Source organism: Oncorhynchus kisutch, linkage group LG15 (assembly GCF_002021735.2).
Source record: "Oncorhynchus kisutch isolate 150728-3 linkage group LG15, Okis_V2, whole genome shotgun sequence".
Taxonomy (NCBI): Eukaryota; Metazoa; Chordata; class Actinopteri; order Salmoniformes; family Salmonidae; genus Oncorhynchus; species Oncorhynchus kisutch.
Window position 1 is genome coordinate 5,724,965 of NC_034188.2, and position 72,089 is coordinate 5,797,053.

Genomic DNA, 72,089 nt, shown 5'->3' on the forward strand with positions numbered 1-72,089 from the left:
GAGACTGCTGCTGAGACAGCTACCACAGAGACCACTGCTGAGACAGCTACCACAGAGACCGCTGCTGAGACAGCTACCATAGAGACCACTGCTGAGACCGCTACCACGTAGACCACTATGGAGACAGCTGCCACAGAGACCGCTGCTGAGACAGCTACTGCAGAGCCCGCTATGGAGACAGCTACCACAGAGACCACTGCTAAGACAGCTACCTCAGAGACCACTACTGAGACAGCTACCACAGAGACCGCGATGGAGACAGCTACCACAGAGACCGCGATGGAGACAGCTACCACAGAGACCACTGCTGAGACAGCTACTGCAGAGACCGCTATGGAGACAGCTACCACAGAGACCACTGCTGAGACAGCTACCACAGAGACCACTGCTGAGACAGCTACTACAGAGACCACTGCTGAGACCGCTACCACGTAGACCACTATGGAGACAGCTACCACAGAGACCGCTGCTGAGACAGCTACCACAGAGACCGCTATGGAGACAGCTACCACAGAGACCGCTATGGAGACAGCTACCACAGAGACCGCTATGGAGACAGCTACCACAGAGACCGCTATGGAGACAGCTACCACAGAGACCGCCATGGAGACAGCTACCACATAGACCACTGCTGAGACAGCTACCACAGATACCGATGCTGAGACAGCTACCACAGAGACCGCTATGGAGACAGCTACCACAGAGACCACTGCTGAGACAGCTACCACAGAGACCGCTGCTGAGACAGCTACCACAGAGACCGCTATGGAGACAGCTTGATAATATGTTACCTTTTATCCAATCCAAGCTAGCAACATCGCTGTGATGACAAAGTGTCTTTCTTGCTTTTTATTTTTTGGCTTGCTCCGTCATTCACTGAATTACTCAGCTGTATGTTTTGTCATTCATTAATATTAAAGATCTCTACACATGCAGAGAGCACAGAGACCAGAGAGACAATCACCGTTTCACACACACACACACACATGCGCGCGCGCACACACACAGTAAACTCTTCTTCCACATTAAGCATCTCCAATCCAGAATTAAATCTAGAATCGGCTTCCTATATCGCAACAAAGCATCCTTCACTCATGCTGCCAAACATACCCTCGTATAACTGACCATCCTACCGATCCTCGACTTCGGCGATGTCATCTATAATATAGCCTCCAATATTCTACTCAACAAATTGGATGCAGTCTATCACTGTGCCATCCGTTTTGTCACCAAAGCCCCATACAGGACACCCTGAAACACCAACATACCGGGCGGTGCGCTGGGACACCCTGAAACACCAGCATGCCGGGCGGTGTGCTGGGACACCCTGAAACACCAACATACCGGGCGGTGCGCTGGGACACCCTGAAACACCAGCATGCCGGGCGGTGTGCTGGGACACCCTGAAACACCAACATACCGGACGGTGCCCTGGCACACCCTGAAACACCACCATGCCGGGTGGGGCGCTGGAACACCCTGACACACAAATAATCAGCAGAGCTGAGTCTCAAATGGCACAGTACAACTGGGAGTAGGTCCCTATTGCCCCTGTTCAAAAGAAGTGCACTGTAAAGGGAATAAGTTGAATGAATCACACATTGATCTGAGGGGAGATAGATTGCCTGTCATTACTTACCACTCTGTTAAGATCAACAAAATTATCAAATCAAATAATATGTTATTTGTCACATGCTCAGAATACAACAGGTAGACCTTACCGTGAAATGCTTACTTGTAAAGCTGTTAACCATCCATGCCGAACGGTACACTGGGACAAGCCTTTAACCAACCATGCCGGGCGGTGCGCTCGGACAAACCCTTAACCAACCATACCGGGCGGTGCGCTCGGACAAGCCCTTAACCAACCATGCAGTTTTAAGAAAATAGAATGGTGTGCAGACCGGCCTTAATTTATGTTCAACGGGCTCTATTTACATTTCCATAAAATAATGTATGTAAAATGTGTCCTTGTGATGAAAATCTTGTTTCATTAATGTTTGTTCAAGATAAACATGATTTATTCCATCCATGTCTTGACTTTTTGTTTACAAAAATCACTTTTAAATTGTTCTTTTTTACGAATAGCGCTTTTATTGATCAATGTGATCTAGCAGAGGTAAATGGAAAATTATTAACCATGTGTGCTGACTAAATTGCTTGTAATTAATATAAGTCAATATCTAAGTATGAAGTAATTTTTCCGGCTGACCCTGTTTTCCCAGACAGATGCATGATAATGGTCCATTCCAAATACAAAACAAATTTCACACACAAATTGCTTAGTAAATGTAAAGACTAGATTAAATCAAGAATAGTATGATGGGTGACACTATTATTAAAATGAAGCACATTAATCCGCTTTACAATGGGTTTTGGGGAAGATAATAGTTTGGGGAAGATAATAGTTTGGGGAAGATAATAGTTTGGGGAAGATCATAGTTTGGGGAAGATAATAGTTTGGGGAAGATAATAGTTTGGGGAAGATAATAGTTTGGGGAAGATAATAGTTTGGGGAAGATAATAGTTTGGGGAAGATAATAGTTTGGGGAAGATAATAGTTTGGGGAAGATAATAGTTTGGGGAAGATAATAGTTTGGGGAAGATAATAGTTTGGGGAAGATAATAGTTTGGGGAAGATAATAGTTTGGGGAAGATCATAGTTTGGGGAAGATAATAGTTTGGGGAAGATAATAGTTTGGGGAAGATAATAGTTTGGGGAAGATAATAGTTTGGGGAAGATAATAGTTTGGGGAAGATCATAGTTTGGGGAAGATAATAGTTTGGGGAAGATAATAGTTTGGGGAAGATAATAGTTTGGGGAAGATCATAGTTTGGGGAAGATAATAGTTTGGGGAAGATAATAGTTTGGGGAAGATCATAGTTTGGGGAAGATAATAGTTTGGGGAAGATAATAGTTTGGGGAAGATCATAGTTTGGGGAAGATAATAGTTTGGGGAAGATAATAGTTTGGGGAAGATCATAGTTTGGGGAAGATAATAGTTTGGGGAAGATAATAGTTTGGGGAAGATAATAGTTTGGGGAAGATAATAGTTTGGGGAAGATAATAGTTTGGGGAAGATCATTTTCACCATAAAAATACACTTTTATAATATAAGCATTACTTGCATAATCACAGTTGTGGTCACAAGGTTTTTTCACGTTAATGCAACATTTCCCGATTAAATCCTACGACTGCGTCCACATTGCTATGCTTATAATGTGAAGAAATAGCCTAAAGGTTGATAAAAAATGTAAAGCTAAACATTAAACTAATCTGTTGCGTCAGCCTCATTGTATAGCAAAGTGTTCTTGATGCTAGTGATTGTACTAATTTGGGATCTACCGCATCCCACAACTGTCCCAGACTATGTTTGGAATATTTATTTATCGCACAGAATAGAATCTTGTTGGCTGTCGGAAAATAGATGTGGACAGTTCTTCCAATGTCTTCAATATGCACCTTGGGAATTGGAAAAGGACACACGTTGTTGCATCACGGATGTGTCCGTCTTCACTCTAGGCCCAGTGTTTGTAGAACAACTAAAGTCACATGAATAACTCTAAATGAAGCATCTATGAGCACCAGTTTCTTTGTTGACCGATCAACACAGAATATGCAACACTCCCTTAAATCCTTTGGATAAAATATCCTTTCTATTTTATTCAGCCTTGTTTAATTGTATTCTTCATACTATAAAATAATATAAAATAATTCCCACGACATTCTAAGCAAATCTTGTCTGCTAAATGAACTAGTGTAGCCCACAGCCATATGGCATAGCCAGATCAGGACCTAATATAAGGTTGGTGCTTCAGAACTCAGAGTATTCTGTTCTTCTGAAATTTACTACATTTTCTCCATGTGATGTTTCTTTAGAGCTTTCTTTCAAATAAATAATGTATTTATTGTGAAGGTGTCGGCTATATTACATGGAGGAATTATATTGATAAATTATTTATTTATTGTGAAGGTGTCGGCTATATCAAATTGATTTATTCGACTTTTGGAAGCCAGGAGATGCTAAATGTGCTTATGTTAATTAACGGATAATTAAAGTGAGATCAACAGTTATTTGCTTGACAATCATCTGCTGACAAAAATGTTTGACTGCCACAGCCCTACCATCTGTAGCGCCATACAGTAAGATGCCGAGCGGAGATGCGACCGGTCAGGATGCTCTCAATGGTGCAGCTGTAGAACGTTTTGATGATCTGGGGACCCCTGCCAAATCTTTTCCAGTCTCCTGAGGGGGAAAAGGCGTTGTGCCCTCTTCACAAATGTTTTAGAATGTTTGGACCATGATAGCTTGTTGGTGATGTGGACACCAAGGATCTTGAAACTCCCAACCTGCTCCACTACATCCCCATCCATGAGAATGGGGGCGAGTTCGGCTCCCTTTTTCCTGTAGTCCACAATCATCTCCTTTGTCTTGCTCATATTGCGGGAGAGGTTGTTGTCCTGGTACCACACTGCCAGGTCTCTGACCTCCTCCCTATAGGCTTGCTCATCTTTGTCGGTGATCATGCCTATAACGTTGTGGAGTGTGATTGAGATTGCGTCATCTGTGGATCTGTTGGGGCGATATGTGAATGGGAGTGGGTCTATGGTTTCCGGGGTTGATGGTGTTGATGATAGCCATGACCAGCCTTTCAAAGCACTTGAAAGGCTACAGGGCGGTAATCTTTTAGGCAGGTTACCTTCGCTTTCTTGGGCACAGCGACTATGGTGGTCTGCTTGAAACATGTAGGTATTACAGACTGAGACAGGCAGAGGTTTAAAATGTCAGTGAAGACACAGTTGGTAAGTGTAAGCTCTGAGTACAGGTCCTGGTAATCCGTCTGGCCCCGCGGCCTTGTGAATTTTGACCTTTTTAAAACGTCTTCAGGATTGGTGGGTCCCCTGCTGGACAGTTGAGCTAACGTAGGCTAATGTGATTAGCATGAGATTGTACGTAACTAGAACATTTCCCAGCATATAGACATATCTGATATTGGCAGAAAGCTTAAAATCTCATTTTGTATGTAAGCGTTTCACTGTGAGTCGACATCTGTTGTTTACAAAGCATGTGAACATGACACATTTTGGGGGGATTGATGCTTCATAGCTTTTTCAGATGACAGGTAGAACACAGAATACATGCAGTCTTTGGTATTGTCCATTGTCAAATAAAATAAACATTTAAAGAGAAAGGCAGAATAATAACATACATGAAAGGAAAGCGACAACAGACCCAGAGGTTTGTAGACTAAACTACAGCACCTGGAAAAAGCATTTCGCCACACTCGCATTAACATCTGCTAGCCATGTGTATGTGACCAATAACATTTGATTTGAAAAGCCTGGGTGCCTCCTAAATAGCACCCTTTTCCCTATATAGAGCACTACTTTTGATCAGAGCCCTACAGGCCAATTGGCCAACAGTAGTGTACTATTAAGGAATAGAGTGCAATTTAGGATGCATCCAGGCTTTTTCCAGGTGCTGTAGTCTACTGGAGCATCTGCATGGTAAAAGCCTGTTTTATATATCTGCCATAGAGCCAGACATTTAACATGCGTGTCTACTATCAGCCTGAATCTTTATTTTGCCGCAGTAATTTAGATCACACACTGAAATAAGGAGAGGGTTACTTTTACAGTAGGTCGCTGTGAGGATGTGATATAGTAGCGTTAATTATCCACTAGGTGGTAGCACAGTTATAGTAGATGGGATGAGGATGGGATGTAGTAGCGTTAATTCTCCACTAGGTGGCAGCACAGTTATAGTAGATGGGATGAGGATGGGATGTAGTAGCGATATTTCTCCACTAGGTGGTAGGACAGCTATAGTAGATGGGATGAGGAGCACACAGGGGGAGTTAGGAAGATAGTATGAAATACAAGACTATTACTGTTTTTATAAACATCATTGTTTTGAATAAATACAAACTTCAATATAAACTTCTCTGTCTATTTTATTATTTCATCTATGGACTATAAACGTTTTTGCATATCTATAAACCTCCTCATCCTGTGTTGTTGGTTTGACCTCTTGCTAGAGCCAAACACCACCAGGTGAGGTGAGGTCACATTGTGTGAGGAGAGCAGAAAGTGAACTGAAGAAAAAACAACGTAATCTGGCCAAAATAACCACATCTTGCATATCTATTCCAGCTGATTGATTTACCGGTGCCCTTTGATGTCTAACGTTAACCTAATGTAGAGACGACGTCAAGCAGACATGATGAGGAGAATAAAGTGTACTTCTACTAGCATATTGTTCTTCCCTTGTTAAGATTCACAATGCTCTTTCTGTGCCGTAATGTGTCAACTACAAGGTTAGAACAAGTTGAGCATTGAATTGCTACTGTGCTTTGTGATGCCATTTGTTCCAAAACGCTGCAGGCAGAGACGCGGGAGATTGAGACAAAGGGAATATCGACCGACACTCCCCTCCGTTCTATTGGCAAATGTCCAGTCACTGGAGAATAAGTTGGATGAGCTTCGTTTGAGAGTCTCCTATCAGAGGGCTGCTATATCATTGCAGTGGCTGGATAACTCTACCGGTCAAACGTTTTAGAACACCTACTCATTCAAATTCAATCAAATCAAATGTTATTTGTCACATGCGCAGAAAACAACAGGTTTGGACATTACAGTGAAATGCTTTACTTACGAGCCCCTAAATTACAATGCAGTTTAAAAAAAAATACGGACAAGAATAAGAAATAAAAGTAACAAGTAATTAAAGAGCAGCAGTAAAACAACAATATACAGGGGGGCACCGGTTAGTTAATGTGTTCATGTAGGTAGAGTTATTAAAGTGACTATAGAGAGAAGCAGCGGTGTAAAAGAGGGGGTGGCGATGCAAATAGTCTGGGTGGCCAATTCATTAGGTGTTCAGGAGTCTTATGGCTTGGGGGTAGAAGCTGTTTTAGAAGCCTCTTGGACCTAGACTTGGCGCTCCGGTACCGCTTGCCGTGCGGTAGCAGAGAAAACCGTCTATGACTAGAGTGGCTGGAGTCTTTGACCATTTTTAGGGCCTTCCTCTGACACCGCCTGGTATAGAGGGCCTGGATGGCAGGAAGCTTGGCTACACTGATGTACTACCCTCTGTAGTGCCTTGCGGTCGGAGGCCGAGCAGTTTCCATACCAGGCAGTGATGCAACCAACCAGGATGCTCTCGATGGTGCAGCTGTAGAACCTTTTGAGGATCTGAGGACCCATGCTAAATATTTTCAGTCTCCTGAGGGGGAATATGTTTTGTTGTGCCCTCTTCATGACTGTCTTGGTGTGCTTGGACTTTGTTTTTACTTTTTTCTACATTGTAGAATAATAGTGAAGACATCAAAACGATTAAATAACACGTATGGAATCATGTAGTAAACAAAGACATTTCAAACAAATCAAAACATATTTATATTTGAGATTCTTCAAACAGCCACCCTTTGCCTTGATGACAGCTTTGCACTCTCTTGGCATTCTCTCAGCCAGCTTCACCTGGAATAATTTTCCAACAGTCTTGAAGGAGTTCCCACATATGCTGAGCACTTGTTGGCTGCTTTTCCTTCACTCTGTGGTCCAACTCATCCAAAACCATCTCAATTTGGTTGAGGTCAAGGGATTGTGGAGGCCAAGTCATCTGATGCAGCACGCCATCACTCTCCTTTTTGGTAAATAGCCATTACACCGCCTGGAGGTGTGTTGGGTCATTGACCTGTTGCAGAACATGATAGTCCCAAACCAGATGGTGAATCGCTGCAGAATGCTGTGGTAGCCATGCTGGTTAAGTGTGCCTTGAATTCAAAATAAAACTCAGTGTCACCAGCAAAACTCCCCCCACACCATAACATCTCCACCTCCATGCTTCACAGTGGGAACCACACATCATCCGTTCACCCACACGGCATCTCAGAAAGACATGGCGGTTGGAACCAAAAATCTCAAATTTGGACTCCAGACCAAAGGGCAAATTTCCACTAGTCTAATATCCATTGCTTCTTCTTCTTATTGGTGTCCTTTAGTATTGGTTTCTTTGCAGCAATTCAACCATGGAGGCCTGATTCACACAGTCTCCTCTGAACAGTTGATGTTGAGATGTGGCTGTTACTTGAACTCTGTGAAGTATTTATTTGGACTGCAATTTATGATACTGGTAACTCTAATGACTTATCCTCTGCAGCAGAGGTACAGCTGAAGTCAGAAGTTTACATACACCTTAGCCACTGTTACGGATACAAGTATCCTGTGTGTGTTTCTTTTCTCTCCTTCTCCCCTCACAGGTGAAAATCATCACTACCCAATCAGTCACCAATCATCAATCAGAAGCCACACCTGCTCCTGTTTGCTACCCAATCACCGTTCTTTTCCCTTTGTTTAAAAACCCTGTCAGTTGTTTGCTGTGGAGCTCAATCTCTCTGTAAATGCCATGTCTGTAGGTCTCTGTTTCACTCTCTCTTTGTGTATTGACCTCTCTTTTGTTTGAGCACCTCCATAGCACTTTGTCATCACCTGTGAGTATTGTTTTTGGTTATGGTGTTTGTTTGTTTGCTGGTGGGAAAAGGGGAATCCAAGACAAGTCGCCCATAGGCATACACTACCCGTAGGTAAACTTTGTTAAATACACTAGTTAGAACTGGGTGGACCACCCACTGTATTTTTGGTTAGTTAGTTAGCTGTTGTTAAAGTAGGCTAGACTAACTTAGGGGTGTTTTTGAATACTTATTGTTTCTTTCCTTGGGTCCAGCTCAGCCCCTTTTCCTGCTCCCCCCATTACCGTGTGTTTATTAATAAACCCTGAGTTTGACGGTAGAGTTCAGTTGTCGTGGTTATTTTGTTCACATTTTTACTTTGTCACTATTATAAATTGCATGAGTGATGTTACGGGTCTCATTACCATCCCCCGAGACTGTTGGGCCAAAAGGGATTTGTAACAGCCACAACCATTTAAACTGAGTTTTTCACAATTCCTGACATTTCATACTTCTAAAAATTCCCTGTCTTAGGCCACTTTATTTTAAGAATGTGAAATGTCAGAATAATAGAGAATTATATATTTCAGCTATTATTTCATTCATCACATTCCCAGTGGGTCAGACGTTTACCTACACTCAATTAGTATTTAGTATTTGGTAGCATTGTCTTTAAAATGGTTTAACTTGGTCAAATGTTTTGGATAGACATAAACAATAAGTTGGATGAATTTTGGTCCATTCCTCCTGACAGAGCTGGTGTAACTGAGTCCGGTTTGTAGACCTCCTTGCTCAAACACTCTGTTTCAGTTCTGCCCACAAATGTTCTATAGGATTGAGGTCAGGGCTTTGTGATGGCCACTCCAATACCTTGACTTTGTCCTTAAGCCATTTTGCCACATCTTTGGAATAATGCTTGGGGTAATTGTCCATTTGGAAGACCCATTTGCGACCAAGCATTATCTTGACTGTTGTCTTGAGATGTTGCATCAATATATCCACATAATTTTCCTACCTAATGATGCCATCTATTTTGTGAAGTGCACCAGTCCCTCCTGCAGCAAAGCACCCCCACATCATGATGCTGCCACCCTCGTGCTTCACGTTTGGGGTGGTGGTCTTCAGCTTGCAAGCCTCCCATTTTCCAACAAACATAACAGTTCTATTTTTGTTTCATCAGACCAGAGGTCATGTCTCCAGAAAGTATGATCTTTGTCCCCATGTGCAGTTGCAAACCGTAGTCAGGCTTTTTTTATGGCAGTTTTGGAGCAGTGGCTTCTTCCTTGCCGAGTGGCCTTTCAGGTTATGTCGATATAGGACCTGTTTTACTGTAGATATAGATACTTTTGTACGTGCTTCCTCCAGCATCTTCACAAGGTCCTTTGCTGTTGTTCTGGGATTGATTTCCACTTTTCGCACCAAAGTACGTTCATCTCTAGGAGACAGAACGCATACCCTTCCTGAGCGGTATGACAGCTGTGTGGTCCCATGGTGTTTATACTTGCGTACTATTGTTTGTACAGATGAACGTGGTACCTTCAGGCGTTTGGAAATTGCTCTCAAGGATGAATCAGACTTGTAGAGGTCTACAATTTTCTTCTGAGGTCTTGGCTGATTTCTTTAGATTTTCCCATGATGTCAAGCAGAGGCACTAAGTTTGAAGGTAGACCTTGAAATACACCCACAGTTGACTGGTGGTCCCATCAAATTTATTTATGTAAGCCCTTCTTACATCAGCTTATATCTCAAAGTGCTGTACAGAAACCCAGCCTTAAAACCCCAAACGGCAAGCAATGCAGGTGTTGAAGCACGTTGGTTAGGAAAAACTCCAAAGAAAGGCCGAAATCTAGAGGAACCAGGCTATGAGGGGTGGCCAGTCCTCTCCTGGCTGTCCCGGTGGAGATTATAAACCTAGAGAGGAACCAGGCTATGAGGGGTGGCCAGTCCTCTCCTGGCTGTCCCGGTGGAGATTATAAACCTAGAGAGGAACCAGGCTATGAGGGGTGGCCAGTCCTCTTCTGGCTGTGCCGGTGGAGATTATAAACCTAGAGAGGAACCAGGCTATGAGGGGTGGCCAGTCCTCTCCTGGCTGTCCCGGTGGAGATTATAAACCTAGAGAGGAACCAGGCTATGAGGGGTGGCCAGTCCTCTTCTGGCTGTTCCGGGTAGAGAGGAACCAGGCTATGAGGGGTGGCCAGTCCTCTTCTGACTGTCCCGGTGGAGATTATAACAGAACATGGCCAAGATGTTCAAATGTTCATACATTTATTTTTTATATATTTTTTATTTCACCTTTATTTAACCAGGTAGGCTAGTTGAGAACACCTTTATTTAACCAGGTAGGCTAGTTGAGAACACCTTTATTTAACCAGGTAGGCTAGTTGAGAACACCTTTATTTAACCAGGTAGGCTAGTTGAGAACACCTTTATTTAACCAGGTAGGCTAGTTGAGAACACCTTTATTTAACCAGGTAGGCTAGTTGAGAACACCTTTATTTAACCAGGTAGGCTAGTTGAGAACACCTTTATTTAACCAGGTAGGCTAGTTGAGAACACCTTTATTTAACCAGGTAGGCTAGTTGAGAACACCTTTATTTAACCAGGTAGGCTAGTTGAGAACACCTTTATTTAACCAGGTAGGCTAGTTGAGAACACCTTTATTTAACCAGGTAGGCTAGTTGAGAACACCTTTATTTAACCAGGTAGGCTAGTTGAGAACACCTTTAATTAACCAGGTAGGCTAGTTGAGAACACCTTTATTTAACCAGGTAGGCTAGTTGAGAACACCTTTATTTAACCAGGTAGGCTAGTTGAGAACACCTTTATTTAACCAGGTAGGCTAGTTGAGAACACCTTTATTTAACCAGGTAGGCTAGTTGAGAACACCTTTATTTAACCAGGTAGGCTAGTTGAGAACACCTTTATTTAACCAGGTAGGCTAGTTGAGAACACCTTTATTTAACCAGGTAGGCTAGTTGAGAACACCTTTATTTAACCAGGTAGGCTAGTTGAGAACACCTTTATTTAACCAGGTAGGCTAGTTGAGAACACCTTTATTTAACCAGGTAGGCTAGTTGAGAACACCTTTATTTAACCAGGTAGGCTAGTTGAGAACACCTTTATTTAACCAGGTAGGCTAGTTGAGAACACCTTTATTTAACCAGGTAGGCTAGTTGAGAACACCTTTATTTAACCAGGTAGGCTAGTTGAGAACACCTTTATTTAACCAGGTAGGCTAGTTGAGAACACCTTTATTTAACCAGGTAGGCTAGTTGAGAACACCTTTATTTAACCAGGTAGGCTAGTTGAGAACACCTTTATTTAACCAGGTAGGCTAGTTGAGAACACCTTTATTTAACCAGGTAGGCTAGTTGAGAACACCTTTATTTAACCAGGTAGGCTAGTTGAGAACACCTTTATTTAACCAGGTAGGCTAGTTGAGAACACCTTTATTTAACCAGGTAGGCTAGTTGAGAACACCTTTATTTAACCAGGTAGGCTAGTTGAGAACACCTTTATTTAACCAGGTAGGCTAGTTGAGAACACCTTTATTTAACCAGGTAGGCTAGTTGAGAACACCTTTATTTAACCAGGTAGGCTAGTTGAGAACACCTTTATTTAACCAGGTAGGCTAGTTGAGAACACCTTTATTTAACCAGGTAGGCTAGTTGAGAACACCTTTATTTAACCAGGTACGCTAGTTGAGAACACCTTTATTTAACCAGGTAGGCTAGTTGAGAACACCTTTATTTAACCAGGTAGGCTAGTTGAGAACAAGTTCTCATTTGCAACTGCGACCTGGCCAAGATAAAGCATAGCAGTGTGAGCATACAACAAAGAGTTACACATGGAGTAAACAATTAACAAGTCAATAACACAGTAGAAACCAAAGGGGGAGTCTATATACAATGTGTGCAAAAGGCATGAGGAGGTAGGCAAATAATTACAATTTTGCAGATTAACACTGGAGTGATGAATGATCAGATGGTCATGTACAGGTAGAGATATTGGTGTGCAAAAGAGCAGAAAAGTAAATAAATAAAAACAGTATGGGGATGAGGTAGGTGAGAAAGGGTGGGCTATTTACCAATAGACTATGTACAGCTGCAGCGATCGGTTAGCCGCTCAGATAGCTGATGTTTGAAGTTGGTGAGGGAGATAAAAGTCTCCAACTTCAGCGATTTTTGCAATTCGTTCCAGTCACAGGCAGCAGAGTACTGGAACGAAAGGCGGCCAAATGAGGTGTTGGCTTTAGGGATGATCAGTGAGATGCACCTGCTGGAGCGCGTGCTACGGATGGGTGTTGCCATCGTGACCAGTGAGCTGAGATAAGGCGGAGCTTTACCTAGCATGGACTTGTAGATGACCTGGAGCCAGTGGGTCTGGTGACGAATATGTAGCGAGGGCCAGCCGACTAGAGCATACAAGTCGCAGTGGTGGGTGGTATAAGGTGCTTTAGTGACGAAACGGATGGCACTGTGATAGACTGCATCCAGTTTGCTGAGTAGAGTGTTGGAAGCCATTTTGTAGATGACATCGCCGAAGTCGAGGATCGGTAGGATAGTCAGTTTTACTAGGGTAAGCTTGGTGGCGTGAGTGAAGGAGGCTTTGTTGCGGAATAGAAAGCCGACTCTTGATTTGATTTTCGATTGGAGATGTTTGATATGAGTCTGGAAGGAGAGTTTGCAGTCTAGCCAGACACCTAGGTACTTATAGACGTCCACATATTCTAGGTCGGAACCATCCAGGGTGGTGATGCTAGTCGGGCATGCGGGTGCAGGCAGCGACCGGTTGAAAAGCATGCATTTGGTTTTACTAGCGTTTAAGAGCAGTTGGAGGCCACGGAAGGAGTGTTGTATGGCATTGAAGCTTGTTTGGAGGTTAGATAGCACAGTGTCCAAAGACGGGCCGAAGGTATATAGAATGGTGTCGTCTGCGTAGAGGTGGATCAGGGAATCGCCCGCAGCAAGAGCAACATCATTGATATACACAGAGAAAAGAGTCGGCCCGAGAATTGAACCCTGTGGCACCCCCATAGAGACTGCCAGAGGACCAGACAGCATGCCCTCCGATTTGACACACTGAACTCTGTCTGCAAAGTAATTGGTGAACCAGGCAAGGCAGTCATCTGAAAAACCGAGGCTCCTGAGTCTGCCGATAAGAATATGGTGATTGACAGAGTCGAAAGCCTTGGCAAGGTCGATTAAGACGGCTGCACAGTACTGTCTTTTATCGATGGCGGTTATGATATCGTTGAGTACCTTGAGTGTGGCTGAGGTGCACCCATGACCGGCTCGGAAACCAGATTGCACAGCGGAGAAGGTGCGGTGGGATTCGAGATGGTCAGTGACCTGTTTGTTGACTTTGCTTTCGAAGACCTTAGATAGGCAGGGCAGGATGGATATAGGTCTGTAACAGTTTGGGTCCAGGGTGTCTCCCCCTTTGAAGAGGGGGATGACTGCGGCAGCTTTCCAATCCTTGGGGATCTCAGACGATATGAAAGAGAGTTTGAACAGGCTGGTAATAGGGGTTGCGACAATGGTGGCAGATAGTTTCAGAAATAGAGGGTCCAGATTGTCAAGCCCAGCTGATTTGTACGGGTCCAGGTTTTGCAGCTCTTTCAGAACATCTGCTATCTGGATTTGGTTAAAGGAGAACCTGGAGAGGCTTGGGCGAGGAGCTGCGGGGGGGGTGGAGCTGTTGGCCGAGGTTGAAGTAGCCAGGCGGAAGGCATGGCCAGCCGTTGAGAAATGCTTATTGAAGTTTTCGATAATCATGGATTTATCAGTGGTGACCGTGTTACCTAGCCTCAGTGCAGTGGGCAGCTGGGAGGAGGTGCTCTTGTTCTCCATGGACTTCACGGTGTCCCAGAACTTTTTGGAGTTGGAGCTACAGGATGCAAACTTCTGCCTGAAGAAGCTGGCCTTAGCTTTCCTGACTGACTGCGTGTATTGGTTCCGGACTTCCCTGAACAGTTGCATATCACGGGGACTATTCGATGCTATTGCAGTCCGCCACAGGATGTTTTTGTGCTGGTCGAGGGCAGTCAGGTCTGGGGTGAACCAAGGGCTGTATCTGTTCTTAGTTCTGCATTTTTTGAACGGAGCATGCTTATCTAAAATGGTGAGGAAGTTACTTTTAAAGAATGACCAGGCATCCTCAACTGACGGGATGAGGTCGATAAATGACCAGCATGGTCTAATAATAATCACAGTAGTTGTCGAGGGTACAATAAGTCAGCACCTCAGGAGTAAATGTCAGTTGGCTTTTCATAGCCGATCATTGAGAGTATCTCTACCGCTCCTGCTGTCTCTAGAGAGTTGAAAACAGCAGGTCTGGGACAGGTAGCACGTCCGGTGAACAGGTCAGGGTTCCATAGCCGCAGGCAGAACAGTTGAAACTGGAGCAGCAGCACAGCCAGGTGGACTGGGGACTGCAAGGAGTCATCATGCCAGGTAGGTCTGAGGCATTGTCCTAGGGCTCAGGTCATCCGAGAGAGAAAAAAAAAAGAAAGAATTAGAAAGAGCATACTTAAATTATCACAGGACATCGTATAAGACAGGAGAAGTACTTCAGATATAACAGACTGACCCTAGCCCCCCGACACAAACTACTGCAGCATAAATACTGGAGGTTGAGACAGGAGGGGTTAGGAGACACTGTGGCCCCATCCGATGATACCCCCAGACAGGGCCAAACAGGCAGGATATAACTCCACCCACTTTGCCAAATCACAGCCCCCACACCACTAGAGGGATATCTTCAACCACCAACTTACCATCCTGAGACAAGGCCGAGTATAGCCCACAAAGATCTCCGCCACGGCACAACCCAAGGTGGGGCGCCAACCCAGACAGGAAGATCTCGTCAGTGACTCAACCCACTCAAGTGACGCACCCCTCCTAGGGACGGCATGGAAGCGCACCAGTAAGCCAGTGACTCAGCCCCTGTAATAGGGTTAGAGGCAGAGAATCCCAGTGGAGAGAGGGGAACGGGCCAGGCAGAGACAGTAAGGGCGGTTCATCACTCCAGAGCCTTTCCGTTCACCTTCACACTCCTGGGCCAGACTACACTCCATCATATGACCCACTGAAGAGATGAGACTTCAGTAAAGACTTAAAGGTTGAGACCGAGTCTGCATCTCTCACATGGGTAGGCAGACCATTCCATAAAAATGGAGATCTATAGGAGAAAGCCCTGCCTCCAGCTGTTTGCTTAGAAATTCTAGGGACAATTAGGAGGCCTGCGTCTTGTGACAGTGTAGACATTTAATGTTGTAAATGACTATTGTAGCTGGAAACAATTTTTTTTTAATGGAATATCTACATAGGTGAATAGAGGTCCATTGTCAGCAACCATCACTCCTGCATTTCAATGGCATGTTCTGTTAGCTAATCCAAGTTGATCATTGTAAAAGGTTAATTGATCATTAGAAAACCCTCTTGCAATTATGTTAGCTAGTTAAATAAGCAATAAAACTGGCCTTATTTAGACTAGTTGAGTATCTGTACTATGAGCATTTGTGGGTTCGATTACAGGCTCAAAAGGGCTAGAAACAAAGACTTTCTTCTGAAACTCGTCAGTTTAGTCTTGTTCTGAGAAATGAAGGCAATTCCATGCGTGAAATTGCCAAGAAACTGAAGATCTTGTACAACGCTGTGTACAAGTCCTTTCACAGAACAGCTCTAACCGGAATAGAAAGAGGAGTGGGAGGCACAACTGAGCAAGAGGACAAGTACATTACAGTATCTAGTTTGAGAAACAGATGCCTCAAAAGTCCTCACCTGACAGCTTCATTAAATAGTACCCACAAAACACCAGTTAAAACGTCAACAGTGAAGAGGTGACTCAGGGATGCTGGCCTTCTAGGCAGAGTTCCTCTGTCCAGTCTCAGCGTTAACAGTGAAGAGGTGACTCAGGGATGCGGGCCTTCTAGGCAGAGTTCCTCTGTCCAGTCTCAGCGTCAACAGTGTAGAAGTGACTCCAGGATGCTGGCCTTCTAGGCAGAGTTCCTCTGTCCAGTCTCAGCGTCAACAGTGTAGAAGTGACTCCAGGATGCTGGCCTTCTAGGCAGAGTTCCTCTGTCCAGTCTCAGCGTCAACAGTGTAGAAGTGACTCCAGGATGCTGGCCTTCTAGGCAGAGTTCCTCTGTCCAGTCTCAGCGTCAACAGTGAAGAGGTGACTCCAGCATACTGGTCTTCTAGGCAGAGTTCCTCTGTCCAGTGTCTGTGTTCTTTTGCCCATCTTAATCTTTTATCTTTATTGGCCAGTCTGAGATATGGCTTTTTCTTAGCAGCTCTGCCTAGAAGGCCAGCATCACTGAGACACCTCTTCACTCAGCAGCATCTGCTCAGTGATGCATCTCAGTGAATCATCTGTATCACAGACTGTTGTTTATGACTTATTTGGGGAATATTGTCACATGATTTGATTTAGTCAGAGGTCCCAGAGTGCGTGGATATCCAATGGAAGTTACATCTGTTTTCAAGGTATCTATCAAAGTGCTTGAACTGGATTCAAAATGGGTAAATATGTTCGATAGTTTGGGTTGAATTAGTTTGGTGTATAAGTATGTATGATGTCTTTGTTTGACTTTATGTTTTAGTGTTTGTCTTTGTTTTTTAGTCTTTGTGTTTTAGTATTTGTCAGACAAACACTGCAAAAAAAAAAAGAACAGGACAAACTCAACAACCTTCATCTGATTTTCAAACGTTATGCCTGACTCAATCCTCCTCCAAACTAGGCCATCTTTATGTATACCACTAATTAATTGCATTGCAATATAAATACGCAGCACATGGGCATAATTTATGAAATATAATGTTGTTAAAAGTCAGATAACGGGTAATTCCCAAAACCCTATTGACTGTATAGTACACTACTATGAAGTAGTGGTTTAAATAGGTAAAAAAAATATGACATTTAGTACACAGAGAAAGGCTTTGATTAATGTGTAAACATCCACATAATTGATCTCCACCATAAACCTCTATAGCATTATATCAGAGCTAACTTTGTCCAGTGAGCAAGCTGAGTTTTCTACTTGGACAACCCATAAATCACCTGGGCTGGAATAATACATTGTGGCCTTTCTCTTGCATTTCAAAGATGATGGTACAAAACAATAAGAACGGTTGGTTTTCTCTTTATATTATCTTTTACCAGATCTATTGTGTTATATTCTCCTTACGTTCCTTTCACATTTCACAGAAGAGGACTGGCCACCCCTCATAGCATGGTTCCTTTCTAGGTTTCTCTCTAGTTTTGGCCTTTCTAGGGAGTTTTTCCTAGCCAATGTGCTTCAACACCTGCATTGCTTGCTGTTTTGGGTTTTAGGCTGGGTTTCTGTACAGCACTTTGAGATATCAGCTGATGTACGAAGGGCTATATAAATACATTTGATTTGATCTCATTAACAGTCTGATGACCTTGAGATAGAAGCTGTTTTTCAGTCTCTCGGTCCCAGCTTTGATGCACCTGTACTGACCTCGCCTTCTGGATGATAGCGGGGTGAACAGGCAGTGGCTCGGATGGTTGTTGCCCTTGATTATCTTTTTGGCCTTTCTGTGATATCGTTTGCTGTTGGTGTCCTGGAGTGCGGGTAGTTTGCCCCCAGTAATGTGTTGGGCAGACCACACCACCCTCTGGAGAGCCTTGTGGTTGCGGGCGGTGCAATTGCCGTACCAGGAGGTGAAACAGCCCGACAGGATGCTTTCAATTGTGCATCTGTAAACGTTTGTGAGGGTTTTAGGTGACAAGCCAAATTTCTTTAGCCTTCTGAGGTTGAAGAGGATCTGTTGCACCTTCACCACAATGTCTGTGGTTCATTTCAGTTTGTCAGTGATGGAGCTTTCCACATTCTCCACCAATGGATCCTTAATAAACTCCAGGAAGAGTAGAGTAGCTGCTGCCTTTCCTTAATTGTACCTTTATTTAACTAGTCAAGTCAGTTAAGAACAGATTCTTATTTTCATTGACGGCCTAGGAATAGTGGGTTAACTGCCTTGTTCACAGGTAGAACGACAGATTTTTACCTTTTCAGCTCTGGGATTACAATCTTGCAACTAGGCTACCTGCCATCCCAGTGAGGATCCTTACTAAACCCCAGGAAGAGTAGCTGCTGCCTTGCCTTAATGAGGATCCTTAATAAACCCCAGGAAGAGTAGCTGCCATCTTGCCTTAATGAGGATCCTTAATAAACCCCAGGAAGAGTAGCTGCTGCCTTGCCTTAATGAGGATCCTTAATAAACCCCGGGAAGAGTAGCTGCTGCCTTGCCTTAACCTAAACCACTACTCTTAACATAACAAATTAATCTGGCTTCTGTGAACCTCTGTTTAGCAATTGTTCCCTGTTGCTCTTAACCTTCACTCTGATCTCTCTCTCGCTCTCTCTCCACCTTCGCTCTGCTCTCTTTCTCTCTCTCTCTCCAATTTCAATTTACGGTCTTTAATTGGCATGGGAAACTGTCTCTCTCTCTGTCTCTCTGTTTCTCCTTCCTTTAATCTCTCTTTCTCTCTGTCTCTCTCTCTGTCTCTCTCTCTCTTGCTGTGTCTGTCATCGTAGTGTCCAGAACATGGAGGCGCTACCAGGAGACAGGCCAGTACATCAGGAGACGTGGAGGAGGCTGTAGGAGGGCAACAACCCAGCAGCAGGACCGCTACCTCCGCCTTTGTGCAAGGAGGAGCAGGAGGAGCACTGCCAGAGCCCTGCAAAATGACCTCCAGCAGGCCACAAATGTGCATGTGTCTGTTTCTGACCGTTTGAGCAGACTCCATGAGGGTGGTATGAGGGCCCGACGTCCACAGGTGGGGGTTGAGCTTACAGCCCAACACAGCGCAGGACGTTTGGCATTTGCCAGAGAACAACAAGATTGGAAAATTCGCCACTGGCGCCCTGTGCTCTTCACAGATGCAAGCAGGTTCATACTGAGCACGTGACAGATGTGACAGAGTCTGGAGACGCCGTGGAGAACGTTCTGCTGCCTGCAACATCCTCCAGCATGAACGGTTTGGCGGTGGGTCAGTCATGGTGTGGGGTGGCATTTCTTTGGGGGGCCGCACAGCCCTCCATGTGCTCGCCAGAGGTAGCCTGACTGCCATTAGGTACCGAGATGAGATCCTCAGACCCCTTGTGAGACCATATGCTGGTGCGGTTGGCCATGGGTTCCTCCTAATGCAAGACAATGCTAGACCTCATGTGGCTGGAGTGTGTCAGCAGTTCCTGCAAGGGGAAGGCATTGATGCTATGGACTGACCCGCCTGTTCCCCAGACCTGAATCCAATTGAGCACATCTGGCACATCATGTCTCGCTCCATCCACCAACGCCACGTTGCACCACAGACTGTCCAGGAGTTGGCAGATGCTTTAGTCCAGGTCTGAGAGGAGATCCCTCAGACCATCCGCCACCTCATCAGGAGCATGCCCAGGCGTTGTAAGGAGGTCATACAGGCACGTGGAGGCCACACACACTACTGAGCCTCATTTTTACTTGTTTTAAGGACATTACATCAAAGTTGGATCAGCCTGTAGTGTGGTTTTACACTTTAATTTTGAGTGTGACTCCAAATCCAGACCTCCATGGGTTGATAAATTTGATTTCCAATGATCATTTTTGTGTGATTTTGTTGTCAGCACATTCAACTATGTAAAGAAAAAAGTATTTAATAAGAATATTTCATTCATTCAGATCTAGGATGTGTTATTTTAGTGTTCCTATATTTTTTTGAGCAGTGTATTTCCGACATCACACACCCTGACCAGACAGGTTTTATCCAGGGCCGACATACACTACAATCTGAGACGTCTTTTCAGCGTAATGTATCACGATCATAAGGTTGAGGCCGTGGGAATAGCTCTTGATGCAGAGAAGGTTGAGGCAGTGGTAATAGCTCTTGATGCAGAGAAGGTTGAGGCCGTGGTAATAGCTCTTGATGCAGAGAAGGTTGAGGCCGTGGTAATAGCTCTTGATGCAGAGAAGGTTGAGGCAGTGGTAATAGCTCTTGATGCAGAGAAGGTTGAGGCAGTGGTAATAGCTCTTGATGCAGAGAAGGTTGGGCAGTGGTAATAGCTCTTGATGCAGAGACGGTTGAGGCAGTGGTAATAGCTCTTGATGCAGAGACGGTTGAGGCAGTGGTAATAGCTCTTGATGCAGAGAAGGTTGAGGCAGTGGTAATTGCTCTTGATGCAGAGAAGGCGTTTGACCGGATTGAGTGGAAGTATATGATGTCGGTTCTGGAGCACTTCGGGTTCGGAAAGGAATTTATTAATTGGATAAGAATTATTTATGCACACCCAATGGCGTCCGTGGTAACCAATCAGGAAATGTTGCAGTCATTCCGCTTGTTCAAGGGGTGCCAACAAGGGTGCGCCATTTCGCCTGCTCTCTTCGCTATAGCCATGGAACCCCTTGCTACTCGCATTCGGGCATGTGCCGATATACCCTCTGTTAAAATAAAGTACACACAGCACAAAATGTCCCTATATGTAGACAATGTTTTGTTTTTGTCCAAGCCTAAAACTAATATTCCACCCTTACTTAACTTGATAAACACATTTGGCTCCTTCTCTAGCTACAAGACAAACTGGCAAAAAAGTGAGTTGATGCCAATATCCCGGCCTGTGGATATGCAATGTCTGCAATCTACCCTGTTTAGAACAGTGATGGACAAGTTCGCAAGCCGTGGCACTGTAGTGACAAGAGACCTTGATCAGCCATTGAAAGCGAATTGGGACATGAAAATATATCAGCTTAAACAAAAAAATAAAGATTTTTGGAAAACTCTGCCTATCTCCTTGGTTGGTCATATAAATGCTATTAAAATGTTTGTCCTACCCAGGCTTCTTAACCTCTTCCAATGTCTACCCAATTTCATACCACAAAGCCATTTTAAGAAACTGGATTCAATAGTAACTCCATTTTTATGGGATAACAAGGCAGCCAGAATTTCAAAGAAGCATTTATGCAAGTACAAGATAGAGGGGGGCTTTGGCCTTCCTCACTTTAAACTGTATTATTGGGCTGCTAATCTGAACATTGTGTCTTTCTGGAGGAAAAGTTTACCTGTGATGAGACAGAAGGATATGCCTTCAAGGCATTTGATTGAGCAGGCCTCCTGTCAACGTTCCTCACTCCCTGCACTTGTTAATAGTCCATATGTGAAAAATCCATTTATGACTCTAACCCAGTCATTTGTCATACGCTTAGGATCTGGAAACAGATGAGCTATTTTCTTAACAATACCCACTGTATACATAGACAGCCCAATTTGCCTGAATCATGCTTTCCACCCTGCATTGGATGATGTTGTGTTTTCACAGTGGAGGGAGAAGGGGCTCACAACAATTGGTAATCTATACATAGATGGTCAGTTAGCTTCATTTCAACAATTACAGGGAAAGTTCAACATGCCAACAACACATTTTTTCAGATACCTCCAAATCAGGAATTTCATAAGGACACATATCCCACAGTATGGCATGAAGCCAAATAGTCCTACATTAGATAGCTTGATCCTTGTCAAACCCCATTCAAAAGGGTCCGTCTCTAGACTGTATGATGTGCTACAGGCCCACATAGAGGTATCCACAGACACCATTAAAAGGGCTTGGGAAAAAGAACTTGGTTCAGAAATCTCAGATGAGGACTGGGTAGAAACTCTCAGGAATATAAACCACAGTTCAGTGAATGCCAGACACAACCTTGTACAGTTTAAGGTGATACACCGGATACATTACTCAAAAGTGAAACTGCATAAAATATTCCCGGACACCTCACCACTGTGTGAGAGGTTCAAGCAGGATAAGGGGACGTTGACCCACTTATTCTGGACATGTCCTTAGTTACATGCTTACTGGGCTCTTTTTTTTGATGACTTATCTAAAGCGTTTGATAGAGTTCTAGCCCCAGACCCATTGATCGCTCTGTTTGGTACAGTTGATTGGAATAACCACGAAGGGAAAGCTGTCTCTCTTTGTACTCTATTAGCCAAAAGGCTCCTATTGTAATTTGAAATGTGGTTATGGGATTTAGGGAATGTAATACATATGCAAAAGATTCGATACAATACCTCCAATAGAAGTCCAATGTTTTACAAAATATGGCAGCCGATACTGGATAAATGGTCTAGTCCCGCTTCATAACTGGGTTGACGATCTGCTGCTACTCTGTGCTGTACTCCACTCAATATTTATTTTTGGCTTAACTACACTGCTTGTAATGACTATATGCTGTCTTCTTATACATGTACCACCTAATAGGATGTTTTATTTTGTGTATGTGTGAGTTTGGTTTTGTCCTCTAAATTGGCCATCCCATTCAACAGTACAATGAATGGCATTGTTTGTTTGCTGTGTTTTTATTGGAAAATAATAAACTTATTATATTAGATTAATTGTCAGATTTAACAGAAGATATCTTTGTTTCTTGGGACCTAGAACAAGCATCTCTGTTTCGTCTGAGTTTAAAAGTAGAAAGTTTACAGCCATCCACTTCCTTATGTCTGAAACACAGGCTTCTAGCGAGGGCAATTTTGGGGCTTCACCATGTTTCATTGAAATGTACAGCTGTGTGTCATCCACATAGCAGTGAAAGTTAACATTATGTTTTTGAATGACATCCCCAAGAGGTAAAATATATAGTGAAAACAATAGTGGTCCTAAAACGGAACCCTGAGGAACACCGAAATGTAAATAGAGTTTTAGTGTGATGGCCCTGTAAAAAAATGTTTTGTTGGTCTGGACCACCTCTTACAGAAAAATCACATGATTTCAAATGTAAAGAATTATGTGAAAACATCTTTTTTTGGAACACTTCACATGTGATCATGTATCCACATGTGTAGTTTCATGTTATCACATGTTGCTTTACATGTTGTCAAATGCTATAACATTAACTTCACATACTATCGCGTGAACACATGTTTGATTGCAAAACTTCACATGTTCACATGTGAAATTCATGTATTTGTCCATAAGGGGCCGAAAGGATTCTCCTAAGAATGTAAAACTGAAATGTTAAAAGGTTCAGAACGGCAACTTAATTCCTTTCAATAATATTTATTGTTATTATACGCACCTCCTTCGCCAAAGCACATCGTTGACATCATAGGGATGAGCATCACTGACCTCTGTTGACCTGTACTGTATCAAATAATACAGGTTAAATAAGAGTAGAATATGTTTCTAAACACTTCTAATACATTCATGTGGATGCTGCCATGATTACGGATAGTCCTGAATGAATTGTGAATAATGATGAGTAATAAAGTTAGACGTATACAGTGGAGCAAAAAAGTATTTAAATTTATTTTAACCAGCAAGTCTGTGTTGCCCAGCAACAGCCCCAAAACATCACTGCTCTAGAGGAGATCTGTATGGAGGAATGGGCCAAAATACCAGCAACAGTGTGTGAAAACCTTGTGAAGACTTACAGGAAACGTTTGACCTCTGTCATTGCCAACAAAGGGTATATAATAAAGTATTGAGAAACTTTTGTTATTGACCAAATACTTATTTTCCACCATAATTTGCAAAAGAATACATTAAAAATTCTACAATGTGATTTTTGTAAAAAAAATCTATTTTTGTCTGTCATAGTTGAAGTGTACCTATGATGAAAATTGCAGGCCTCTCTCGTCCTTTTAAGTCGGAGAACTTGCACAATTGTAAATATTATACCCCCCCAAGACAACCTCCCTGTTATTACAATAACAGTGGGAAGTTAGCATTTTATATCATACCCTCAAGACATGCTAACCTCCCACTGAAACCTCTGTCAAACTTTGGCAAACTTGTACTTGTTTATATGAATTATATTTTATAGAAGGACTAGGGGGTTGCCTATACAGAGATGCAGAGAAAGCAACATGATTGGACAATGAAACTAACCGGGCTGAGCTAGCTTCATGCAGGTTTGCATCGTGTAGTCCTGCCCTGTGCAACTGTAGGCCTAATAAAAAAATGACTCTACGTCAGCTATTGTGTTTATTGATTCAGTCCAGTTAATAATTTTGGTCTAGGTACTGTAGCCTAGCTTGAAAATGAACCAAATTTGATCCCATCTCACAAACAAATGAGCAATGTTTACCCTGGAACTGGGTAACTAGTAGGTTGGACTGTACATCTGCAGTTGATCAGACGGAAAAATGGTCTTGTTTCCATGCAATACAGCATATCAGATCACTCGTGTTTATGTGTACAGGAAGCTACATGAATGTTTATGTGTACAGGAAGCTACATGAATGTTTATGTGTACAGGAAGCTACATGAATGTTTATGTGTACAGGAAGCTACATGAATGTTTATGTGTACAGGAAGCTACATGAATGTTTATGTGTACAGGAAGCTACATTTATGGAAGAGTTTTTACTTCTGTCTGTCGGGGGTGCTAAATAAATACCAGAGGAAAGTGGAGAGCTTTGTGCCGGGGTCACGACCTGCGATGTTTGTGAATCTGCAACAGCACTCCGATGTGAAGAAAAGAGATATTGACCAATCATGAGGCAAGTCGGTCTAAAAAAAACTGCACCTTTTTAACGCTTTGCATCTATACATTTTATTAAACTCAATCAAAGTGATTATCATACACTGAACAAAAATTATGAATGCAACATGTCAAATGTTGGTCCAATATTTCATGAGCTGAAATTTAAAAAATCCCAGAAATGTCCCATAAGCACAAAAATCTTATTTCTCTATAATTGAGTGCACAAATGGTGTCTACTTCCCTGTTAGTGAACATTTCTCCTTTGAGAAGATAATCCCATGCACCTAACAGCTGTGGAATATCAAGAAGATAATTAAACAGCATGATCATTACACAGGTGCGCCTTGTGCTGGGAACAATAAAAGGCCACTCTAAAATGTGCAGTTTTGTCACATAACACACACAACACAGTCTCAAGTTGAGGGACCGTGCAATTAGCATGCTGACTGCAGGAATGTCCACCAAAGCTGTTGTCAGAGAATTTAATGTTAATTTGTTTACTAAACTCAGAAGAAAAAGAACGTCCCTTTTTCAAGACACTGTCTTTCAAAGATATTTCGTAAAAATACAAATAACTTCACAGAGCTTCATTGTGAAGGCTTTGAACACTGTGTCCCATGCTTGTTTAACTTCTCTATGGTAGGGGTCAGCATTTGGAATTTTTTGATGAAAAGCATGCCCAAAATAAACTGCCTTCTACTCAGGCCCAGAAGATAGGATATACATATAATTAGAAGATTTGGATAGAAAAAACTCTAGTTTCCAAAACTGTTCAAATAATGTCTGTAAGTATAACAGAACTGATTTGGCAGGTGAAAACCTGAGACAAATCCATTCAGGAAGTAGGATTGTTTTTTGTTGTAGTTTTCTATTCAATATCATTACAGTGTCCATTGACTTAGGACTCAAAATGCAGTTCCTATGCCTTCCACTAGACGTCAACAGTCTTTAGAAATTGTTTCAGGCTTGTATTCTGAAAAATTAGGGAGTAAGAGCAGTCAATGAGTGGACCCTGCCATGTCACAGAGCTTTTTCATGTGCCGACTAGAGAGAGTGCCTTTCTAGTTTCCCTTTTATATTGATGACGTTATTGTCCGGTTGAAATATGAGCGATTATTTAGGCTAAAAACAACCTGAGGATTGAATATAAACATTGTTTGACATGTTTCTATGAACTTTACAGACACAATTTGGATTGTTTGTCTGCCTGTTGTGACTGTGTTTGAGCCTGTGGATTACTGAAGAAAACACGCAAACAAAACGGAGGTTTTCGGATATAAAGAGAGACTTTATCGAACAAAAGGAAAATGTATTCAATAAATGACTGTATTCTGAGAGCAAACATATGAACATCAAAGGTAAGTGACTAATTTTCATCTCTATTTCTGACTTGTGTAACTCTTCTACTTGGCTGGTTACTGTTTGTAATGATTTGTCTGCTGGGCTATGTTCTCAAATAATTGTACAGTATGCTTTCGCCGTAAAGCATTTTTTAAATCTGACACCGTGGTTGGATTCACAAGAAGTTAATCTTTAAACCAATGTAAAATAGTTGTATCTTTTCTGAATTATTTAATGAGTATTTCTGTATTTGAATTTGGCGCTCTGCAATCTCACTGGATGTTGTCCAGGTGGGACTTTAGAGTCCCACATACCCTAGAGAGGTTAACTACTGAGAGACTGTCGGTGGCTGGCCATCCTGTCTGCACTATGTGTGCAAAGCTGTCAAGGCAAAGGGTGGCTACTTTGAAGAATCTAAAATACACTGCTCAAAAAAATAAAGGGAACACTTAAACAACACAATGTAACTCCAAGTCAATCACACTTCTGTGAAATCAAACTGTCCACTTAGGAAGCAACACTGATTGACAATAAATGTCACATGCTGTTGTGCAAATGGAAAAGACAACAGGCGGAAATTATAGGCATTTAGCAAGACATCCCCCAATAAAGGAGTTAGCCAAAAATGAACCATAAACCATAAACAATGAATGAACATGCACCTCTGGAACGGTCAAGACGGTTGGCAATTAAGGTCACAGTTATGACAACTTAGGACACTAAAGAGGCCTTTCTACTGACTCTGAAAAACACCAAAAGAAAGATGCCCAGGGTCATTGCACATCTGCGTTAACGTGCATTAGCCATGCTGCATGGAGGCATGAGAACAGCAGATGTGACCAGGGCAATAAATTGCAATGTCCATACTGTTAGACGCCTAAGACAGCGCTACAGGGAGACAGGACGGACAGCTGATCGTCCTCGCAGTGACAGACCATGTGTAACAACACCTGCACAGGATCGGTACATCCAAAAATCACACCTGCGGATAGGTACAGGATGACAACAACAACTGCCCAAGTTACACTAGGAATGCACAAACCCTCCATCAGTGCTCAGACTGTCCACAATAGGCTGAGAGGGGCTGGACTAAGGGCTTGTAGGCCTGTTGTAAGGCAGGTCCTCACAAGACGTCACCGGCAACAACGTTGCCTATGGGCACAATCCCATCATCGCTGGACCAGACAGGACTGGCAGTGCTCTTCACTGACGAGTCGCAGTTTTCACCCCTAAGGGCTACAAAATTATATCCCAAGCTGTCAATTCTATGCATATTCTAGCATCTTGTCCTGACAAAATATCCCGTTTACTACGGGAACGTTTTTTTTCCAAAAATGAAAATACTGCCCCCTAGTCACAATTAAATAATTCGGTTTTCCTAGGTCCAAAATGGTGGCCCCCATTATAGCAGATTATAAATCCATAATAATCCATATATTATCACCTAATGTTGTTATCAACTTACATTCTGGTGAATATTACAAGCTTTGAACTTCTATTTGCTATTTATGGCCTGTAGGCCTCATTGACCTGAGCTCATACAACTCGTTTTTGAGTAAAAAAAGCATAATGTATGGATTATTTTGACTATTTTTCCTTTATTTAACCAGGCAAGTCAGTTAAGAACACATTCTTATTTTCAATGACAGCCTGGGAACAGGGGGTTAACTGCCTGTTCAGGGGCAGAACGACAGACCTTGTCAGCTCGGGGGTTTGAACTCACAACCTTCCGGTTACTAGTCCAACGCTCTAACCACTAGGCTACCCTGCCGCCCCTATAACAAATACTCAGATGAAACATATTGGCTATTTATCACAGACTACTTTGTCAAAGTTTAACAAGGACTCTCTCCTCCTCACCAGTATCATGATCAAAGATATTATCAGGGGCCTCACATACAGTATATCGTTTGGTCATTGTGCTGCCACAGAATGAATAGTGAGCAAGGCCTCAGTAAAGCTTTATATACCAGAGCTGTGAGAAAAGTTCTATATATTATTGAAACAATGTTGCGATTGTTTGTGAGAATTCTAACAGCTGTGGGGTTCCGTGGGGGAAAGATTATATTGGGGAAAGGTTCCCTTGGGGGTTGCCATGGAAGCCAAGAAGTAGATTGAGGTGTTTAATTTAGTTTACTAATTTGACCATTCTAAAAAAACAAGCACACATAAAACGTACAAGCCATACATGGACATGAGTAAAATCATGGAGGATGACACGGCAGATGTCCTCCTCTGAAGAGGTGAAACAAGGATCGGACCAATATGCGGCGTGGTAAGTGTCCATGGTATTTAATATGAAAACTCAACATGAACACAAATACAAAACAACAAAGTGAACTGACAACAAAACAGTCCCATGTGGCACAAACACTGACACAGGAAACAATCACCAACAAAATACCCAAAGAACATGGCTGCCTAAATATGGTTCCCAATCAGAGACAACGATAAAGCACCTGCCTCTAATTGAGAACCAATCTAGGCAACCATAAACTTACATAAACACCTAGAAAGGAAACAGCCCCATAAACATACAAAACCCCTAGACAAGTCAACACAGACATCACCCATGTCACACCCTGACCTAACCAAAATAACAGGGAAAACAAAGAGCACTAAGGTCAGGGTGTGACAGAGGATAACACACAATAACGTCTGGGACTTATTTCCATTGTGGTCCTCTTGAGACAAGATGACTAGACAAGTTCCAACACAGTTAAACACAGTATGGCAGTGAAATAGTAAAACCAAAACAGAGAAGAAGAACATGTATGTCATCATTCCAGTTACATCATAGGGGTTATTCATATGGGCACAGAGGACAGACATCGAACATATTTTTCTTTATTTTTAAAGCTGTCCAGAGAGGAAGTTGTTTTTATGGGCAGAGGCAACTCATTCCATTCAGAGGCTCCAGTATACAAGAAAGTATCTTTCCCAGCATTACTCCTGAACCTGTATAAGCACACATCAACAACACCTGATCTGGTGCTGTGACTGTGTGCATCCCTAACACGAGGAAAGTAATCACTTAGATATCTGGGTGCAGGACCATAAATACTCCTGTAAACCAAACCTAGTCTAATCTGGGACACCCTAGCCTCAACAGGCAGGACCATAAATACCCCTGTAAACCAAACCTAGTCTAATCTGGGACACCCTAGCCTCAACAGGCAGGACCATAAATACCCCTGTAAACCAAACCTAGTCTAATCTGGGACAACCAAGCCTCAACAGGCAGCCAGTTTAGTTCCTGAAAGCAGCTCCTCCCTTTGTTAGTATGTGGACTCACCTTCAATACTACCTTGATCAGCTTATTCTGGAGCTTCCCCTTCATACATTTAGATAAGCCCCCAAACCAGGAAGTACTAGCGTAGTTAATATGGCATTGAATGAGGGCAGTAGCACTCTCATGGAGTCCTTATCAAACAGTGTGGACTTTCTAGCCAAAATCTTAGTCCTGGCATTAACCTTCCCTAGCAACATATTGGCCATGCTCACACCTCCTAAGCTTCCATCGAGGATACATCCCAGGTAACTAACAGAGGTTTGAGTAGTCAGCACCTCACCATATTAGTACCACTCCACTCTGATTTCAGAGGTCCTACACTATTTAGATCTGGATCCAAAAATAATAGCTTCAGTTTTCCCTAAGGGCAGAGATAGCTTATTATCTCCAAGCCATTTGCTAATGTTAGTAAGCTCTGTGCTAAGTATGCTCTCCAACATAGTTTTACATTTGTGAGACACCAGAAGTGTAGAGTCACCCGAATAAAGGAAAAGACGGCAAGAACAAGCATCTTTCATATCGTTAATATACAATAAAAACAGCAGAGGCCCAAGCAAGCTCCCCTGTGGAACGCCACAACTAATTGGTTTTGCCTGAGACAATGAACCATTAACCTCTACTACTTGCTCCCTTCCTGATAAATAGGACTTTACCCATCCTAGAGGGATACTGCTTAACCCCAGTGCCTTCAGTTTGGAGATTAGGAGACAAGTGGTTGACTGTATCAAAGGCCTTCTGTAGCTTAACCCCAGTGCCTCCAGAGATTAAGAGACAGTGGTTAACTGTATCAAAGGCATTCTGTAGGTCAAGCAGTACCATTCCACACAGATTTCCCTCATCAATCTCTTTCCTGGTGAAGTCAGTCAAGTAAAGTAGACATGAATCAGTGGACTATGTTTTTCTAAAATCCGACTGAAAATCATACATTAGACCCTGTTTGTTAACATATTCATACATTTGCTCATGTACAATTCTCTCCAGGATCTCTGATGTTACACAGAGGATAGGTACAGGCCTATAACTCCCAGGGTCAGACTCTATCCCCTTATACAGATGACACATACAGGCCTGTAATTCCCAGGGTCAGACTTTATCCCCTTCTTATACAGAGGATATATACAGGCCTATAACTCCCAGGGTCACACTTTATCACCTTCTTATACAGAGGATATATACAGGCCTATAACTCCCAGGGCCAGACTTTATCCCCTTCTTATACAGATGACACATACAGGCCTGTAATTCCCAGGGTCAGACTTTATCCCCTTCTTATACAGAGCATAGATAGAGGCCTATAACTCCCAGGGTCACACTTTATCCCCATCTTATACAGAGGTATAACTTTAGCTTGTTTCATGTCCCTGGGAAAGATGCCTTGTTCAAGAGAGAGATTATTGTGGACTTCAGGAAACAGCAGAGGGAACACCCCCCTATCCACATCGATGGAACAGTAGTGGAGAGGGTAGCAAGTTTTAAGTTCCTCGGCATACACATCACAGACAAACTGAATTGGTCCACTCACACAGACAGCACCGTGAAGAAGGCGCAGCAGCGCCTCTTCAACCTCAGGAGGCTGAAGAAATTCGGCTTGTCACCAAAAGCACTCACAAACTTCTACAGATGCACAATCGAGAGCATCCTGGCGGGCTGTATCACCGCCTGGTACGGCAACTGCTCCGCCCTCAACCGTAAGGCTCTCCAGAGGGTAGTGAGGTCTGCACAACGCATCACCGGGGGCAAACTACCTGCCCTCCAGGACACCTACACCACCCGATGTTACAGGAAGGCCATAAAGATCATCAAGGACATCAACCACCCGAGCCACTGCCTGTTCACCCCGCTATCATCCAGAAGGTGAGGTCAGTACAGGTGCATCAAAGCTGGGACCGAGAGACTGAAAAACAGCTTCAATCTCAAGGCCATCAGACTGTTAAACAGCAACCACTAACATTGAGTGGCTGCTGCCAACACACTGAAACTGACACTGACTCAACTCCATCCACTTTAATAATGGGAATTGATGAGAAATGATGTAAATATATCACTAGCCACTTTAAACAATGCTACCTTATATAATGTTACTTACCCTACATTATTCATCTCATATGCATACGTATATACTGTACTCTATATCATTGACTGCATCCTTATGTAATACATGTATCACTAGCCACTTTAACTATGCCACTTTGTTTACATACTCATCTCATATGTATATACTGTACTCGATACCATCTACTGTATCTTGCCTATGCTGCTCTGTACCATCACTCATTCATATATCCTTATGTACATATTCTTTATCCCCTTACACTGTGTATAAGACAGTAGTTTTGGAATTGTTAGTTAGATTACTTGTTGGTTATTACTGCATTGTCGGAACTAGAAGCACAAGCATTTCGCTACACTCGCATTAACATCTGCTAACCATGTGTATGTGACAAATTAAATTTGATTTGATTTGATTAACAATATGCGTAATGCGAGTGCCAATTTGCTCAGTAGAATCTTTAAGAAACCTTGCAGGAATATTATCCAGGCCTGTGGCTTTGGAGCATTTAAACTCTGCCAGCATATTGACTATTTTGGCTGTTGCTTCCTTTGCAAAAGATAAAGAGTTTGACTGAACCCCTAACTCTACATAATACTTCGTGACTTGGTTGCTTCCATACAAACCAGAACTGGTGGGCAGCTTGCTAACCAGCTTGCTGGCAACAGAAGTTGAATTATTTTTTTAAAGTTGAATTATTTTCGCAACCTCTGTTTTTCATATACCATCTCCCCCTGATGTTCAGACCAATACTGTTTAGTTTGTTTTGGTAGTACTACTACAGCCTAGTTCCTTAAATTCTGGATCGGTGTCCCTTCCACAGGACGGATGAGCTAACGTAGGCCAATGCGATTAGCATGTGGTTGTAAGTAACAAGAACATTTCCCAGGACATAGACACATCTGATATGGGCAGAAAGCTTAAATTCTTGTTAATCTAACTGCACTGTCCAATTTACAATAGCTATTATAGTGAAAGAATACCATGCTATTGTTTGAGGAGAGTGTACAATTTTATTATTATTAGTAAACAAATTAGGCATATTTGGGCAGTCTTGACGCAACATTTTGAACAGAAATACAATGATTCATTGGATCAGTCTAAAACTTTGCACATACACTGCTGCCATCTAGTGGCCAAAACTCTAAATTGCACCTGAGCTGAAAAAAATACTTTATGGCCTTTCTCTTGCATTTCAAAGATGATGGTACAAAACAATCCAAAAGAACGGTTGGTTTGTTCTTTCTATTCTCTTTTACCAGATCTATTGTGTTATATTATCCTTCATTCCTTTCACTTTTCAACAAACGACATAGTGTTTCCTTTCAAATGGTACCAAGAATATGCGTATCCTTGCTTCAGGGCCTGAGCTACAGGCCGTTAGATTTGGGTATGTCATTATAGGTGAACATTTTAAAAAGGGGCTAATCCTTAAGATGATTTCCAAAGCTTTTTAGGGTCATTTTTGTTCTCAATTATTTTCTCAGCAAAGTAACCCCTCTTAGCTTCATCCATCCATCTCTGTGCTTCATTTCGGTGACATTTATATAGGACAAAATCAGGCTAATCTTGAGAGTTCTTACATTTTTTAAAGGCCTTATTCCTTGCTTGGATAGATTCTAGAATCTCATGATTAAACCAAGGGCTAGATCTCTGCTTTACCCTGACCTGTCTAATGGGAGCCATCACATTCACCACATCAAGGAATCTACATTTAAAGACTTCCCAGGCACTGTCTAACCCTACACTATCTAGCACAGGTGACCAGTCAATTTTACCCACTTCCTCCCTAAACTTTAAACGGAGTATTTGAGGTTTTGTGACACTTAAATATATCTTTGAAAATCGTCCTTGTGCAAAATGTAATAAAATGATCACTGATTCATACTCTATTACTCCACTCTGCTATATTTTAGATGGATCAGACACCAATATTAAGTCAATCATACATTGCACTGTTTCACATATCCTGGTGGGATCTTTTATCATTTGTGTCAGAGCAAGTGATCTACAGAAGTGCATAAATACATTGTGGGTTCTTCTATTCTTTTTGCAGACATCAGTACTGAAATCCACTTACTGAATGATTTCCTTCAACAGGGAATCATTACAGTTTCACAACACAATTTCGAGACCTTCATAGAATGCATTCTGATTGGGCAGCCTGTAACACACACCCCCCCCAAAAAAATCGGCTTGGTTTTGGGAAGACAGATATCCAGCCAGCCAATCTCCAGATCAGCTCTGAAATCCGATCTGACGTTAAAAGCAATGTCTGAAATTACAAACACCCCCACCACATATCCCCCCACCGTTCCGATTCTTCCTGACAACAGAGTAATTGCCTATCTCAATTTCTGAGTCACAAACAGATGAATCCAACCATGTCTCAGTAAAACATAAGACACCCACCTCTGATTTGTAAACCAACAGGCGTATCTCATCGATCTTCGGTAGTAGACTTCAGATGTTTAAGTGCACAAAATGTAAGCCCTTCTTCCCAAAGGCCTCGTTGAATTCCAGATCCACTTGTAACTCTCTTCTCAATGCACTGCCTCCAGTGGCCTCTCTGCCACCATCGAGCACCCCTCCCCAGGTGCTACAGGTGTGCCTGAACTCAATTTTATAGACTAATTGTAGTCTCACCCATTCATTTCTAATGACCGGTCATTTTTGACCAGGAACACCACAGCTGTACAAACGTTCAATAAAACACCCGAAATGTAATGAGAATCATCAAAATATGTTTTGTGTGTTCAGATGCCATGTGTGGACAAAGTCATGTGACCTTATGACAATCAGATTAAATGAACTTCATTTTCGGAGAGAACTTGTAAATCAGTCCAATTCGAACGGAACTCAGCAGGATGGTTAAACAGATGGATTTTTTTTGTATCATGCAATTCGATTGTTAGCGGGGACGTGGACGTCAAGTCTGGGGCATTAATGGACAGTAGACTATTTCTCATTTATAACATACTAAACGATCTGCGTCATTTTTAACATACAAAAGAATATGTTTCATTTATAACATACTAAACGATCTGCGTCATTTCTAACATACAAAAGAACATGTTTCATTTATAACATACTAAAGAATATGTTTGATTTATAACATACTTAAGAATATGTTTCATTTATAACATACTAAAGAATATGTTTCATTTATTACAACAAACTTAAGAATATGTTTCATTTATAACATACTAAAGAATATGTTTCATTTATAACACAGTAAACGTTTTTTTTTAATGTAACATGCCAAAGGAGCTGTTGACTAAAATAATGTCTAATTGTTTAATGATTCTTCGTTGAATCATTGACTGTATACGAACCAATCTGTACTTCTGTGATTGACGTATAAAAAGCCTAAATAATATTAGGCAACAACAGCGTGTCATTGATACTGTCGTTTTGAAAAAAGCAACATGTAATCAAAACATCGTGACACAGGTCAATTTTCTCATGACGTGCGCAACGGGATGCATGGACGAGTTGTTTTTCAGAGCAAGAAACAGATCAACATTTTTATTTTTTTGTGGGAGGATTTCCTCACTGATCTTCCAATCAGTTTTCTCTCAAATGTATTTACGTTTTATCAAGTGTTAAATAAATCTGGATATTTTGAAGGGAGGAGACTACTATCGGATTGTTTTATCCTTCACCGAGTCAGTGAAAATCTGGTGCGCTATTGGGTAGGGAGAGAGCGCAGCGGAGACGCACAGGGAGGTCCAGTCCAGGAAGGTAGCGGGTTCCTGTGTGAATAATTTGTTATTCTAGAGGCATCAGCTTGTTCCCAGGTTTGGTGCGAATGATCCATCAGCAGAATCTCATTGAAACACATTCTTTACTTGTACTGTAGTTTCTTACAAGATCATCTAAAGAATTGCGTCAACCAAAGGATACGCGCGCTGCAGTTTATCCAGAAGCGTTGTCCAAGTTGAGCCTCTCGAAATTTGGATAGAAGCTGGTACAGTATGACTTGTCGGCTTGGCAGTGTTAGTGCTTATCTATAGCCTAATACTGACCCGCGCGTTATCAATTACGACCAAGTTCGGCAAATATCTGAAGGTCTAAATATGATTATAAATAGCTCGGACATATTTTGTAACTATGAAGAAATAGGTAACTTCACCAACAACTCGTCATGTGTGAACACGACTCAGTCCTCACCCAGCTTCATCGACCTGGCGACGTTTATGCACATATTCCCGTCCATATACGGCATCCTGTGTACTATAGGAGTGATCGCCAACGGTTTGGTGATTTACGCAGTGGCGACATGCAAGAAAAAGATTGTATCGGACATCTACGTGCTGAACCTGGCCGTTGCAGATATGCTCTTCTTGCTGGTGATGCCTTTCAACATTCACCAGCTGGTCCGGGACAGACAGTGGGTGTTCGGGAACTTCATGTGCAAAGCTGTCGTGGTGGTGGATGTTAGCAACCAGTTCACTACGGTGGGGATTGTAACGGTGCTGTGTATTGACAGGTAAGTCTCCATCTCTCCAAGTTCAACAGGTGTCAGTTTGATCATGACAAAGAGAGGTGTCGAACATAGCATCAATTTGGTCTCCCTTCACCTTTATGTATCCAGGTAGATATAAGCTGGTGTAGGTTATGATTATAACATAGTTTGAATCATACAGGTTATTACGAAGAACACTCGTTATATGCAGCCGAGGGGCGATTTTTTTTTTCTTGAGAGGAATGGTCGGTAGCCGAAACATAATTAGACATTAATGTGTAGACTCCAAATTGACCACAAGAAACCCAAACAGATATCACATTTGACTAAAACATAATCATTCCAAATCCTTGCAACGTTTGTATAAGATCACGTGTCTCTCTATTATGCGCGGCAGTACTTGGGAACACATTTCTGAAATTAAAATCAGATGGAGCTGATTTCCTGGTGTTTTTACATAATGTTTTTCCAACAATGAAAATAAGAATAATAATACTAGAAAGTATAATAATACAATGTTGCTCAGAAAACCTTGTGTGGGGGGGGGGGTCGAAAAACAACAACAACTCAGGCCTCCAGTTGGGGACCATGGTCAGAGGGTTCAGTGATAAAACACAGCCAAAGCAGATCAGTTTCTGAGGAGTTAGGCCTAAATAGCAACAGAAAACTGAAAATTATACTTCAATTCTGGCTTTTATGAACAGTAAAATACTCTGAAACATTTTACTGTAGCATAGTGTAAAATATGGTGCATTTTGGGAAAATGTTGTGGTCTGGGGCAAATAATTGCTATATTTCGAATGGTATTGTAATTCAACTTTACTGTATCTCTGGAGTGCCAAAAACCTTTTGACCACTAGTGGGTACAAGGTATTGTTGTTTCTGTCTCATTAACATAAGCTCGGCAAAAAAATAAACGTTATTTTCAAAGATAATTCATAAAAACCCAAATAACTTCACAGATATTCAATGATTTAAACACTGTTTCCCATGCTTGTTCAATGAACCATAAACAATTCATGAACATGCACCTGTGGAACGGTCATTAAGACACTAACAGCTTACAGACGTTAGGCAATTAAGGTCACAGTTATGAAAACGTAGGACACTATAGAGGCCTTTCTACTGACTCTGAAAAACACCAAAAGAAAGATGCCCAGGGTCACTGCTCATCTGCGTGAATGTTCCTTAAGCATGCTCCAAGGAGACATGAGGACTGCAGATGTGGCCAGGGCAATAAATTGCAATGTCCGTACTGTGAGACGCCTAAGACAGCGCTACAGGACGGACAGCTGATCGTCCTCGCAGTGGCAGACCAAGTGTAACAACACCTGCACAGGATCGGTACATCCAAGCATCACACCTGCTGGACAGGTACAGGATGGCAACAACAACTGCCCAAGTTACACCAGGAACGCACAATCCCTCCATCAGTGTTCAGACTGTCCGCAACAGGCTGAGAGAGGCTGGACTGAGGGATTGTAGGCCTGTTGTAAGGCAGGTGTTCACCAGACATCACCGGCAACAGCGTTGCCTATGGGCACAAACCCACCGTCGCTGGACCAGACAGGACTGGCAAAAAGAGCTCTTCACTGATGAGTCGCGTTTTTTTCTCACCGGAGGTGATGGTCTGATTCACGTTTATCATCGAAGGAATGAGCGTTACACCGAGGCCTGTACTCTGGAGTGGGAACGATTTGGAGGTGGAGGGTCAGTCACTGTCTGGGGCGGTGTGTCACTGCATCATAATTTCCTGCAAGACAGGAGTGTCAGTGTTCTGCCATGACCAGCGAAGAGTCCGGATCTCAATCCCATTGAGCACGTCTGGGACCTGTTGGATCGGAGGATGAGGGCTAAGGCCATTCCCCCCAGAAATGTCCGGGAACTTGCAGGTGCCTTGGTGGAAGAGTGGGGTAACATCTCAAAGCAAGAACTGACAAATCTGGTGCAGTCAATGAAGAAGCGATGCACTGCAGTACTTAATGCAGCTGGTGACCACACCAGATACTGACTGTTACTTTTGATTTTGACCCCCCCCACCCCCTCCCACCTTTGTTCAGAGACATATTATGTCACATGTCTGTGGAACTTGTTCAGTTTATGTCTCAGTTGTTGAATCTTGTTATGTTCATACAAATATTTACACATGTTATTAAGTTTGCTGAAAATAAACGCAGTTGACAGTGAGAAGATGTTTCTTTTTTTTGCTGAGTTTATGTTGATGGATGCCTTGTAAGAGGCTATATTTGTTGCACCCCTGATTGAGAATGCTGTAACCAATTTAACTCCTTTGTGGTTATGGTGCCACGTCAATTTGTATAAGAGACAGATTGGAGTTTAATACAGTCAATCTTACTGCATTGTATCGTACTGCATTTTATTTTACTGCATTGTATCGTACTGTATTGTGTCTTACTGCATTGTATCATACTGCATTGTATATCACTGCATTGTATATCACTGCATTGTATATCACTGCATTGTGTCTTACAATGCAGTAAGATACAATGCAGTAAGATACAATGCAGTAAGATACAATGCAGTATCGGATCCATATTAGATCAGAAAATCACTTTTTTTGTATTTTGTTCTAATAAACACGGAAGCAATAACATGTATGTATTGTATGACAGACTCCTCCTAAGTAAACTGTAAATGGGTTACTGTGAATTTGACAGTAGTTTTACAGGCAGCTTGTGGCAAGTCAAAATCTGGTATTTGCATCTTACTGCATTGCATCTTACTGCATTGCATCTTACTGCATTGCATCTTACTGCATTGTATCGTACTGCATTGTATCTTACTGCATTGCATCTTACTGCATTGCATCTTACTGCATTGCATCGTACTGCATTGTATCGTACTGCATTGTATCGTACTGCATTGTATCTTACTGCATTGTATCGTACTGCATTGTACTGAGTGTCATTACACAGTACTTGCTTAGATATCATAATTATATTACAGTAGGTGTACTGTAATATGAAATACCAGATTTTGACTTGCCACAAGCTGCCTGTAAAACTACTGTCAAATTCACAGTAACCCATTTACAGTTTACTTAGGAGGAGTCTGTCATACAATACATACATGTTATTGCTTCCGTGTTTATTAGAACAAAATACAAAAAAAGTGATTTTCTGATCTAATATGGATCCGCCAGCATACAGCCTATCAATTAGTATAATAGCCTGCAAATCTCATGTACACCCTGCCATGTCAATAACCCAGAGGGTAGACATTGATGAGTTAATAATGAAATGGATGGTCACAGATTGAATGCTCATAGCCCTACATAAAACATATATGCAAGGTGAATTGGTTTATCGTCTTCATTTGGGACCGAGGTACTAGATCCATTTCAGACACGGCCAACCGTGTTGTATGGAGCGACGATCCATATTCTGTCTCACACAATTCACCTACCAGTTAACATTACTCGCAGTTGAATAGTTCTTCTGCAAGAGCGCAAATGGATAAATGTAACCACTATCAAATTAATAGACAGAGCTAATGGATGAAAGGACTGACCCGTCTCTACAAGATCAATATTATAGTTTTAACCATGGGTTGTATTCAATCCGTAGCGTGAAAGTTCAAGGTTAATGCGTGATTGAAATGTATGCTCTTGCGTTAATGGAGAAGACTGCATTCACAGTAAATGCTGCGTATGTCGTCGGCTCAATAGGAAATTACTTTTCAATTTCTATCGCGGAATCTTTAACGCTTCAGCGACACAGATTGAAGAGAACCCAATGTTTTGAGACTTTACGGTGTGTTTTTTGCATTGTTTTACAAACATTGGAGAAAAACAATCTTATATTTTGTGTTCTGATGGAGTATGAGGTTTCAACTAAGCTCTTGAGGCATTTTGGAAGTTGTATTTTTCAAGAATCAATTGGTACATTGATAGTCCAAAATGTATGTAGCAACAGCAGATTTTGGGTCAACAACAACCTGGCCTGGAGTGGACTGTGGGATACTTCTATCTGTGTTTATAGAGGAAAGAGATATAGACAGGAGCCTTCCTAGCAGACATGCTCTTCCTACATATTACTGTGCCTGGTGGAACACAGACACGTTATGTCTCTGTCTCGCTCTTTTACACACACACATTCTGTTTCTCTCTTTCTGTCTGTATCTCTTTCACACACACACACTAAAGTCTCTCTTTCTGTCTGTATCTCTCTTTCACGCACGCACACACACACACCTCTACATCTCATTAGCCTTAGAGACTCACGGCTCCAACAGATGGACAGGATTAGTTTAACACACAGATGAGTTAAACCACCCTCCAGCAGGATTAGTTTAACACACAGATTAGTTAAACCACCCTCCAGCAGGATTAGTTTAACACACAGATTAGTTAAACCGCCCTCCAGCAGGACTAGTTTAACACACAGATGAGTTAAACCACCCTCCAGCAGGATTAGTTTAACCACCATTCAAGAGGACTCCCAGATAGTCTCCAAACACATTTTCACATACTAGCACGTTTCCAAAGAATGTGCAACTCTAAATTGATTCAGCTGCACCATATATGTACCTTACGTATGTAAAGTATGTCGGCCTTTTGAAGTACAATATGTGTTTGTATTGAAAATATGATCCAAAGGCCATGACAGGGTTTTACTGGAACATGGATATGGCAGTCAGATTCCCCTAGTCAGATTCCCCTAGTCAGATTCACCTAGTCAGATTCCCCTAGTCAGATTCCCCTAGTCAGATTCCCCTAGTCAGATTCCCCTAGTCAGATTCCCCTAGTCAGATTCCCCTAGTCAGATTCCCCTAGTCAGATTCCCCTAGTCAGATTCCCCTAGTCAGATTCCCCTAGTCAGATTCCCCTAGTCAGATTCACCTAGTCAGATTCCCCTAGTCAGATTCACCTAGTCAGATTCCCCTAGTCAGATTCCCCTAGTCAGATTCCCCTAGTCAGATTCACCTAGTCAGATTCACCTAGTCAGATTCACCTAGTCAGATTCCCCTAGTCAGATTCCCCTAGTCAGATTCCCCTAGTCAGATTCCCCTAGTCAGATTCACCTAGTCAGATTCACCTAGTCAGATTCACCTAGTCAGATTCACCTAGTCAGATTCACCTAGTCAGATTCACCTAGTCAGATTCCCCTAGTCAGATTCCCCTAGTCAGATTCACCTAGTCAGATTCCCCTAGTCAGATTCACCTAGTCAGATTCACCTAGTCAGATTCACCTAGTCAGATTCCCCTAGTCAGATTCCCCTAGTCAGATTCACCTAGTCAGATTCACCTAGTCAGATTCCCCTAGTCAGATTCACCTAGTCAGATTCACCTAGTCAGATTCACCTAGTCAGATTCACCTAGTCAGATTCCCCTAGTCAGATTCACCTAGTCAGATTCCCCTAGTCAGATTCCCCTAGTCAGATTCCCCTAGTCAGATTCACCTAGTCAGATTCACCTAGTCAGATTCCCCTAGTCAGATTCACCTAGTCAGATTCCCCTAGTCAGATTCCCCTAGTCAGATTCCCCTAGTCAGATTCACCTAGTCAGATTCCCCTAGTCAGATTCCCCTAGTCAGATTCCCCTAGTCAGATTCACCTAGTCAGATTCACCTAGTCAGATTCCCCTAGTCAGATTCACCTAGTCAGACTCCCCTAGTCAGAATACCCAGTGAGAATTTCTAGTCAGATTCACCTAGTCAGATTCCCCTGGTCAAAATTTCTAGTCAGAATACCCAGTGAGAAATTTCTAGTCAGATTCCCCTAGTCATTGGGAAACAGAGACATTTCAATTCACCGGCTTTAACATCTGCTAATCTGTGTATGTAACAATCTTTGATTGAGTTGATAGGAAGGTCATACGCACCATTTTCTGTCCGTCAATACATCTATACAACACATGACCATGCCAGGTTCATGTGGCTTTTTTAATTAAAAGTCAGTTATGAACAAATTCGTATTTACAATGACGGCCTACCCCGGCGACGGTGGGCCTGTTGTGCGCAGCCCTATGGGACTCCCAATCACTGCCGGATATGAAACCGCCTGGATTCGAACCAGGTACTATAGTGACTCCTCTTGCACTGAGATGCAGTGCCTTAGACCACTGCGCCACTCGGATGCCTGTACAGAAGACATCTCTACAGTAATATCTCCATGGTAATTAAGACATCTCTACAGTAATATCTCTGTGGTCATGTAGACATCTCTACAGTAATATCTCCTTGGTAATGAAGTCATCTCTACAGTAATATCTCCATGGTAATGAAGACATCTCTACAGTAATATCTCTATGGTCATATGTAGACATCTCTACAATAATATTTCCTTGGTAATAAAGACATCTCTACAGTAATATCTCCATGGTAATGAGGACATCTCTACAGTAATATCTCCTTGGTCCATATGAAGACATCTCTACAGTAATATCTCCTTGGTAATGAAGACATCTCTACAGTAATATCTCCTTGAAATGAAGACATCTCTACAGTAATATCTCTATGGTAATGAAGACATCTCTACAGTAATATCTCCTTGGTCCATATGAAGACACCTCTACAGTAATATCTCCTTGGTAATGAAGACATCTCTACAGTAATATCTCTATGGTAATGAAGACATCTCTACAGTAATATATCCTTGGTCATGAAGACATCTCTACAGCAATATCTCCATCCCTTGGCCTGCCTTGGATGTATTCAGTCGTATCATGAAAGACATAACCAGCGCAGAGTAAATTATTCCTTTTTAATTATCCGATGTGACATGGCTGTAGGATTATTTTCATTATTTCATTGACATATGTGACACAGGGTCATTAAGTACAGCATAGTACAGCAGATGGCTTTATACTTTACTTTGATTAACATCAGCAGTAAACAGCATCTCTTGATCATTTATTTTCGGATTTATTACGTCCCAAATACATTACTTTTTGCTACGTAGTGAACTACTTTTGACAAGGGCTCACAGGGCTCTGGTGAAAAGTAGTGCACTACACAGGGAATAGGGTGCTATTTGGTACGTACACGTGATTCGTTTCATGTTGTACATCACGCAGTACGCCAGTCATCAGTCTAACTTTATTTACTTATTCATTACACTTTATACGTTACTTTTTTCAGCTCCCAGCTCAATTCATCCCAAAAAGACAGAAAGTCATTGGAAAACATGAATACTACACAGTACATGAATACTATACAGTACATGAATACTATACAGTACATGAATACATAAATAATATAGAGTACATGAATACTATACAGTACATGAATACTATACAGTACATGAATACTATACAGTACATGAATACATTAATAATATAGAGTACATGAATACTATACAGTACATGAATACTATACAGTACATGAATACTATACAGTACATGAATACATTAAGAATATAGAGTACATGAATACTATACAGTACATGAATACATTAAGAATATAGAGTACATGAATACTATACAGTACATGAATACTATACAGTACATGAATACATAAATAATATAGAGTACATGAATACTATACAGTACATGAAAACTATACAGTACATGAATACTATACAGTACATGAATACCTTAATAATATAGAGTACATGAATACTATACAGTACATGAAAACTATACAGTACATGAATAATATACAGTACATGAATACATTAATAATATACAGTACATGAATACTATACAGTACATGAATACTATACAGTACATGAATACATTAAGAATATAGAGTACATGAATACTATAGAGTACATGAATACTATACAGTACATGAATACATAAATAATATAGAGTACATGAATACTATACAGTACATGAATACTATACAGTACATGAATACTATACAGTACATGAATACATTAATAATATAGAGTACATGAATACTATACAGTACATGAATACTATACAGTACATGAATACATTAAGAATATAGAGTACATGAATACTATACAGTACATGAATACTATACAGTACATGAATACATTAATAATATAGAGTACATGAATACTATACAGTACATGAATACATTAAGAATATAGAGTACATGAATACTATACAGTACATGAATACATTAATAATATAGAGTACATGAATACTATACAGTACATTAATACTATAGAGTACATGAAAACTATACAGTACATGAATACTATAAAGTACATGAATACATTAATACTATAGAGTACATTAATACTATAGAGTACATGAAAACTATAGAGTACATGAATACTATACAGTACATGAAAACTATACAGTACATGAATACTATACAGTACATGAATACATTAATACTATAGAGTACATTAATACTATAGAGTACATGAAAACTATAGAGTACATGAATACTATACAGTACATGAAAACTATACAGTACATGAATACTATACAGTACATGAATACTATACAGTACATGAATACTATACAGTACATTAATACTTTAATAATATAGAGTACATGAATACTATACAGTACATGAATACTATACAGTACATGAATACATTAATAATAGAGTACATGAATACTATACAGTGCATGAATACATGAATACTATACAGTACATGAATACATGAATACTATACAGTACATGAATATTTGAATAATATACAGTACGTGAATACTATACAGTACATGAATACTATACAGTACATGAATACTATACAGTACATGAATACATGAATACTATACAGTACATGAATACATGAATACTATACAGTACTTGAATACTATACAGTACATGAATACTATACAGTACATGAATACATGAATACTATACATTGCATACGTACTATACCGTACATGAATACTATACAATACATGAATACTATACAGTACATGAATACTATACAGTACATGAATACTATACAATACATGAATACTATACAGTACATGAATACATGAATACTATACAGTACATGAATACTATACAGTACATGAATAGTATACAGCAATGTTTTTATCCATAGCGACGTACAGTACAGTGAAGGCATTCATTTCTTAGTATGTGTATGTGATCCTTGAAGGAATTGAACCCATGACTTTGGGCATATGCCAGTGTTCCATATGGCACCCTATTCCCTTTGTATAGTGCACTACTTTTGACCAGAGCCTTATGATTTCTTGTCAAAAGTAGTGAACTACTGTATATAGGGAATAAGGATGTTTTTATGACGCATCCATGATCTTACCAACTGATCCACACATGACATTATTAGATTTATTTAATGTCACATCATGATTAGAGTCTGACTGCTCTCACAAATGTTACTATAGACCATATGAATAGGCGACATTCAAACAGAGTATTTTTTTTCTCCCAGGTTAATAAATTACTGTTTGATTTACTGACAAATACCGGTAGACAAATGCGACTTAGTTGTGTTTATTTTTTTGGGGGGGGGGGTTGTCTGTGCATTCACATGCTTTTGTCTGGACTAGACTGGCCTGGGGTAAAGTAATGGTGAAACAACACAACAGCTTCACAATGGAGTCTGCTGAATGATCCCTGTAGAGATATCGTTATGTTTCCAGCAAATGCCACCCTATGCCCTATATAGTGCCCTACGTTTGACCTGGTATGGGCCCTGGTGAACAGTAGTGCAGTAGTGGTGAACAGTAGTGCACTGTACTACAAAGTATTCAGACCCCTTCCCTTTTTCCACATTTAGTTACGTTACAGGCTTATTCTAAAATGTTTTTTTTTAATCAAAAAAAAAATCCTCATCAATCAAAAGTGAAAATATGTTGTTTTTATTTTTGCAAATGTATAACAAACAAAAAAACATAAATACCTTATTTAAATAACTATTCAGACCCTTTGCTATGAGACTCGAAATTGCACTCAGTTGCATCCTGTTTCCATTGATCATCTTTGAGATGTTTCTACAACTTGATTTACCTGTGGTAAATTCAATAGTTTGGAGATGATTTGGAAAGGCACACACCTGTCTATTTAAGGTCCCACAGTTCACAGTGAATGCCAGAGCAAAAAGCAAGCCACGAGGTCAAAGGAATTGAGCTCCGAGAACAGGATTCTGTCGAGGCACAGATCTGGGGAATGGTACAAAAACAAAATGTCTGCAGCATTGAAGGTCCCGAAGAAAACAGAGGCCTCCATCATTCTTAATAAATGGAAGACGTTTGGAACCACTGTGTAAGGAATGGGCTGTGGTCAAAAGTAGTGCGGTCAAAAGTAGTGCACTATATAGGGAATGAAGTGCAATTAGGGCATAGCCCAGGTACATAACTTAACCCCTGACCTCTAACCCATTGTCTCTAACTGATGTTTCTCTTTGTTTCTAACCCCAGATACATTGCCATCGTCCACCCCACCTCAGAGAAGCGGACCATCCAGTGGACCATCATCATCAACATCCTGGTGTGGGTCGGCAGCTTCCTGCTGACCGTGCCTGTCATGATCTACGCCATGGTGGTTAGGAAGCGCGACTTGGAGATATGCATGATGTTTCTGGACGGGCCTGAGGACATGTACTGGTACACTCTCTACCAGTCCATCCTGGGCTTCATCTTCCCTCTCATCATCATCTCCACCTTCTACTCCCTCACCCTCTACCACGTCTTCAGATCCATCCGCCGAGTCAAGCGTAAACAGACTGTCTGGGCGAAGCGCGCCACCAAGACCGTGGTGATGGTCATTGCTCTCTTCCTGGTGTGCTGGAGCCCGTATCACGTGATCCAGGTGATTAACTTGAGCAACAACAGGCCAACCAACACCTTTGTCTATGTCTACAACATCAGTATCTGTCTGAGTTACTCCCACAGCTGCATCAACCCTCTGATGCTGCTTATCTTCGCTCAGAACTATCGCGAGCGTCTCTGTCACAGGGAGGAGTTGAGGAGCTCGCAGCAGAACTCCTCCAAGACCACTGTGGTCAAGACAGACGGCTCCAGCGTGGCCACCGACCCCAACTGCCGCAGCACAGCAATGTAATAATAGAGGCATTGCCACTTGCATATTGTATGTCTGAATGGGTAGGACATCAGTTCGTCCCAATCAAGTCAACTGTTTTCGTTCTGCTATCTTTGACGAACTTGAGCATTTTATGAATTACTGAAGTTAAAGTAGCTGAACTACACTGCTATCTTTCCAGGAAACAGAAGTGGTACTGTGTGTTGGTGGATGGATTACCCGACTGACTGTACCTAATTCACCATCACTAAGAATCGTTGATCCTGTGGTAGCCAAGTGTTTACTGAATCGTTGTGTAAGCCGAGCTACTCTGAGAATGGACTGAGATTGTTCATAATGAAAGTATCAAAATGACTGTGTATCTCTTTCTCTCTCATACATGCTTTAACCACATTCAAATGATCTCTCTCTCTCTCTCTCTCTCTGTCTCTCTCTCTGTCTCTCTCGCTCTCTCTCTCTGTCTCTCTCTCTGTCTCTCTCTCTGTCTCTCTCTCTGTCTCTCTCTCTCTCTCTCTCTCTCTCTCTGGCTCTCTCTCTCTCTCTCTGGCTCTCTCTCTCTCTGTCGCTGTCTCTCTCTCTCTCTCTGTCTCTGTCTCTCTGTCTCTGTCTCTGTCTCTCTGTCTCTGTCTCTGTCTCTGTCTCTCTCTCTCTGTCTCTGTCTCTGTCTCTGTCTGTCTCTCTGGCTCTGTCTCTCTCTCTCTGTCTCTCTCTCCTCTCTCTCTCTCTCTCTCTCTCTCTCTCTCTGTCTCTCTCTCTCTCTCTCTCTCTCTCTGTCTCTCTCTCTCTGTCTCTCTCTCTCTCTCTCTCTCGCTCCCTCTCTCTCTCTCGCTCCCTCTCTCTCTCTCTCGCTCCCTCTCTCTCTCTCTCTCTCTCTCTCTCTCTCTCTCGCTCTCTCTCTCTCTCTCTCTCTCTCTCTCTCTCTGTCTCTCTGTCTCTGTCTCTGTCTCTCTGTCTCTGTCTCTGTCTCTCTCTCTCTGTCTCTGTCTCTGTCTGTCTCTCTGGCTCTGTCTCTCTCTCTCTGTCTCTCTCTCCTCTCTCTCTCTCTCTCTCTCTGTCTCTCTGTCTCTCTCTCGCTCCCTCTCTCTCTCTCGCTCCCTCTCTCTCTCTCGCTCCCTCTCTCTCTCTCTCTCTCTCTCGCTCCCTCTCTCTCTCCCTCTCTCTCTCTCGCTCTCTCTCTCTCTCTCTCTCTCTCTCTCTCTCTCTCTCTCTCTCTCTCGCTCCCTCTCTCGCTCCCTCTCTCGCTCCCTCTCGCTCCCTCTCTCTCTCTCTCTCTCTCTCTCTCTCTCTCTCTCGCTCCCTCTCTCGCTCCCTCTCTCTCTCTCTCTCTCTCTCTCTCTCTCTCGCTCTCGCTCTCGCTCTCGCTCTCGCTCTCGCTCTCGCTCTCGCTCTCGCTCTCTCGCTCTCGCTCTCTCTGCTTACTTCACTGTAGTAAATCTGCAAAAACACGACAGTGAATACTGTAGTATAGCAATATGGGGGAGGGGAATGGGAATGTTATATGCAATCAGAATACTGATTACACTTTTTTAAGTGTAGCGTTTTTTGTGGACTGTAGTGTTTTTGCAGACCTTACTGTAGTATTTACTATAGTATTCTACAGTATACTACAACATTCTATAGTAAGTACTTCAAATGATTGAGGGACACTACAGTGTACAGTATAGTATTCTACAGAAAACTAGTATTTTTTAATGCGTCTCTGCCAGGGTTGTGTAGCATAGATTTGACCGATGACCTCAGACTGTTTCCCTGATAATGACTAAGATTGAGTGAGCTTGTTTTGGGGTGCTTGGCCTTGTTCAACCTGTGTCACAGAGGCACCCTGGGTAATTGAGTCATTGACTTCGTTGACTGGACCAGTTTGCTGGGTTCAAATACTATTTCAGGTATTTCAATTACTTTTCAATATATTTCTGAACAAGTCTTCAGATAATCTTGTTATTAAAAAAACAAGTAGTTGAATATTGGATTGTATTTGGAAATACTCAAATACACGGACTGAAATATACCCCCCATGCATTCAACCCAACGAGGTATTTGAAAATAGTATTTAAAATAAGTATTTTTTTAGGGCAAGTATTTGGTTTTTAGAAAAAACTATTCAAATACCGAGAAAAAAAAGTTCTGCTTTTGAGCTGTGTGTTTGAAAATACTTAAATACACAGATATAAAGTATTTTAAATAAGAAATACACATGCATTTGGAGACATATGCTTTATTGTTTTAAATGTAACTGGGCAAGTCAGTTAAGAACAAAGGCTTTACAATGACGGCCTACTTCGGCCAAACCCTAACCTGGGCGAAGCTGGGCAAATTGTGTGCCGCTCTATGGGACTCCCAGTCACGGCCGGTTGACACACAGTGTCATGTTTGTCGTAAGAATTATCGGACCAAGGTGCAGCGTGATATGGTTACCACATGTTAATTAACTGAAACGCACAAAAAAACTATACAGAATGAATGAAACGTGAAGACAATGGAGTGCTCACAGGCAACTACACATAAACAAGTTCCCACAAACACAGGTGGGAAAAATAACTACTTAAATATAGTCCCCAATTAGAGACATCTGTAGCCAGCTACCTCTAATTGGGAATCATACAAAACACCAACATAGAAAAAGAAATTAGAACACAACATAGACAGATATACTAGAACACCCCCTAGTCATGCCCTGACCCACTACACCATAGAGAAGCAATGGCTCTCTATGGTCAGGGAATGACACACAGCCTGGAATTGAACCAGGGTCTGTAGTGACACCTCTAGCCACTTGGGAGACTTCTATCAAGGGGGATACTCAGATACGTTCAGATACTTATACTATTGTTATAAGATACTTCTTGGAAAATCAACAGTAATACTATTGATGTTGAAGTAAATCTTCAGGTTGTCATTGAGGAAGGGAGGCAGGAAGGGAGGGACAGAATGTTTCAGGGGGGGTGTGGTTGACAGCTTCAGACCGGGGAGACTTCTACCAAGGGAGGCAGGAAGGGAGGGACAGAATGTTTCAGGGGGGGTGGTTGACAACTTCAGACCGGGGAGACTTCTACCAAGGGAGGCAGGAAGGGAGGGACAGAATGTTTCAGGGGGGTGTGGTTGACAGCTTCAGACCAGGGAGACTTCTACCAAGGGAGGCAGGAAGGGAGGGACAGAATGTTTCAGGGGGGGTGTGGTTGACAGCTTCAGACCGGGGAGACTTCTACCAAGGGAGGCAGGAAGGGAGGGACAGAATGTTTCAGGGGGGGGGGGTTGACAACTTCAGACCGGGGAGACTTCTACCAAGGGAGGCAGGAAGGGAGGGACAGAATGTTTCAGGGGGGTGGTGGACAGCTTCAGACCGGGGAGACTTCTACCAAGGGAGGCAGGAAGGGAGGGACAGAATGTTTCAGGGGGGGTGTGGTTGACAGCTTCAGACCGGGGAGACTTCTACCAAGGTAGGCAGGAAGGGAGGGACAGAATGTTTCAGGGGGGGGGGGGTTGACAGCTTCAGACCGGGGAGACTTCTACCAAGGGAGGCAGGAAGGGAGGGACAGAATGTTTCAGGGGGGGGGGGTGGACAGCTTCAGACCGGGGAGACTTCTACCAAGGGAGGCAGGAAGGGAGGGACAGAATGTTTCAGGGGGGGTGGTGGACAGCTTCAGACCGGGGAGACTTCTACCAAGGGAGGCAGGAAGGGAGGGACAGAATGTTTCAGGGGGGGTGGTGGACAGCTTCAGACCGGGGAGACTTCTACCAAGGGAGGCAGGAAGGGAGGGACAGAATGTTTCAGGGGGGGGGGGGTGGACAGCTTCAGACCGGGGAGACTTATACCAAGGGAGGCAGGAAGGGAGGGACAGAATGTTTCAGGGGGGGTGGTGGACAGCTTCAGACCGGGGAGACTTCTACCAAGGGAGGCAGGAAGGGAGGGACAGAATGTTTCAGGGGGGGGGGGGGGTGGACAGCTTCAGACCGGGGAGACTTCTACCAAGGGAGGCAGGAAGGGAAGGACAGAATGTTTCAGGGGGGGGGTGGACAGCTTCAGACCGGAGAGACTTCTACCAAGGGAGGCAGGAAGGGAGGGACAGAATGTTTCAGGGGGGGGGGTGGACAGCTTCAGACCGGGGAGACTTCTACCAAGGGAGGCAGGAAGGGAGGGACAGAATGTTTCAGGGGGGGGGGGGGGGGGGGGGGACAGCTTCAGACCGGGGAGACTTCTACCAAGGGAGGCAGGAAGGGAGGGACAGAATGTTTCAGGGGGGGGGGGGGGGTGGTGGACAGCTTCAGACCGGGGAGACTTCTACCAAGGGAGGCAGGAAGGGAGGGACAGAATGTTTCAGGGGGGGGGGTGGTGGACAGCTTCAGACCGGGGAGATTGTAGGAAAATACATCTTTTTACTCACTGATACAGATCAAAATTAGTCTGTGTGATTTTGCAGTAGTGTATTTAAAAATATATATTATTATTGTCGTTGGATGTTCTCACATTTATAAAAAATTAGTTATTTTATTTTTAAGGTATTTTCTAAGCACCATCGGGACTCTTGTTGAGTGAGGAGATGGAAGATGAATTGATGAGAACTGAAGTATAATTCTGTATTGATTTGAGACAAGGAATATTTTGAAGAGGAGATGGCTGTGGCCAATTAGGCCATCCAAACGAAAGGGGCTTTGCGGGTTATGTTTTAATGTCAAGTAAAGTAAGCAAATAATGAAGTATATTGAATGAATATAACACCTGTAGCATGACATATGATGAAGAATTGTCCTATACACACACTACTTAAAACACACATTAACTTGTTCATATTCACAGCTTATATTTGTTGTCTCACTCTACCTTGTGTAGAGGAGGTCTGCAGTGTTAGCCTGTGCTATCTGTTATCAGTTGAGTTATATATTAATTATAATTATTATATTCTCTTAAAACCTTCTTATTATGGTCATTTCCTAGCCGTCCGATATATTCTCTATATCAGCATACAGCATGATGCTTTAATATGAACGTCTATAGCACTGTTCAACACTTCCTATTTTGTTTTGTTGTTGAGTACTTTTTATTTTTATTTTTTTTTACTTACAAAACCAAGTACATTTATTTTGGATGACAAAATGACAGTATAATTTATGTACGAATGACACATGTTGAGTTATTGATGTGATAACGTAAGTTACAAAATTGTGGTTATAGTTAAAACAAACCTTCGTTGTGATCCGATGCAGGACATAAATACTCAATATGTAAATACTGCAGTTTTACACCTTAAAGATGTTTTCCTTCCTGGTTATATTGTATTGTACCACATGCACTCAGAGTACACTTATTGTCCATATGGTATTTCAGATTAGTTTCACGTTAGTGCAATGGATTATAGTTGTTAAGTGTCCCCTGTTCTTATGTGTTAAGTGTTTTCACATCTTGTTGTTCTTGTGTGTTAAGGTTAAGTTTTTTGACATCTTGTTTGTTCTTGTGTGTTAAGGTTAAGTGTTTTCACATCTTCTTTGTTCTTGTGTGTTAAGGTTAAGTGTTTTCACATCTTCTTTGTTCTTGTGTGTTAAAAGGTTAAGTGTTTTCACATCTTCTTTGTTCTTGTGTGTTAAAAGGTTAAGTGCTTTCACATCTTCTTTGTTCTTGTGTGTTAAGGTTAAGTGTTTTCACATCTTCTTTGTTCTTGTGTGTTAAAAGGTTAAGTGTTTTCACATCTTGTTGTTCTTGTGTGTTAAAAGGTTAAGTGTTTTCACATCTTCTTTGTTCTTGTGTGTTAAGGTTAAGTGTTTTCACATCTTGTTGTTCTTGTGTGTTAAAAGGTTAAGTGTTTTCACATCTTGTTGTTCTTGTGTGTTAAGGTTAAGTGTTTTCACATCTTCTTTGTTCTTGTGTGTTAAGGTTAAGTGTTTTCACATCTTCTTTGTTCTTGTGTGTTAAAAGGTTAAGTGTTTTCACATCTTCTTTGTTCTTGTGTGTTAAGGTTGGTTTCACATCTTCTTTGTTCTTGTGTGTTAAAAGGTTAAGTGTTTTCACATCTTGTTGTTCTTGTGTGTTAAAAGGTTAAGTGTTTTCACATCTTCTTTGTTCTTGTGTGTTAAGGTTAAGTGTTTTCACATCTTGTTGTTCTTGTGTGTTAAAAGGTTAAGTGTTTTCACATCTTGTTGTTCTTGTGTGTTAAAAGGTTAAGTGTTTTCACATCTTCTTTTTTCTTGTGTGTTAAGGTTAAGTGTTTTCACATCTTCTTTGTTCTTGTGTGTTAAAAGGTTAAGTGTTTTCACATCTTGTTGTTCTTGTGTGTTAAAAGGTTAAGTGTTTTCACATCTTCTTTGTTCTTGTGTGTTAAGGTTAAGTGTTTTCACATCTTGTTGTTCTTGTGTGTTAAGGTTAAGTGTTTTCACATCTTCTTTGTTCTTGTGTGTTAAGGTTAAGTGTTTTCACATCTTCTTTGTTCTTGTGTGTTAAAAGGTTAAGTGTTTTCACATCTTGTTGTTCTTGTGTGTTAAAAGGTTAAGTGTTTTCACATCTTCTTTGTTCTTGTGTGTTAAGGTTAAGTGTTTTCACATCTTGTTGTTCTTGTGTGTTAAGGTTAAGTGTTTTCACATCTTCTTTGTTCTTGTGTGTTAAAAGGTTAAGTGTTTTCACATCTTGTTGTTCTTGTGTGTTAAAAGGTTAAGTGTTTTCACATCTTCTTTGTTCTTGTGTGTTAAGGTTAAGTGTTTTCACATCTTCTTTGTTCTTGTGTGTTAAAAGGTTAAGTGTTTTCACATCTTGTTGTTCTTGTGTGTTAAAAGGTTAAGTGTTTTCACATCTTGTTGTTCTTGTGTGTTAAAAGGTTAAGTGTTTTCACATCTTGTTGTTCTTGTGTGTTAAAAGGTTAAGTGTTTTCACATCTTCTTTGTTCTTGTGTGTTAAAAGGTTAAGTGTTTTCACATCTTGTTGTTCTTGTGTGTTAAGGTTAAGTGTTTTCACAACTTCTTTGTTCTTATTTTTCTAAAACAACTATGTAAGCACCACTGTGTTTGTAATTGTTTTTTTAAATGCTCCAAAAAATAAAATTCTGAGTTGTATTTTTTCCTCCCACTGACAGCACTTCACCAGCCTCTGGAATTAAGATCCTTCAGATGACAATGTAATTTATGTGAAGAATATTGTCTTAGTGATTTTATTACATTAATTACAAAGTTGTGGTCACAATTGAAACAAATCTGATACAGAACATAAATCTTCTATATATAAATACTGCAGTAATTACCTCAGTTTTGCAGTTAGAGTTAAAAGGTGGTTTCATGCCTGGTTGTGTGGTGTTGTACCGATGTCCCCCTCAGGGGCTAAACACAAATGGTTATTTCCAGAGAAGCTGTGTGACACATTACTAATGCATGACTATCACACCCTTGTCTTGTCGGGCCACTATGAATCAACACATTGTAGCCGATTAGTCATAAGCACATCAACATCATTTGAAAAATAATGTTTAAAAAATATATATTAAATATTCAAGTAATAAAACGCCATTTAGTAATGTTGTTTTTTTGGTTGGTGTGATCAAAACGCAACAGGAGAAATGCAGTGAAGACACAGGGCTTATAGAGCAAGAGACAGGGCTTATAGAGCAAGAGACAGGGCTGATTGAACAAGAGACAGGGCTGATTGAGCAAGAGAAAGGGTTGATTGAGCAAGAGACAGGGCTGATTGAGTAAGAGACAGAGCTGATTGAGCAATACACAGGGCATATTGAGCAAGACATAGGGCTTGTTGAGCAAGACACAGGGCTTGTTGAGTAAGAGCCAGGGCGTGTTGAGCAAGAGCCAGGGCTTATTGAACAAGACACAGGGCTGATTGAGCAAGAGACAGGGCTTATAGAGCAAGAGACAGGGCTTATAGAGCAAGAGACAGGGCTTACAGAGCAAGAGACAGGGCTGATTGAGCAAGAGACAGGGCATATTGAGCAAGAGAAAGGGCTTATTGAGCAACAATTAAATACCATTGTAATATTGTAAGAAAATGCCCATTAGTATGTCATTATTTGCTTTGTGCGGCAAAGAGTGAGATGCAGGAGATGTACGCTATCTAAAAATTAAAGACTGACTATACCTAGGGCCTTAAGTTCTAAGATTCCTTGATTCCTTGATTCTAAGATTCCTTAATTCTAAGATTCCTTGATTCCTTGATTCTAAGATTCCTTAATTCTAAGATTCCTTGATTCTAAGCAATATTGTGCTGCTATTTTTATTGACTTGGCCAAAGCTTTTGATACGGTAGACCATTCCATTATTGTGGGCCGGCTAAGGAGTATTGGTGTCTCTGAGGGGTCTTTGGCCTGGTTTGCTAACTACCTCTGTCAAAGAGTGCAGTGTATAAAGTCAGAAAATCTGCTGTCTCAGCAATTGCCTGTCACCAAGGGAGTACCCCAAGGCTTAAACCTAGGCCCCACACTCTTCTCAATTTACATCAACAACATAGCTCAGGCAGTAGGAAGCTCTCTCATCCATTTATATACAGATGATACAGTCTTATACTCAGCTGGCCCCTCCCCGGATTTTGTGTTAAATGCTCTACAACAAAGCTTTCTTAGTGTCCAACAGGTTTTCTCTACCCTTAACCTTGTTCCGAACACCTCCAAACAAAGGTCATGTGGTTTGGTAAGAAGAATGCCCCTCTTCCCACAGGTGTTATTACTACCTCTGAGGGTTCAGAGCTTGAGGTAGTCACCTCATACAAGTACTTGGGAGTATGGCTAGCCGGTGCACTGTCCTTCTCTCAGCACATATCAAAGGATGCAGGCTAAAGTTAAATCTAGACTTGGTTTTCTCTATTGTAATCACTTCTTTTAGACCCCAGCTGCCAAACTAACCCTGATTCAGATGACCATCGTACCCATGCTAAATTACAGAGACATACTTTATAGATCGGCAGGTAAGGGTGCTCTCGAGCGGCTAGATGTTCTTTACCATTTGGCCATCATATTTGCCACCAACGCTCCTTATAGGACATATCACTGCACTCTATACTCTTATGTAAACTGGTCATCTCTGTATACCCGTCACAAGACCCACTGGTTGATGCTTATTTATAAAACACTCTTAGGCCTCACTCCCCCCATCTGAGATATCTATTGCAGACCTCATCCTCCACAACACCCGTTCTGACAGTCACATTCTGTTAAAGGTCCCTCAAGCACAAACATCCCTGGGTCGCTCCTCTTTTCAGTTCGCTGCAGCTAGTGACTGGAGCGAGTTGCAACAAACACTCAAACTTGACAGTTTTACCTCAATCTCTTCATTCAAAGACTCCATCATGGACACTCTTACTGACAGTTGTGACTGCTCTGCGTGATGTATTGTTGTCTCTACCTTCTTCCCCTTTGTGCTGTTGACTGTGCCCAATAATGTTTGTACCATGTTTTTGTGCTGCTACCATGTTGTGCTGCTACCACGTTGTTGTCATGTTGTGTTGCTACCACGTTGTTGTCATGTTGTGTTGCTACCATGCCCTGTTGTCATGTTGTTCTGCTACCATGTTGTGCTGCTACCATGTTGTTGTCATGTTGTGCTGCTACCATGTTGTGTTGCTACCACGTTGTTGTCATGTTGTGTTGCTACCATGCCCTGTTGTCATGTTGTGCTGCTACCATGTTGTGCTGCTACCACGTTGTTGTCATGTTGTGCTGCTACCATGTTGTGCTGCTACCACGTTGTTGTCATGTTGTGCTGCTACCACGTTGTTGTCATGTTGTGCTGCTACCACGTTGTTGTCATGTTGTGCTGCTACCACGTTGTTGTCATGTTGTGCTGCTACCACGTTGTTGTCATGTTGTGCTGCTACCACGTTGTTGTCATGTTGTGCTGCTACCACGTTGTTGTCATGTTGTGCTGCTACCACGTTGTTGTCATGTTGTGTTGCTACCACGTTGTTGTCATGTTGTGTTGTTGTGTTGTCGTCTTAGGTCTCTCTTTATGTAGTGTTGTGTTGCCTCTCTTGTTGTGATGTGTGTTTTGTCCTATATTAATTTTGTATTTATTTATTCATACATTTCTTATCCCAGGCCCCCATCCCCGTAGGAGGCTTTTTGCCTTTTGGTAGGCCGTCACTGTAAATAAGAATTTGTTCTTAACTGACTTGACAAGTTAAATAAAGGTTCAATTTTTAAAAAAATAAAGTATGCCAAATACAACCACCATCACCATAAAAACACATTATCCTTCTGTGGTCCCATTACATTTTTAGTCAGAGAGACTCTCTTTCCATGGCTTTGAACATGTTGATGCGGAATAAGCGCTAGGAAAACATTTGTGCATAGTTACAGAACAAGGGCGAGAGCGAGGTGTGATTTATCTTGCAGAGGCCCAGCAAAGTCAAGGCTGAACAGATTGTAGAGACAATATTGTGCTTAACGAGCTGCCAAAGTTACACTGCTGTTACAATGCTGTTACACAGTAAGGAACAGATAAGACCAGGACACTGGATCAACTTCACATGATAAAATATCAAAGCAAATCTGATTAGAAATGAATATTCATGGAATGGAATGTATCGTGAGAGAGAGAGAGAATCCATTATTACTATGCTTTTAAGCTTCCCTCCTGTCGGTTGTTGTACTTTAAAACCTCCTTTAAGTGTTTATGAAGCTTTATATAGACAGTAGGGAATAAGATGGGTGGGGACGGTCTGGAGGAGAGAAAGTTCAAAGAAGGGATTGAACCCACGATCATTGAGCTGTAACGTACTGCTCTGGACTAGAAGTGTCATCACTGGACCATCCAGACACCCCTACCTCATACTCCTAAAGACAAATCAACAGCGTTGTCAATTATACATTGTTATATATTGTAGAAGTATATCTAAATAATCAAAAGAATATACATATTGTGATTGAGATATTTTATAAGAATGAATTGTATTGACGATACACCAAGCACCAAGAAGGTACACCAAATACAACCTCTTCATCCCACAGTATGGACAAAAATATAAAATAAAATAAAACACGAACCTACACATGAACATTGGTCAAGTTTATTCTGTCCGTGACAAACAAGCTTCAAGATGATTCTAAAATGTGTTTTTTTTTTCATAGTGAAAAATGACTCCCCCGAGATCCAATTCAAACTAAAGAGGTTTAACCCTGATAAGAATTCAATACATTAGAATGTGTCATAGGTGACATCATGTTGACACTAGGCAGTTAGCAGGAAATGAATTGGGTTCAGGTAAAGCCTCGTAAACCTTGTAACTTGGTCCTAGTACTACACCCACCTCAGATTTCCACCGGTAATCTCAGCCAATCAGAAGTCTGTTTTTACATTCCAAAATGGAATCCAATAACCTGGGTTACAACTGATTTTGTTTGATCCAAGGCATCGGGTTATCATTAGCCAGAATTTCCTAATTGGACAGTTAAAACAAAACAGAAGCTGTGCTGTCATCATGTACTGATTAGCCGTTGCTGTGTAAAATCATGAGAGTTATTAGATCATGGCATTGTAATTACATAGCCATTACATGGTATGAGGCTAATTTAATGCACCTATTCTGTGAAGTTTTTTGTTCGAGAGTCTTTTATCGATGTTGAATCACAAGTGGCGACTGGAAGCCCGGACCAGACACAGACTTCAAACAGCTTCGGCACCCTGGATCCAGAGGTTCCGGCTCTTAATCCCTGGTGGCTTCCGCTTCAAAATCAGATCCGGAGGACCTGCACCTTCGTCCTCTGTTCTGTCTCCCTCTCTGGTGCCTTCTAACTGGGTTTCAGATCTCCAGAGCTCCCCCTCATCGGACCGTGAGGATGTTTGAGATTCCCGGCCAGCCACGATGGATTCTACAGCTGGCTTTGGTCCATCGGGCCTCGCTGCCTATCGATCCTTGGGGGGTCTGCAAGGCGACTTGTGGAAAAAGAGCGGCCGCACCTCCTCAGTCTTTGCACCAGCTGTCGTCATCGGCAGCTCTATGGTGAGAAACATCTCGGTTCCCGGGACGAAAACCCTGTGCTATCCCGGAGCACGAGTACAGGACATAACAAGGCCACTTCCTACTGTTCTTCAACAGACACCGTCGTCGTGGAGACAAACGACATTAGGAGGGCTCGCTCAGAACTGCTGAAGATGGATTTAAAGGAACTTGTCGGAAAGTTTCCAAAAAGAGGCCAATTATTTCAGGTCGATAGGCAGCGAGGCCCGATGGACCAAAGCCGGCTGTAGAATCCATTGTGGCTGGTGGAGGGGCCGGGAATCTCAAACATCCTCACGAAGGTGCAGGTCCTCCTTAGGTGTGAGAGATTGAGCAGGCTACTGGCATTAGACACCTGGCTAAAAGATTACTGTAGCTCTGTTGGAATAACTTTTATAGATAACTTTGACACCTTCTGGAAACAGAAGATATGGGAATACCCTAATCATCTTGGCTCCTGTACGCTGTCCACACATTTCAAGGCTGTGGTGAGACAATTACTTAGCAATGACCCAAGCCCTGCTCAGATAATCCCTACCATTGTGTCACTAAAATGTCATAGTGCTGCTGTAAATGTACATTGTCCAAGAGGGCGCCAGGCAGTCATAACGTAAGTAACCTGATGTATGTCTCTCTAACTCCCTTGAATGCCTCTGTTATTCCCACAGCTATTGTATGCTGTAATCATGAGCCTATGAACCAGAGTTATGTTGTTAGCACTGAGGTGATGTGCCCTGGTAGGAAGTCTGTCCACTGTGTGATGCTCACCCTGCACTATCGGCTCAAATATAAATAAATATCCCTATCATGTCTACTTCTGATAAGCCGCTCAGGAAAAACCAATCACAGCATTTATTTTTATTTTTTTATTTAACTTTCATTTAACTAGGCAAGTCAGCAAACACTTATTTACAATGATGGAAATCCGGATGACGCTGGGCCAATTGTGGCCTGCCCTATTGGACTCCCAATCACGGCCATTTGTGATACAGCCTGGATTCAAACCTGGGTGTCTGTAGTGAAGCCTCTAGCACTGAGATGCAGTGCCTTAGAGAGCTGTGCCACAAGGTTTATGAAATTGTGGCCTGCCCTATTGGACTCCCAATCACGGCCATTTGTGATACAGCCTGGATTCAAACCTGGGTGTCTGTAGTGAAGCCTCTAGCACTGAGATGCCTTAGAGAGCTGTGCCACAAGGTTTATGAAATTGATCAAACTTGCCAGTAAGAGATGACATTGATATTCTGACTATCTCTGAAACTCAGTTAGACAACACCTTTGATGATACAGTCGTAGCAATACATGGTTATAACATCTACCGAAAAGACAGAAATGCCAACCGGGGCAGTTTTGTGGTCTTTATTCAGAACCTCATTCCTGTAAAGCTTAGAGACGATCTCATGTAAAATACTGTTGAAGTAATATGTCTACAGGTTCATCTGCCTCACCTAAAGCCCATTCTTGTGGGAAGCTGCTATAAACCAAGTGCTAACAGTCAGTATCTGGATAATATGTGTGAAATGCTTGATGATGTATGTGATATCAACAAAGAGCTATATTTTCTGGGTGACCTAAATATTGACTGGCTTTCATCAAATGCCGACTCAAGAAAAAGCTTCAAACTGTAACTAGTGCCTGCAACCTGGTTCAGGTTATCAGTCAACTTACCAGGATATTAACAAACAACACAGGAATGAAATCCACATGTACTGATCACATCTTTACTAATACTGCAGACATCTGCTGTACAGCAGTATTCAAATCTATCAGATGTAGTGACCGCAATATGGCTACAATATGGTAGCCATATCAATGGAAAACCAAAGTTCCAGAGGCTGTACCTAATATTTTGTATGAGAGGTCACACAAGAGGTTTTGTAGTGATTCCTATCTTGATGATGTAAAGAGTATTTGCTGGTCTGTGGTGTGTAATGAGGGGCACTTCACATGTTTATGAAATGACTTGCTCCTGTTACTAATACGTATGCACCCATTAATAAAATGAGTGAACAAACATTTAAACCCCTGTGGATTGATGAGGATTTTAACAATTTTATGGTTGAGAGGGATGAGGCAAAATAAATGGCAAATAAGTCTGGCTGCATAACCGATTTGCAAACCTACTGTGACTAAACAGAACAAAAATAAGAATAAACTATTCTATGAAACAAAGGTAAATTATATAAAGAACGATAGTAAAAAGATTTGGGACCTTAAATTACATTTTGGGGGAAAAAAAGCCAACTCAGCTTTAAATTAAATCTTGGGCAAAAAGTCAAACTCAGCTCAAACATTCATTGAATCAGATGGCACATCACAAAACCCACTGATATTTCCAACTGCTTTAATGATTTTTTAATTGGAAAAACTAGCAAATTTAGGCATGACATCCCAGCAACAAAGCCGTACTTACACATGCAAGAATAACTGACCAAATTATGAGCATTGTAATTTTGAATTATGTAAAGTGAACTGTATTGTTGTCTATCAAAGCACCCTTTACTGACTCAAATAGCCGACCAATGAGCCCCCAACCAACCCTCAATAAACTTTGGTAAAAAATTGTGTTTGACCAGAAAAAAAGTCCTTTACAATGCTATTTTAGAGTAAAGAAATTAACTACAGACTCTCAGCACACTTTTAGGGAAGGGCATTCAACCTGCACAGCACTTACACAAATGAAGAATGATTGGCTGAGAGAAATTGATAATAAAAAGATTGTGGGAGCTGTTTTGTTAAGACTTCAGTACAGCATTTGACATGATCGATCATAGTATGTTCCTGGAAAAACATATATTATAGCTTTATTTATTTTTACTTTATTTAACTAGGCAAGTCAGTTAAGAACAAATTCTTATTTTCGATGTCGGCCTAGGAACAGCAGGTTAACTGCTTTGTACAGAGGCAGAACAACAGATTTTTACCTTGTCAGCTCAGGGATTCGATCTGGCAGCCTTTCGGTTAATAGTCCAAAACTCCAACCACTAGGCTACCTGCCCCTCCTGCTATATTGTGGATTGAGAGTTACCTGTCTAACAGAACACAGAGGGTGTTCTTTAATGGTATCCTCTCGAACATAATCCACGTAGAATCAGGCATTCCCCAGGGCAGCTGTCTGGGGCGCTAACTTTTTTCAATCTTTACTAATGAGCTGCCTGCTGGCTCTGAGTAAAGCCTGTGTGTCGACGTATGTGGAAGACTCAACACTATACACAACAGCTACTACAGAGACTGAAATCACTGCAAAACTTAACGAAGGCCTGCAGTCAGTTTCAGAATAGGTGGCAAGGAATAAATTAGTCCTAAACATTTCGGAGTAATCCTGGATTGTAAACTGTCATGGTCAAACCATATTGATAATACAGTAGCTAAGATGGGGAGAAGTCTGTCCATAATAAAGGGTTGCCCAGCTTTCTTAACAATACTATCAACAAGGCAGGTCCTACAGGCCCAAGTTTTGTCGCACCTGGACTACTGTTCGGTAGTGTGGTCAGGTGAGACAAAGAGGGACTTAGGAAAATAACAAATGGCTCAGAATAGGGCAGCACAGGTGGCCCTTAAAAGTGCACGAGCAGCTAACATTAATCATATGCATGTCAATCTCTCATGGCTCAAAGTGAAGGAGAGATTGACTTCATCACTACTTGCTTTTTGTAAGAAGTGATGACAAGCTGAATGCACCGAGCTGTCTGTTTAAACTACTAGCACACGGGCTCGGACACCCATTCACCCTCCACAAGTCATGCCGCATGTCCAGAATATGGGAGGCACACAGTCCTACATAGAGCCATGACCACATGGAACTCTAATTCCACATCAGGTAACTGATGCAAGCGATGTAATACGATTCTAAAAAACAGGTACAAATACCCCTTATGAAACAGCCAGGACTGTGAAGAGACACACACACAAAGGTACAGGCACATGCATACGCACACAAACGCTAGCACACGTACCCTACACACGTTCATTGTAATACTGATATATGGTGGTATTATACATTTTGTATTGTAGATATGTAGTGGTATGATAATGTTATATGATGTACTGTTTTATCTTATGATTGTTATGTAAGTGCCTTAATTGTTTGTACCCCAGGAAGAGTGGCTGCTGACTCGGCAGGAACTAATGGGGATCCATAATAAACCCCAGGAAGAGTGGCTGCTGACTCGGCAGGAACTAATGGGGATCCATAATAAACCCCAGGAAGAGTGGCTGCTGACTCGGCAGGAACTAATGGGGATCCATAATAAACCCCAGGAAGAGTGGCTGCTGACTCGGCAGGAACTAATGGGGATCCATAATAAACCCCAGGAAGAGTGGCTGCTGACTCGGCAGGAACTAATGGGGATCCATACTAAACCCCAGGAAGAGTGGCTGCTGACTCGGCAGGAACTAATGGGGATCCATAATAAACCCCAGGAAGAGTGGCTGCTGACTCGGCAGGAACTAATGGGGATCCATAATAAACCCCAGGAAGAGTGGCTGCTGACTCGGCAGGAACTAATGGGGATCCATAATAAACCCCAGGAAGAGTAGCTGCTGACTTGGCAGGAACTAATGGGGATCCATAATAAACCTCAGGAAGAGTGGCTGCTGACTCGGCAGGAACTAATGGGGATCCATAATAAACCCCAGGAAGAGTGGCTGCTGACTCGGCAGGAACTAATGGGGATCCATACTAAACCCCAGGAAGAGTGGCTGCTGACTCGGCAGGAACTAATGGGGATCCATAATAAACCCCAGGAAGAGTGGCTGCTGACTCGGCAGGAACTAATGGGGATCCATAATAAACCCCAGGAAGAGTGGCTGCTGACTCGGCAGGAACTAATGGGGATCCATAATAAACCCCAGGAAGAGTAGCTGCTGACTTGGCAGGAACTAATGGGGATCCATAATAAACCCCAGGAAGAGTGGCTGCTGACTCGGCAGGAACTAATGGGGATCCATAATAAACCCCAGGAAGAGTGGCTGCTGACTCGGCAGGAACTAATGGGGATCCATAATAAACCCCAGGAAGAGTAGCTGCTGACTCGGCAGGAACTAATGGGGATCCATAATAAACCCCAGGAAGAGTGGCTGCTGACTCGGCAGGAACTAATGGGGATCCATAATAAACCCCAGGAAGAGTAGCTGCTGCCTTGGCAGGAACTAATGGGGATCCATAATAAACCCCAGGAAGAGTGGCTGCTGACTCGGCAGGAACTAATGGGGATCCATAATAAACCCCAGGAAGAGTAGCCGCTGTCTTGGCAGGAACTAATGGGGATCCATAATAAACACAAGGAAGAGAAGCTGCTGCCTTGGCAGGAACTAACGGGGATCAATAATAAACTCCAGGAAGAGTAGCTGCTGCCTTGGCAGAGATCCTTAATAAATACCAATACAAATATGGTGGCATCAGTACCGAGAACCGAGAACCCCCAAAGGCAATGAGAGCAACAGTGTCTTGAGTCCAAAAACACACAATGACTCACTTTGTATGGATAAACAGTAACCCCTGACCCCAGGCATCACTACTAGAGATGAACATGGAGATACAAAAGAGTCCCCTGTAAAATGTCATCCCTCGTGCCAGCCAGACTCACCAATCATCGAAAACAGGCCAAAACAAGGAAATATCAATGTTTTGAGGAATTTTCGCATGATATTGAGGAATCCTTGTCTGATATTTTTTTTTAAGTGGTTAAGTTGAATGAATGTAATATATGCTACTTCACAGTTGTTTTTATCTCCAACGAGTACAGGGAGAACATACGTTTTCTGTGTGTGTGTGTGTGTGTGTGTGTGTGTGTGTGTGTGTGTGTGTGTGTGTGTGTGTGTGTGTGTGTGTGTGTGTGTGTGTGTGTGTGTGTGTGTGTGTGTGTGTGTGTGTGTGTGTGTGTGTGTGTGTGTGTGTGTAATCTAGTGTAATAACAATATGTACAGAGAGGACCAGCAGGCTGCAACATTCATGCCCCTAAGCATCAATTTCCATCCCAGTTAGTTGTAGGACCTGTGAATATTGAACAACAGAATCATCAATACAAACATCCTCACAACAATAACATCTATACTACACTAATGTCCTCATCACACTAATGTCCTCACTACACTAATGTCCTCATTACACTAATGTCCTCATTACACTAATGTCCTCATTACACTAATGTCCTCACAACAAATAACATCTATACTACACTAATGTCCTCATCACACTAATGTCCTCATTACACTAATGTCCTCATTACACTAATGTCCTCACAACAATAACATCTATACTACACTAATGTCCTCATCACACTAATGTCCTCATTACACTAATGTCCTCATTACACTAATGTCCTCACAACAATAACATCTATACTACACTAATGTCCTCATCACACTAATGTCCTCATTACACTAATGTCCTCATTACACTAATGTCCTCATTACACTAATGTCCTCACGACAAATAACATCTATACTACACTAATGTCCTCACCACACTAATGTCCTCACTACACTAATGTCCTCATTACACTAATGTCCTCATTACACTAATGTCCTCACGACAAATAACATCTATACTACACTAATGTCCTCACCACACTAATGTCCTCATTACACTAATGTCCTCATTACACTAATGTCCTCACGACAATAACATCTATACTACACTAATGTCCTCACCACACTAATGTCCTCACTACACTAATGTTCTCACCACACTAATGTCCTCACTACACTAATGTCCTCATTACACTAATGTCCTCATTGCACTAATGTCCTCACGACAATAACATCTATACTACACTAATGTCCTCACTACATTAACATCTATACTAAACTATTGTCCTCACAACACTAATGTCCTCACTACACTAATGTCCTCACCACACTAATGTCCTCACCACACTAACATCCTCAACAATAACATCTATACTACACTAATGTCCTTACAACACAAATGTCCTCACCACACTAATGTCCTCATCACAATAATGTCCTCACTACACTAATGTCCTCACTACACTAATGTCCTCACCACAATAATGTCCTCACTACACTAATGTCCTCACTAACATAACATCCTCAACAATAACATCTATACTACACAAATGTCCTCACCACACTAATGTCCTCACCACACTAATGTCCTCACCACACTAATGTCCTCACCACACTAATGTCCTCACTACACTAATGTCCTCACTACACTAATGTCCTCACCACACTAATGTCCTCACTACACTAATGTCCTCACCACACTAATGTCCTCACTACACTAATCTCCTCACTACACTAATGTCCTCACGACAATAACATCTATACTACACTAATGTCCTCACTACAATAACATCTATACTACACTAATGTCCTCACTACACTAATGTCCTCATTGCACTAGTGTCCTCACGACAATAACATCTATACTACACTAATGTCCTCACCACACTAATGTCCTCACTACACTAATGTCCTCACCACACTAATGTCCTCACTACACTAATCTCCTCACTACACTAATGTCCTCACGACAATAACATCTATACTACACTAATGTCCTCACTACAATAACATCTATACTACACTAATGTCCTCACTACACTAATGTCCTCATTGCACTAGTGTCCTCACGACAATAACATCTATACTACACTAATGTCCTCACTACACTAATGTCCTCACTACACTAATCTCCTCACTACACTAATGTCCTCACTACACTAATGTCCTTACCACACTAATGTCCTCACTACAGTAATGTCCTCACCACACTAGTGTCCTCACTACACTAATGTCCTCACTACACTAATGTCCTCACCACACTAATGTCCTCACTACACTAATGTCCTCACCACACTAATGTCCTCACCACACTAATGTCCTCACCACACTAATGTCCTCACTACACTAATGTGCTCACCACACTAATGTCCTCACTACACTAATGTCCTCACCACACTAATGTCCTCACCACACTAATGTCCTCACTACACTAATGTGCTCACCACACTAATGTCCTCACTACACTAATGTCCTCACCACACTAATGTCCTCACTACACTAATGTCCTCACTACACTAATGTCCTCACAACAATAACATATATACTACACTAATGTCCTCACCACACTAATGTCCTCACTACACTAATGTCCTCACCACACTAATGTCCTCACTACACTAATGTCCTCACTACACTAATGTCCTCACCACACTAATGTCCTCACTACACTAATGTCCTCACTACACTAATGTATTCACAACATTATTGTCCTCACAAAAGCCGTCTTCACAACATCAGAGGGAATACTGTCCTCTTTTCATCCTGTCCTCTGTCCACACGCATTCCACTCTCTAATCAGAGGCTGTTTTTCCTTCTGTCCTGTTCTGTCCTGTACTAGTGACATGTGGGGACGTGGGAATGTATAATGGGAAAATGTGAGATGTGAGGACACTTCTTCCCTTTTTCCACATTTTGTTACGTTACAGTCTTATTCTAAAATGGATTACAAAAAATGTAAAATCCTCAATCTTCACACAATACCCCAATTCACACAATATCCAAAGGGAAACAGGTATTTAGAAATGTTTGCAAATGTAATAAAAACAAAAAACAGACGTTATTTACGTAAGTATTCAGACCCTTTGCTATGAGACTCAAAAGGTTTGATTTACATTTCACCTTTATTTAAGTCAGTTAAAGAACAAATTAACTGGTCTAGGAACAGTGGGTTAACTGGTCTAGGGACAGTGGGTTAACTGGTCTAGGGACAGTGGGTTAACTGGTCTAGGAACAGTGGAACAGTGGGTTAACTGGTCTAGGAACAGTGGAACAGTGGGTTAACTGGTCTAGGAACAGTGGGTTAACTGGTCTAGGAACAGGGGGTTAACTGGTCTAGGAACAGTGGAACAGTGGGTTAACTGGTCTAGGAACAGTGGAACAGTGGGTTAACTGGTCTAGGAACAGTGGGTTAACTGGTCTAGGAACAGGGGGTTAACTGGTCTAGGAACAGTGGGTTAACTGGTCTAGGAACAGTGGGTTAACTGGTCTAGGAACAGTGGGTTAACTGGCCTAGGAACAGGGGGTTAACTGGTCTAGGAACAGTGGGTTAACTGGTCTAGGAACAGTGGGTTAACTGGTCTAGGAACAGTGGAACAGGGGGTTAACTGGTCTAGGAACAGTGGGTTAACTGGTCTAGGAACAGTGGAACAGTGGGTTAACTGGTCTAGGAACAGTGGGTTAACTGGTCTAGGAACAGGGGGTTAACTGGTCTAGGAACAGGGGGTTAACTGGTCTAGGAACAGTGGAACAGTGGGTTAACTGGTCGAGGAACAGTGGGTTAACTGGTCTAGGAACAGTGGGTTAACTGGTCTAGGAACAGTGGGTTAACTGGTCTAGGAACAGTGGGTTAACTGGTCTAGGAACAGTGGGTTAACTGGTCTAGGAACAGTGGGTTAACTGGTCTAGAAACAGTGGGTTAACTGGTCTAGGAACAGTGGGTTAACTGGTCTAGGAACAGTGGGTTAACTGGTCTAGAAACAGTGGGTTAACTGGTCTAGGAACAGGGGGTTAACTGCCTGTTCAGGGGCAGAACGACAGATTTGTACCTTGTCAGCTCGGGGGTTTGAACTTGCAACCTTCCGGTTACTAGTCCAACTCTCTAACCACTATAAATCCCCTCGCATAGTCTCCACAGCCGGACAATTTGCTCATCAACTTTCATCATAGCACTGAGACTGCACTTCTGAAGGTGGTCAATTACCTTTTAATGATCTAGAAGAAAAATAAACGCACACCTATTTAGGCGAGGTGCTGGCTAGTGGAGTAGAAAACTTGAAAATAAAAGAAAATGTCATACAAAGAACAGCATACAAACAACAAATGGATAGCATATGATCATAAATTGATAATTTATTGTTAAAACGAAAGGCTTCCTGGATCTTTAACTTAAAGACCCTTGCGCCCTTCGGTCTCAACGTAGACTTTGATCTGAAGCCATTCTTGTGACTATTGTGACTTTGCCATTGTAATTGTTTGTAAGCTTGTGTAGTCAAATTAATTTATGAATGTATGCTATCCATTTGTTGTTTGTATGCTGTTCTTTGTATGACATTTGAATACTTGATAATTAACCAATGATATTAGGCCACTGTTGGCCATGATTACAGACGCCTGTGTCTTTTGACACTACATAAACGAGTCATCCCGCAGTGTTTGTGATTATACCCTGATGAAGACAGCTTGGCTGTCGATACGTTGGTAATTACATTTTTGCATCTTGAGCTCCTCTCTTTTATTTTCAAATGACCTTTTAATGGCATCAGACCGCAGCTCTGCATCTAAGCTCCTAGACCTTAGTGCCGCTTTGATACCATCGATTACCACATTCTTTTGGAGAGATTAGAAATTAAAATTGGTCTACACGAACAAGTTCTGGCCTGGTTTAGATCTTATCTGTCGGACAGATATCAGTTTATCTCTGTAGATGGTTTGTCCTCTGACAAATCAACTGTAAATTTCGGTGTTCCTCAAGGTTCCGTTTTAGGACCACTATTATTTTCACTATATATTTTACCTGAGCTGTACATTTCAATGAAACATGGTGAAGCCCCAATAATGCCCTACCTGGAAGCCTGTGTTTCAGACATAAGGAAGTCGATGGATGCAAATGTTCTAATTTTAAACTCGGACCAAATAGAGATGCTAGTTCTAGGTCCCAAGAAACAAAGAGATCTTCTGTTGAATCTGCCAATTAATCTTGATGGTTGTACAGTTGTCTCAAGTAAACTGTGAAGAACCTTGGCGTTACTCTGGACCCTGATCTCTCTTTTGACGAACATATCAAGACTGTTTCAAGGACAGCTATTTTCCATATCCGTAACATTGCAAAAATCAGAAACTTTCCATCCAAAAATTATGCAGAAAAATGTATCCATGCATTTTTGTCACTTGTAGGTTAGACTACTGCAATGCTCTACTTTCCGGCTACCCAGATAAAACACTAAATACACTTTGGTTAGTGCTAAACACAGCTGCTAGAATCCTTGATAAAAAATGTGAAAATATTTGTCCAGTGCTAGCCTCTCTACACTGGCTTCCTGTTAGGACTAGGGCTGATTTCAAGGTTTTACTGCTAACCTACAAAGCATTACATGGGTTTGCTCCAACCTATCTTTCTGATTTGGACCTGCCGGACATACAATTGAAGTCAGAAGTTTACATAAACTTATGTTGGAGTCACTAAAACTTGTATTTCAACAACACGTTTAGGACATCTACTTTGTGCATGACACAAGTCATTTTTCCAGCAATTGTTAATTAACCGACAGATTATTTCACTTCATCACAATTCCAGTGGGTCAGAAGTTTGCATACACTAAGTTGACTGTGCCATTTAAACAGCTTGGAAATTTCTCCAAAATGATGTAATGGCTTTAGAAGCTTCTGATAGGGTACGTTACATTATTTGAGTCAATTGAAGGTGTACCTGTGGATGTATTTCAAGGCCTACCTTCAAACTCATTGCCTCTTTGCTTGAAATTACGGGAATATCAAAAGAAATCAGCCAAGACCTCAGAAAAAAAAGAAAAAATATTGTAGACCTCCACAAGTAAGGTTCATTGTTGGGAGCAATTTCCAATTTCCAAATGCCTGAATGTACCATATTGTACCGTATTCATCTGTACAAACAATAGTACGCAAGTATAAACACCATGGGATAAACACCAACGCAGCCATCACACCACTCAGGAAGGAGACGCATTCTGTCTCCTAGAGATAAACATACTTTTGTGCGAAAAGTGCAAATCAATCCCAGAACAACAGCAAAGGACCTGGTGAAGATACTGGAGGAAACAGGTACAAAAGTATCTACATCCACAATAAAACGAGTCCTATATCGACATAACCTGAAAGGCCGCTCAGCAAGGAAGAAGCCACTGCTCCAAAACCGCCATAAAAAAGACCGACTACAGTTTGCAACTGCACATAGGTACAAAGATCGTACATTTTGGAGAATTGTCCTCTGGTCTGATGAAACAAAAATAGAACTGTTTGGCAATAATGACCATCTATTGGAGGAAAAATCGGAGGCCTGCAAGCTGAATAACACCATCCCAACCGTGAAGCATGGGGGTGGCAGCATCATGTTGTGCGGATGCTTTGCTGCAAGAGGGACTGCTGTACTTCACAAAATAGATGGGGCCATGAGGAACGAAAATTATGTGGATATATTGAAGCAATATCTCAAGACATCAGTCAGGAAGTTAAAGCTTGGTCGCAAATGGGTCTTCCAAATGGAAAATTACCCCAAGCATACTTCCAAAATTGTGGCAAAATGGCTTAAGGACAACAAAGTCAAGGTATTGGAGTGGCCATCACAAAGCCCTGACCACAACAAAGTTAGAAACAACACCATAAATATAACCTTTGATGATCTTCATCAGAAGGCACTCCCAGGAATCCCAGTTCGACAATAAATTACTATAAATCAACTTTGTTGATTCCAAAATGGCGGATATTCCTCTGGCTGTTTTGGGTTCTAAGTGCCGTTCTCAAATGATTTCCGTAAAGTCTTTTTGAAATCTGACAGAGCGGTTGCATTAAGGAGAAGTCTGTCTTTAATTCTGTGAATAACAGTTTTATCTTTTATCAATGTTTATTATGAGTATTTCTGCAAAATCACCGGATGTTTTGTAATCAAAACATTACTGCACGTAAGGCGCCAATGAAAACTGAGATTTTTGGATATAAATATGCACATTATCGAACAAAACATATATGTATTGTGTAACATGAGTGTCATCTGATGAAGATCATCAAAGTTAGTGATTAATTTGATCTATATTTCTGCCTTTTGTGACTCCTATCTTTGGCTGGAAAAATGACTGTGTGTTTTTTCGACTTGGCTGTAAAGCATTTTTTTTTATCAGACACGATGGGTAGATTAATTTCTTAAGGTATAGGGGGCAGCATTTGAACTTTTGGATAAATAGCGTGCCCAATTTCAACTTCCTGCTACTCATGCCAAGAATATAAGATATGCATATTATTAGTAGAGTTGGATAGAAAATACTCTGAAGGTTCTAAAACGGTTTGAATCATGTCTGTGAGTAAAACAGAACTTACGTAGCAGGCAAAACCAAGAGGACTAACCATTCAGAATATATTTTTTTGAGGTCTCTGTCTGTTCAGAGAATTCTCCTTGGGAAA

At 41.8% G+C, this 72,089-nt stretch overlaps 1 protein-coding gene across 1 annotated transcript; it reads left to right on the plus strand.

The window, feature by feature from the left end:
- The first annotated feature begins 35,371 nt into the window (after nucleotides 1–35,371).
- On the plus strand, nucleotides 35,372–47,469 carry LOC109881697 (melanin-concentrating hormone receptor 2-like). Its single transcript, XM_031791356.1, has 2 exons — nucleotides 35,372–36,110; nucleotides 46,372–47,469. The coding sequence occupies exons 1-2, from the start codon at nucleotides 35,698–35,700 to the stop codon at nucleotides 47,012–47,014; spliced, it is 1,056 nt and encodes a 351-aa protein (XP_031647216.1). The 5' UTR covers nucleotides 35,372–35,697; the 3' UTR covers nucleotides 47,015–47,469.
- The last annotated feature ends 24,620 nt before the right edge of the window (nucleotides 47,470–72,089 follow it).

Coding starts and splice junctions, on each gene's coding strand:
- LOC109881697 (XM_031791356.1), top strand. CDS start 35,698: ATGATTATAAATAGCTCGGACATATTTTGTAACTATGAAGAAATAGGT. Junction 36,111..46,371: donor ACGGTGCTGTGTATTGACAG/GTAAGTCTCCAT, acceptor TTCTAACCCCAG/ATACATTGCCATCGTCCACC.